Source organism: Rana temporaria, chromosome 3 (genome assembly GCF_905171775.1).
Source record: "Rana temporaria chromosome 3, aRanTem1.1, whole genome shotgun sequence".
NCBI lineage: Eukaryota > Metazoa > Chordata > Amphibia > Anura > Ranidae > Rana > Rana temporaria.
Window position 1 is genome coordinate 284,386,462 of NC_053491.1, and position 72,089 is coordinate 284,458,550.

The 72,089-nt window shown below is 45.3% G+C and overlaps 2 protein-coding genes across 5 annotated transcripts in view; both read right to left on the bottom strand.

Annotated features, from left to right (window-relative positions):
• The window catches only part of LOC120932381 (securin-like), a 15,015-nt gene extending 12,502 nt beyond the window's left edge, over positions 1-2,513 (bottom strand). For 3 of the 4 annotated variants that reach the window (XM_040344720.1, XM_040344718.1, XM_040344716.1), the window contains exon 1: positions 2,377-2,513. In XM_040344720.1, the coding sequence (XP_040200654.1) occupies positions 2,377-2,464 (88 nt within the window). In that variant the 5' untranslated portion in view covers positions 2,465-2,513. The remainder of the gene's footprint in view (positions 1-2,376) is intronic. The other variant, XM_040344717.1, reaches the window with a different exon arrangement.
• Positions 2,514-32,630: 30,117 nt separating this feature from the next.
• On the bottom strand, positions 32,631-50,082 carry LOC120932383 (securin-like). Its single transcript, XM_040344722.1, has 6 exons — positions 49,978-50,082; positions 47,967-48,072; positions 44,747-44,898; positions 41,444-41,519; positions 41,030-41,185; positions 32,631-32,783 (listed from the first exon to the last, which is right to left on the bottom strand). The coding sequence occupies exons 2-6, from the start codon at positions 48,052-48,054 to the stop codon at positions 32,704-32,706; spliced, it is 552 nt and encodes a 183-aa protein (XP_040200656.1). The 5' UTR covers positions 48,055-48,072; positions 49,978-50,082; the 3' UTR covers positions 32,631-32,703.
• Between the last annotated feature and the right edge of the window lie 22,007 nt (positions 50,083-72,089).

Sequence of the window (72,089 nt, forward strand, 5' to 3'; positions counted from 1 at the left end):
ATATATACTACTTTAAACTGCTGACTTTGGGTTTCCTGAAAAATGAAAAACCATCATTGCAATAGGCCATATATGCTCTTTTTCATTATATGGATGTCCCCTCTTTCCTTGTATTTTGTTATTATTTTTCTTCCCCTGTTATGTCTCCTCACCTTTTCCCCTTCCCCAAAAAATTTTTTGTCCATCCCAATGCATGTTCCCTTACCCCTTCCCCACATCCCATTGTTCTTTTGTTTTTTTCTTTTTTCCCAATCATCCATAGATGAGAAACATAGCTAAAATGGACTAATCTCGAAACATATCCCTTCATTTAGAGGATGATCTCTTTCCTTCTGGAACAAGTTACAGAAAAGATAAAAGAAAACGCACTAAATGGCTCTGATGAGCAACACAAGCTGCCCATCGCGGCCGCAACAGGACAGTCATACTTTCCTTTTTTCCCCCCGATTGGTGATGGGCGTTGACAAGCGGTATGCATAAATCAAAGCACCGCTGCCAGCGCCTAACACGTCCAAGACGAAGCTACGCCAGTGCGCATGGCGAAACACGTTGACGTCACCTGAAACAACGTGATCACGTGACCCCGGAGGTTCGTTTGGCTGGACGGAGGACGGAAGCTTACGAGCATCAGCATCGGATGGATGGCCTTGCTCGACCCGTAAGTGGCGCCCGATGCCTGGAGCTGCCATACGGCACAAAAGGAGACCTCAAGTGGATCTTTATCTACGGATGAATGCACCTCACAGAATCTGATACGGCATGTCACTGATGTGACAACTGCACATCGTGACTAATCAGCCAGCAAGAAGTTGAGCACCAGAGTGGCCCTGACAAAAGCTGCATCTCATGGATGGACTTATCCCATTACCTTTACAAGCAGCGGACTGGTAATGTATTAGCCTCCCTTTAATGGGACGGCCAGTCATGTCATCTCTTTACACTCTTACCAGCAACTATCTTTGAATCAGGTGTTCGGTTCAGTATACAAATACAGGCTGGACCTCTTCCTGTGTATAAATGACCCCGTTTCTCCTTTGTTGGCATATCAATTTCACTGCCTAGTACATGCTCATGATTCTGGACTAACCATTGGTATGTCTACATATATTAACCAATACCAGGCAATCCATTAGTGCCCTGCAAAATGTCACATTGATAAATGATCAATATCCAGTTGTTCTATACTATTATATATATTTTTTACCAACTATTACAATCTAATCTCTTTATTGTCAAAACTTCTGAATACTGAACTCTTTGTGAACTAACAAATCATCAAGCGCAAAGTCGACCAACAATACAAGCATGATATATGCATATCCATCCTAAATATACCTAACCCTCCCACCGTCCATCCCCCACCATGCCAGTGTTCAGCCCCATCATCTATTATTGACACTCCATTTGATCTTGCAGAGTGGACAATCATTGTATTTTCCTCTCATTTCACCAATTTGTTCATTGCATTAAAATTCATATTTACTTGAGTGTCAATACATGATCGGTCTGAACACCACATGTCCGGATCACGTTTTCTGTTAAATGTTTGTCCCTGTCTTGTCTTCTAATTCCTAGTGTCTATTCGTAATTTTAAGGTAGCCACATACAATTTATCTTAATGGCAACCTAATACCCATTATGTAACTTGTAATATTTAATGCTTATCTTTCATATTTTTGATACAAATAAATTTACTTAAATGTATCTTTGTCCTTTCCATTGATCACTACAGTGTTGCCTATAGTAATCCCTTTAAGCCTTACTGGCTGATTTCCCTCCTTTCTCTCCATCCCCTTATTCTTTCTTCTAAATTTCCCTTCCCTGCATTCATCCTATTCACTTCGTTATTACGTTTTTTGATTACAGCAACACAACCCATTTGGGTATTAGATCGGTTTAGAGAATCTATATTATTCTCTACACATATTAGTGGATATCTTGCATTTATCCCTTCCCTGTCCTTTCCCCTTTTTTAACAATGCTGACAGCCAGCATCAGTCTGCTTGGGGAGGAGTGAGAACCGAGCCATTGGAGGGGTTCGGTTGTCGGTGCAGAAACCCCCGGGGACAGATGCAACATCAGACCGATGCTGCATCCGAGGAAAGTATAAGAAAAAAAAAAAACACTACAAAATTTAACACCCACACGTCTGTTAAAAGGAGATGGCAACAGTTCAAACAGCAGAGATAACTGCACCCATATACCCCTTATCGACCATACGCATTTCTGCTGTTAGGATTTTTTGCTAAATAAAAAATCCTTACTGTTACATTGCCACTTTTGCAACCAAACCAGCCAAAGATCTACTTTGAGTAACATTGAAATGCAGAAATGAATTGGCTAGAAATTCCAGCTGGAAACTGAGAAAACACTCACCAGGGATTGTAGATTTTAGGCGATCCTTGGACAGGATAGTAGAAGCAACACCTCCATTCTCTTGGTCAATGAAAATCACAGTTGCCATGCTTCACTTTGTCAAAACTGTAAAGTAGCAAAGACAAGAGACTTTGGGGTCAATTCATTAAGAGTTAAAGGGCCAATAAAATTCAGTAAAAACACTTACGGTAAATCAGGTGTGAAATAGCAAGTCACTAAGAATTTGTGCAGATAACAAATGCAGAGTTTGTTAGATTTAATGGTAATTACTGAATTTTTTTATGCAGTAATTAATCACTGCAAGCTGGTTGCCAAGGAGCAGACTGGAAAGCCAGCCATTGCATCCTCAACAATGGATGACTCAGCAGGTTCCCTGGAAAAAAAATATATATATGCCAGCTCTGTCATGTGACAGTTCTGAACTGAGCAAGGGGCAGGGCTACCTGGTGACATCACTGACTGCTGCATGTTGGTGACATCACAAGCATTACACATACTGACTATAATGTGCAGCCCTTCGGTGATGTCAGGGGCCACATTGAGGATAACCCCTGCTGTAAACACTCCCTCTTCTAATACACCTATAAAACGCCTGTGTGCACATAAAGGCCCCTTTCACATTGACAGGCCAAGCAAGTCTGCCTGTCAGTTTCTGGTGGACCCAGACCACACAATGGAGCTGCAGAGGTCAGTGGATATGCGTCTGTCGACACCCAATTTCATCCAATAAAAACAAAAGGATGTGGACGGGATGACAGTCAGATGAGGCAGGGAGGGGTGTCATGGCGCATTGGTTGAGCTACATTTTTGCCAACCACCACCTTATACTGCAATAGGCAGTCGACATGGACAGTGGTGTTCACATGCTGTGATGCTTCATGGCCAAGTTAACCTGATGTGTACCAAATCGGCAAGTCCACAAACACAAACACATTCAAGTAAATAGAGCAGTGCCATGTCCCTTAGACACAGCACACCCCCAATCAGGGCAAAGAGAATGAAATTGGCCCTTTGGCTGTGATTGGACACAGCCAGTCATAAAATGTAAACAAATCATGGTAATGCGCTGTTACCAGGTTCTCACCAATCCAGTGTGAGGAGGAGACCGTGGGAACAGCGAGTTACCGATTACCGTGTCCTGATTGCCTTGTCTGCAAGCCCAGCAGAGTACCCTGTACCTACCGTGCAGTACTCCCGTCATGCAGGTAACAAGTGACATGTTCAAAATATATTTTGCCTCAGAATATATATTGGGTGTTTGCGGGTAGTTCCACTCTGCGCCAGGGCCTTCACAAATGTGATAGTAAGGCAATTAGGTGTCATTTGTCCTGAGAATGCTACAGGCAGTCCCCGGGTTACAAACAAGGTAAGTCCTGTCTGTAGGTTTGGTAAGTTTAATATGTATGCAAGCTGGAACAGGAGAAAAAAGTCACGAGGAGCAGAACGTGTTTTGGGGTATAACTGAAAGCATGTACTATGCAGTGCAAGAATATACCTGGTGAATTTACCCCCCCCCCCCCATTCTTGGCAAAGTGACAGTTGTGTAGAAAATAAAGAAAGCTCCATTTGTGTTTATATAATTAGTTAGGCTACATTGTAGTATGACTGAGAAATATCAAAGTGAGAGCAGGAAGGGGGTAGAAGTGTGTAGGAGACTTTATAGAAGGTGAAGAGCCGAACACAAGCGTCCATATTACACTCCCTAATCAGAACTGAGCACAAGATCTGACCTCTGACCCTTCACCCCTCCAATAAGGGGGACAATCCGAGGGAAACCCAAGTAGAGGAAGGGGCACAACCTACACAAGGTGGCGCTGCACTCTCCAGCCGCCCCCCGTACAGCTCGGAGCCCTCATCTCCTCCACACACCGCTCCGGTACACCCCGAATGATCGGTACCGCACCGCCACATCCCAATCCTCTAACTTACCTGCAAGGCTCAAGGCTCAAACCTCTCAGATCACCGATCACACACAATGGTTGCTGGTACAGCCGCCAACCCGGCAGCTCTTAAATCAAAAGCTGCTCGCTCATTGGCTGCACGCAGAGGCTGCTTTTCCTCGATTGGCTGAGTCTTCCTGTGGCGGCTTGTTTTTATTGGATGAGAACTAAGCGTGTCTTAGCCGCCTGTGACTGACGGAGATCCCACGTGTCTGTGTTTATATGTCCAGCTGTGCTGGGCGAGCCCACTATGGAGTTATATTGGGGGGGATGGTAGAGTGTAGTCACTACCTCACTGATATTCTACATTGGGGTGTAATTGGGTGAGAAGGAAGTGAACCTGACACACGTGTTTGTGTTTGTTTATTATTATTAAAGGGCGGGTAACAAGGTGGGTGGGGTCTATGGTGACACTTGGATGTACTGTTATCATTGCAGGTGACATGAGGTGCAGGGTGATAGGAGATGGGTGACACTTGGATGTACTGTCAGTACTGAAGGTGATAGGAGATGGGTGACACTTGGATGTACTGTCAGTACTGAAGGTGATGGGGGATGGGTGACACTTGGATGTACTGTCAGTACTGAAGGTGATAGGAGATGGGTGACACTTGGATGTACTGTCAGTACTGAAGGTGATAGGAGATGGGTGACACTTGGTTGTACTGTCAGTACTGAAGGTGATAAGAGATGGGTGACACTTGGATGTACTGTCAGTACTGAAGGTGATGGGAGATGGGTGACACTTGGATGTACTGTCAGTACTGAAGGTGATGGGTGACACTTGGATGTACTGTCAGTACTGAAGGTGATGGGAGATGGGTGACACTTGGTGGTACTGTCAGTACTGAAGGTGATAGGAGATGGGTGACACTTGGATGTACTGTCAGTACTGAAGGTGATAGGAGATGGGTGACACTTGGATGTACTGTCAGTACTGAAGGTGATGGGGGATGGGTGACACTTGGATGTACTGTCAGTACTGAAGGTGATAGGAGATGGGTGACACTTGGATGTACTGTCAGTACTGAAGGTGATAGGAGATGGGTGACACTTGGTTGTACTGTCAGTACTGAAGGTGATAGGAGATGGGTGACACTTGGATGTACTGTCAGTACTGAAGGAGATGGGTGACACTTGGATGTACTGTCAGTACTGAGGGTGATGGGAGGTGGGTGACACTTGGATGTACTGTCAGTACTGAAGGTGATGGGAGATGGGTGACACTTGGATGTACTGTCAGTACTGAAGGTGATAGGAGATGGGTGACACTTGGATGTACTGTCAGTACTGAAGGTGATAGGAGATGGGTGACACTTGGTTGTACTGTCAGTACTGAAGGTGATAGGAGATGGGTGACACTTGGATGTACTGTCAGTACTGAAGGTGATAGGAGATGGGTGACACTTGGATGTACTGTCAGTACTGAGGGTGATGGGAGATGGGTGACACTTGGATGTATTGTCAGTACTGAAGGTGATGGGAGATGGGTGACACTTGGATGTACTGTCAATACTGAAGGTGATAGGAGATGGGTGACACTTGGATGTACTGTCAATACTGAAGGTGATAGGAGATGGGTGACACTTGGATGTACTGTCAGTACTGAAGGTGATAGGAGATGGGTGACACTTGGATGTACTGTCAGTACTGAAGGTGATAGGAGATGGGTGACACTTGGATGTACTGTCAGTACTGAAGGTGATGGGAGATGGGTGACACTTGGATGTACTGTCAGTACTGAAGGTGATGGGAGATGGGTGACACTTGGAGGTACTGTCAGTACTGAATGTGACATGAGGGTGATGGGTGGCACTTGGATGTACTGTCAGTACTGAAGGTGATAGGAGATGGGTGACACTTGGATGTACTGTCAGTACTGAAGGTGATAGGAGATGGGTGACACTTGGTGATAGGAGATGGGTGACACTTGGATGCAATGTCAGTACTGAATGTGACATGAGGGTGATGGGTGACACTTGGATGTACTGTCAGTACTGAAGGTGATAGGAGGGTGATGGGTGACACTTGGATGTACTGTCAGTACTGAAGGTGACATGAGGGTGCAGGGAGATGGGTGACACTTGGATGTACTGAAGGCAGTGGCGGTGCGTCCATAGTGGGCGCAGGAGCGCCGCCCCCTCTCTCCTGCACCCGTCACTCAACAATACATAGATTCATGCATTGCATGAATCTATGTATTGTTGCCGCTGCTGCCCACTATTCAGGTGGCCGGCCCCCTGTTGAGCGCTGGCCATCTCAATAACAGCGGTGGGTGTGTTTTGGAAGTGTCTATCAGAGCTTCCCGATTACAGCCTGTGGGCTCTAATCGGCTTCCAAATGGTTAACCATAGGGCGCACAGTGTGTGCGTTCCCTGGTTAACACTGACACGCGTCTCAGCCAATCAGGTTCACCGGGTCTGGTTACCTGATTGGCTGAAGTGAAATCGAGGGTGGGAGAAGACATCGAGGGAGCGTGGAGGAGGATGGCTGACCCGGGAAAGGTAAGTGCCGGGCAGGGGGGGGGGGGGCAAACTGGCGGTATTTTGGGGAAATCTGGTGGCATTTTACGGGGGGAAACTGGCAGCATTTTACGGGGGGCAAACTGGCAGCATTTTATGGGGAAAACTTGCGGTATTTGAGGGGGCAAACTGGCGACAATTGATGGGCACAGTGGCTACAGTTGATGGCACTGTGGCGACAATTAATGGCACAGTGGCTGTGTTTGATGGCACACAGTGGCGACAATTGATGGGCACAGTGAGGCTGCAATTGATGGGTTTTTTTTTTTCGTTTGTTTGCGCCCCCCAAAAAATGTTGAGAACCAGCCTACACTGACTGAAGGTGACATGAGGGTGCAAGGTGATGGGTGACACTTGGATGTACTGTCAGTACTGAAGGTGACATGAGGGTGCAAGGAGATGGGGGACACTTGGATATACTGTCAGTACTGAAGGTGACATGAGGGTGCAAGGAGATGGGGGACACTTGGATGTACTGTCAGTACTGAAGGCAACTGGCAAAAGTCATTTTCGTGACACTTGCCCTCTTCGCCCCGAGAAACGCTCGGGTTCAATACATCTGGAAGGTGGAGTATTGGATCCAGAAATATCTCCTTCACCTTCTCGTCTTTTTCTTCCTGTGTCCCTTCATTTTGGTGCTTCTTCTCATTCGGTCTCGGCATATCTGGATTCCGGAGCCGCTTGCAATTTCATAGACTGGGAAATCGCATCGTCCATGAGACTTACCCTTTTGCCCCTCACCACACCATTGGTGGTCTCGGCAATTGATGGCACTGTTCTCCCGGGGGTCCTATTCGCTTCCAGACAGTCCCTGTTAAGATGTCAGTAGGCACACTTCACCAGGAGTGGACATCCTTCCTTGTTTTACCTAAGACCTCAGCTCCTATCGTTCTGGGTCTTCCTTGGTTAAGACTCCATTCTCCTCACATTGACTGGACTGCCGGACAGATCCTGGCTTGGGGTCCCTCCTGTTCCACGTCTTGCCTACCCAAGGTTGCCCCAAAAGAGAAACTTCCTGTTGCCACCATTACAGAATCTTTTGCTCGTCCTACCACATGTAGTGGTGTCCGGAATGTGTCCTGCAATAGTCAGGCTGATGCACTTTCTAGCCAATGTAGCACTCTGGATGAGGAGCCCGTCTGTGAACCTGAGCCGATCATTCACTCCAGTTTACCGTTGACTGTCCCTAAAACGCACAGCCAGGCTAACTTGTCTGCGAGTTCTGCAGTCACTACGCCTTGTGATGCGATTCGGGTAATCACTACACCTGACTATGCTATTCAATCGGCCTCTGCATCAGCTATGCCAGGTCAGCCCATGCCCAGTGAGCCTCCTACCTTTTCTTGTTCAGGCCCTCCTGCAACCTGTCTAAGGGGCTCAATCCATCCTTTGGATAGATTGCCTCAATCGGCCAAATGGGGTTTCCTACCTTGTTTTCAAGGCTCTCTGCATTCTGCTGGTTTCCCTGCTATCCAGCTTGACTCCTGTGCCCTGTCACCTTCTAACCAACCTGACTTCAGGGTTCCTCTGACCTCTGCCCAGTCTGATGGTCCTGTGCTTAATTCCCAGCTCATCTTTAAGGGTCTGCTTGATCCTCCTCGGATTCCTGTTGACCCTCTCATGCCCTTACTTATTCCTAAAAGGCCTTTGGTCCTCAATAAATCCTCTCCTCCTGTCCCTACTTCGGTTCTGGTCAATGAGGATACTCAAGTTCTGGATTCTCGTCTCTGCAGAGGCATTCTTCAGTACCTTGTGCTTTGGAGAGGATTTGGTCCTGAGGAGGCGTCTTGGATTTCTGCATCTGAGATCTTTGCGCCCCATTTGTCGAGGAGGTTATTTCTGGGATTCCCCTTTAGCCCTGGCTCCAGGCTGGGGAGGGGGAGGGGCCTTAAGAGGGAGGGTACTGTCATGAATATGCATCAAGTCTGTCTGCCTACCTGATCTCCATGTGTTCATTAGAGGCAGATCCTGTTCTGGTTTCCCTTTTTATCACTTCCTCTTCCTGTATGGCTCCACCCTAGTCCATCCCAGGAAGCCTATATTAACCTTTGCTCTACAGGTCTGCAGTGCTGTTCAACAGTGTTCCTATGCTTAGTTCCTGTCTGCAGTGTATTGCTAGTTCCTGTTTGCAGAGTGCTACGATCATCTTCCGTGTACCGTTTGGCTTGTCCCCGACTTCCTTGTCTGCCTGTGCCCCTGACTATTTGCATGTTCCACGGTTATCCTTGTCTGCCTGTTGCCCTGACCTCGGCCTGTCCATCACCACTGTTTGTCCTGCTGGCTGCTTCCCCCTTCTCCCTGCGGAGTGTGACTTGAGGAATCTCGGGGATGCGACCTGGACCCAGTTGCGGCCAAGACCATCCCTACCATCAAGGGCTCTGGTGAATACAAAACTGGGTCTTAGACTCCGCGCCCTGGGTGATCTTAGGTTGACGCTTCGTCTCTGCTAGCAGCAGTCGGCCATAGGATTCACCACCCTGTGGTGCATCCCTGACCCCTACGGGGTGCACTTGTCACCTGGCTACGGGTGACCTGACAAAGGGTATGAGAAGACCAGCAGGGGCTTGTGTGGAGGATTTAGACTGAGCACTGACATGCCAAACCTAACGTAGTCTTTGACATCCCAGCAGAGATTAGGCCACCAGTAGTAATGAATGATGAGCAGGAAGGATCAGAGGAACCCAGCATGACCTGCCACCTTGGAATCATGTCCCCAACAAAGGATCTTAGCTCTTAGCTCAGTGGGGATGAAGGTCTTCCAGGAGGAATTTTTTACTCCAGAGTGGTAGAATAGGCAACAATGCATGAGGTCGGAATGATCGGCTTAGGTTCAGGGGTGGACTCCTCGTCAAAAATGTCAAATGACCTAGAGAGTGCATCAGCCCAACCATTGCAGGGACCAGGTTTGTACGTAATCCTGAAATTATAACAGGAAAAGAAAAGACTAAACCTGGCCTGTCTGGGATTCAGACATTTAGCATTCTGTAAGTACTGTAGATTCTTGTGAATAGTAAAAATCGTTATGGAGTGAGGGGAACCCTCCAAGAGATGACACTACTCCTCTAATGCTAATTTAATTGCCAGAAGTTCCCAATCACCGATAGCATAATTTCTCTCTGTCTGAGATTTTTTTTTTTGGAGAAGAATGCACATGGTTGACATCTCTCCTCAAAAGATTTGAAGAAGCACAGCTCCCACTCCCATTGAAGAAGCGTTCCCTTCAATAAAAAATGGATCCCCAGGATTAGGTCTCCTCAAGATAGGTCCAGAAACAAAGGCCTGTTTCAGGTTGTGAAATGCAGAGATAGCTTCAGGAGGTCAGTCCTTGGCATTCGCACCCTTCTTTGTCAAAGCGATAATAGGCACAGCAATGGAAGGAACATAGTATAAGGTCTGGTGTCACCCCAACATCACCTCCATCCCAATTACAATACATATATACACAGGGTTCGCCCTGGGACTTTAAATGAGGTGAATATGGTAAGCCAAAAAACATATGATAGTAAAAAAGTAGATTTATAACAGTTTGTTGCACATGTAAGACACAACAGCAATAAATACAGACCTATAAAATATGCATACAATGTGAACAGCAAAGGAAGAGTAATTCCTTATGAACTGCCTATAATAATTTGTGAACCCAAGAAAGCGCTGCGTGGCCTTGAGGCTAGCAGGAAGAGGCTAGTTTATAATGGCCAAGACCTTTTTCAGGATCCAAGACCCAAACTCAAGGCAAAGCATCCCAGAAACAGGACCTCAGAACATTCAAAAGAACATTTCTCCAGCTTGGCATACAGATTATTCTCTCTAAGGCGCTGAAGTACAGTCCAGACATGGTTTCTGTGGACAAGCAGATAAAAATGGAGGCACCCTTCAACCTGTTGAATAGCTCAGATATTAAGGCTAAGGAGTATTGATTTTTGATAGTCACCATGTTTAAACCTTGATAGTCGATGCAGGGTCTTAAGGTACCATCCTTTTTGGCAACAAAAAATAACCCTGCCCATGCAGGCGGTGAGGATTTCCAGATAAAACCTCTCTCTAAATTCTGGTCAAGATACCGACGGTACAGATGTGGAAGCAACCGGAAGTCTCTCCTTGGGGGCCAACTTGAAAAGGCAGGATGAGAAACATGAGGGACCCCAAGCCAGGAACTGCCCAGAGACCCAGTCCTCATGTGAAGAGTGGAGCTGTAGCCAATGAAGGCCCAATACAATGGGGGTAGAGGCCTTGGGTAGAATAAGGAAGCATATCCACTCCTGGTGGAGTGTCCCTACAGACATCTTAATAGGTAGAGTCTGGAAGTGGATAGGCCCCCCTGGGAGAACAGTGCCATCAATTGCTGAGACCACCAGCGGCATAGTGAGGGGTGAAAGGTTAAGCTTCAAGAAGTCTGACAGGCTGGAAACCACAGGACCATTCTTCTGCCACAGGGGGGCAGCACAGGCTAAAGCTTCACCCGAGAGGAGGGAAATAATATAGGCTACCTTTGCCCCATCAGACAGGAAGTTTTCATGCTGAAGCTCAAAATCAATGGTGCATTGGCTGAGGAATTCCCTGGAGTCCCCAGAGATATGGGACGGAGCTGGCAGTTGTAGTGAATGTGCGACTACGACCAGAATAGGTGCAGCTGCCGATTGTACTTGGGTTGCTGACTCTGGGTTCCCAAGGAGGCCTGAAGCTGCTTGAAGCAGGAAGCCAGATCCTGGAGAAATCGCATCACCTGAGTCTGATTCGATTCCTGGGTCTCAAGTCTGCGGACTATGCCCTGTAATGGATCATCTGCAGGTAGCGGCATGCCAGCTGGGCCCATGGCTGATCCAACTTTCAGGCCACCTGAGTCTAGGGGAAAGATGCACCCCTTTGGGGTCTGGAGTGCACCATATAATATATATATATATATATATATATATATATATTATATATGTATTTTTTTTTTATCAGCCCTGTTGGTGGGCTTCGCTGAGATAGTAGGGGTCTAAACAGACCCCTGACATCTCCCCCTTTAGACAGAGAAAGGGACTAAGGACAGAGATTCCCCAGTCCCTTTCTCAGCACTGAAAATTAATGAACAGGAGACAGAGGCTCCTGTTTATTCATAAACTGAAGCAGTGTAAACAGTTTTTACTCTGCTCAGTTATCACAGGACTCAGAAGCGATTGGTAGTGATCACTCATTATGTCCAATTCAGAAAAGGAAGGAGCCAGTAAATTACATATTTACCAGCCCCTTCCTCCGCTCTCCATCCTTACACATTGTAACGGCTACCCTTTGTAGTGAGAGGGTCTCAGCCATTGGAGACGTCCTTTTCCCTGGCAAGCTGCAGTATGCAGGTACCGCCGGTATATCCCATCGAACGCCCTTTCAAGAAACGAGACGGGCTACGTTTGCAGAGTCAAGCAGGACTGACTTTTAATGCCACATTTTTCTTCCTTATATCTGGTTACAAACTGTACAGAAACAAATGACACTCCCCCCCCCAGGGGGGACTTCAATACACATACTTTGAAACAATGACATTCCCTTGAGCCAATCAGCCGCTAGATGTTTTGGCTTCTAAACTTAGCTCGATCAGACAATAGAATTCAATTAACCTTTAAAACAATTATCACTCACACATAATCCCCATCAGCATACACCTCACAGGAGGCTGTTACCTACACAAAAGAGAGTTCATTAGCTATGCGAAGGGTACATTAGCATTCAGCAGTGAAAGAGACCATTGTCCAATTAACCCTTTGAGCTCAGAATACAATGTGGTACATCCAATTGTGACAAGCCATGCAGTTCCTTGTAGTCCTCCCTGCATGAAGATTATCGATGTCCAGGCAGCATGCATATGTCCGTTACACTACTCCCCTTTTGTGGAACACTCCGGCAGACCCGGATTGATCCTTTTCGGATCAACTTGGGGATGTCCGGTCTGCTGTTAGGGTAAAAGTTCCGTTTGCCTGGACAGTCCGTCGGCCTTCCCATTGGCTTACCAGGTCGGTAGCTGATGGTGATGGTGAATAATAGAATTCAGTTCTGGAACAGTCACTTGCTTTGCTCTCTCAATGGCTCCCAAAACCTGTTGCTGATGCTCTTGGGACAGATACGGCACCACCTGGATGCAAATCCCATTTAATCTTTTGACAATTTCCGCCTGTTTGTGTATTGCAATGTTCAAGCCACGGGACATCTCATAATACATGACATAGTGTCGGTGCATCTCTGATTTCTCACTGGCCAACTTGTCACATTCCCATTTTAGACTGTGATATTGTGCCGGATCTACAGTACATGTCGGGGAAGGTAGTCTTACCCGGTTCTCAGCAGCAAGCGGGTTGATTCCAGCAACGCGGGTGGTCACGGGACAAGCAGCAGCAGGTGTAGGTAAATAAGCCAAAGTCAGAGGGCCAATGTCGTTGCCCAGCACCACCTTGGCAGGTAGGTTGTCCATGATACCAACTGTGGTCTTTCCTGACCCGGCTCCCCAGTCTAAGTGCACCCGGGCGGTGGGTACGCGAAATACAGCACCCCCTGCGACCCGGACGGCAACTGTGCGAGTGGACACGTTCTCTGGCTTTACCAGATGTTTTTGAATCAGAGTGATAGTAGTCCCGGAATCTCTTAGGCCTTGTGCTACTTGTCCATTCACTCGTACCTCCTGACGGTGATGCTGACGGTTATCCGGAGAGGCCGCTTGTATTGGGTCTGCCTCATACCAAATTCCCAGACATTCCTCAGGGCCCCCCTCGGTCTCCAGGCAGTGGGCCGCAGAGGGACGTGATGGAGTGACCTCTGTGTTGGGTGTTGTGCGTCTCCAATTGTTGTTTGTAGCTCTCAAAGGGCAATAACGAGCAATATGTCCCGTGTCGCTGCAGTAATGGCACGTCACCCTAGGCGAATCCCGGGGGTAGTTGCTAGGCCCCTGAGGACGTGGTGGGACTGGAGCCCGAAACTCTGGGCGTGGGGTGACGGTTGGAGTACGCGGTTCTACCTTCTGAGCCAGCCGCATAGTACCCTGGCTTACTTTCCTTGTCTCCGTGTACTCATCTGCTAGCCAAGCCGCCTTGTTTAAGTTAGCGGGACGGCGATCTCGTACCCAGTCTTGTATGTCTGCGGTCAGGTCTTGGAAGAAATGTTCCATTAGAAACAGCTGCAATACTTCCTCCCCGGTGTTGGCCTTGCACCCAAAGGGATGCCACCCTTTGTAACTGGTTGGCCCATTCCATGTGGGAGTCCACAGCCATCTTCTTGGACTCCCGGAAGCGCCGGCGGTAGGCTTCTGGCGTTACGGCGTATCGGGTTAGCAGCGCCTTTTTAACTTGCTGGTATTGTAAAATATCCTCTGGAGCGAGAGCCCGAAAGGCTTCATTGGCTTTGCCCGACAATTTCCCCGACAAAATAGTGACCCATTGGTCTGGTGGGACCTGGTGTAGTGAGCACTGCCTCTCAAAATCCGCCAAATATCCATCGATTTTCTCCTCACTTTCTACAAAAGCTTTAAATGCAGTGAACGGTATTTTCTTTCCTGTAGCAGCAGGTGGGGGGTAGGAACTGCAGGTGTAATGGGCTGTCTCGCTCTTACCAGTTCCAGTTCTTGTCCCCTCTTCGTTTGTATCTCCTCCCTTGCTTCCCGGAACAGCTGGTTTATTAGTTCCACGGACGTTTCTGGATACAAGGATAATCTCCGCTGTACAATCCCAGTAATTACATCTTCTTTGCTGACCGGTGCAAGGGGCTCCGTTCCTTCCATGGATCCATCCATTTCGTCCAGCTCCAGCAGTTCAGCTATCAGCTCCCTCCGTGGTCTGTTGCTGGTGCTCCTACCACGACTCTCCAATAGATCTTTTAGTGTGGATCTTTTCAGCCTGGCGTACTGCGACTCCATTCAGCACTTGCTCTTTGGATAAAAGGACCATCCCACTGCTGCCAACCAATGTAACGGCTACCCTTTGTAGTGAGAGGGTCTCAGCCGTTGGAGACGTCCTTTTCCCTGGCAAGCTGCAATATGCAGGTACTGCCGGTATATCCCATCGAACGCCCTTTCAAGAAACGAGACGGGCTACGTTTGCAGAGTCAAGCAGGACTGACTTTTAATGCCACATTTTTCTTCCTTATATCTGGTTACAAACTGTACAGAAACAAATGACCCCCCCCCCCCAGGGGGGACTTCAATACACATACTTTGAAACAATGACATTCCCTTGAGCCAATCAGCCGCTAGACGTTTTGGCTCCTAAACTTAGCTCGATCAGACAATAGAATTCAATTAACCTTTAAAACAATTATCACTCACACATAATCTCCATCAGCATACACCTCACAGGAGGCTGTTACCTACACAAAAGAGAGTTCATTAGCTATGCGAAGGGTACATTAGCATTCAGCAGTGAAAGAGACCATTGTCCAATTAACCCTTTGAGCTCAGAATACAATGTGGTACATCCAATTGTGACAAGCCATGCAGTTCCTTGTAGTCCTCCCTGCATGAAGATTATCGATGTCCAGGCAGCATGCATATGTCCGTTACACACATCTCCCGCAGTCGGCAGGGGATGAGGGGGGGCTGGAGGAAGAGGACACAATGGCCGGGATACACAGGTGCTAGAGGCAAACACAGGGGACCATCAGGATGATTGGGGAAGTTGCAAGCACAGATCTCCCTGTAGGACTTTCATGATATTAAGAGTCAAATAACGGTCCATTTCAGTCTTCTGCAAAGCCAATCTTGAATTTTCGGTTTCAGTCCAGAATTATTTTCAGGACCTTTTTACAACCATTTTAAATAACTTCCCTTCTCCTGCCCAGGGCTACATGTCCAGGGTGGATTAGATTTAAATTAAGTACATTTAAATCACTAGTAAAAAGGTTTGATTTAAATCATAATTTTTAAAGAGCAACTGTTATCCCTGTCCCGCAGCGACTCCTCTTCTGACCCACTGTTCACTCAACAATCCCATTCACTTTAATGGGATGGCTGGTGATGTGGCAGTGACACAAGGCAAGGATGTGGCGGTAGCAGGTGAGTGGATGCCCGCTAACAGTCACTGCCATGATGGATCTGAAATGACAGGTGCTCTTTAACCACTTGCTTACTGGGCACATATACCCCCTTCTTGCCCAGTCAAAATTTCATTTTTCAGCACTGTCACGCTTTAAATGACAATTGCGCGGTCGTGCGTTGTGGCTCCCAAACAAAATTGACGTCCTTTTTTTCCCACAAATAGAGCTTTCTTTTGGTGGTATTTGATCACCTCTGTGATTTAATTTTTTTGCGATATAAACAAAAATACACAATTGTGAAAAAAAATTTTTTTTTTTTACTTTTTGCTATAATAAATATCCAATTAAAAAAATTCTAAGTTTAGGCCGATATGTATTCTTCTACATATTTTTGGTAAAAAAACAAAAATCGCAATAAGCGTATTGTGATTGGTTTGCGCAAAATGTATAGCGCCTACAAAATAGGGGATAGAATTATGACATTTTTTATTGTTATTTTTTACTAGTAATCTGTGATTTTTGTCACGACTGTGATATTACGGCGGACACATCGGACACTTTTGACACAGTGCTATAAATATGCATTGATTACTGTATAAATGTGACTGGCAGGGAAGGGGTTAACACTAGGGGGCGAGGAAGGGGTTAATGTGTGCCCTGAATAATGATTCTAACTGTGGGGGGAGGTGACCGATGGTTATCCCTATATACAAGGGACACACCATCGGTCTCCTCTCCCTGACAGGACATGGATCTCTGTGTTTACACACAGAGATCCATGTCCCTGTCTCTGTGACTGCCGCTCACGGGTGCCTGGTGGACATCGCGGCCGCCAGGCACCCGCATAGGCACCTGTGTGACGCAGCGGGCCAGTGGCTGGAGGCCATATATAGACGGCCTCCCGGCAATTAAGAACCACATTGCGGCCGTAGAAAATCGTCAGGCCGGCGGGAAGTGGTTTAAATGTAAGGACTTATTCTTGCTGGTAGTTAGAATCTTTAATAATTGCAGAAAAAAAAAGAAGGTTTCCTATTTAGAATAATAAGCTGTCAGGTAGTAAATCAGCGATATCACAACCGATTCAGTCATACAGTTTGTAGTGTACATAGATTTGCAAAACAATGTGATAAAGGTATATTTCTGAACTTTGTTTTATCTCATGGTTACTGTGAAATGGTGTGACTGCATCAATGCAGTGCATGTTATCCCAGCTTGCATTCATTAAATGAGTTTACCAAAAATGTAAATATTGCAGAATATACAGCCCCAAGCTCCATTTCATGCTGAATTATTAGTTTATGTATCTTAACCACTTAAGACCCGGACCTTTATGCAGGTAAAGGACCTGGCCAGTTTTTGCGATTCGGCACTGCGTCGCTTTAACTGACAATTGCGCGGTCGTGCGATGTGGCTCCCAAACAAAATTGGCATCCTTTTTTCCCCACAAATAGAGCTTTCTTTTGGTGGTATTTGATCACCTCTGCGGTTTGAATTTTTTGCGCTATAAACATTAAATAGAACGACAATTTTGAAAAAAAATCTATATTTTTTACTTTTTGCTATAATAAAATATATATAAAAAAAATGTTTTTCTCAGTTTAGGCCAATACGTATTCTTCTACATATTTTTGGTAAAAAAAAAAAAAAATTGCAATAAGCGTTTAATGATTAGTGTGAGCAAAATTTATAGCGTTTACAAAATAGGGGATAGTTTTATGGCATTTTTATTAATATTTTTTTTTTTACTACTAAGGGCGGCGATCAGCGATTTTTTTTGTGACTGCGACATTATGGCGGACACATCGGACAATTTTGACACATTTTTGGGACCATTGTCATTTTCACAGCAAAAAGTGCTATAAAATGCATTGTTTACTGTGAAAAAGCCAATTGCAGTTTAGGAGTTAACCACTAGGGGGCGCTGTAGGGGTTATGTGTGACCTCATATGTTTTTCTAACTGTAAGGGGGCGGGGCTGGACGTGTGACGTCATTGATCGTGTTTTCCTATATCAGGGAACACACGATCAATGAAGCTGCCACTGTGAAGAACGGGGAAGGTGTGTTCACACAGACACCTCTCCCCGTTCTTCAGCTCCTGTGACTGATCGCGGGACACCGGCTGGGCACTTAAAGGGGACGTACAGGTACGTGCCTGTGCCCAGCCGTGCCATTGTGCCGACGTATATCTGCAGGAGGCGGTCCTTAAGTGGTTAAAATATAAAACTATCTTTTAGATAGATTTTTACTCCAAAAGCATTTTATTAAAATAAAAAAAAATGAAAACACAAATCTGAAATAATTTTTTTTTTTTTAAAAATTAAGCATTGATTTCTATCCACCCTGTATATGTCCCATGATATAGGATCTACTTACACACATCCACAGTGCCACCCTGTGATGCATCACTAACAAAGTGCCCCGTCCTAACTTAATGTACATAGAGAAATTAGACACCCATGGACTTTTTAGGCACCAGTATACAATTTAAATTTTCTTTAAAAATGTAACAAATTGTATTTCATAAATTCTATAACAAAGATGCATTTAAAATCTCACAATATAAAAATGTACTATCCAAGACAAGCTCCTACCACCAACTACAAATCAAACTGCATCATAGGCAGTATGGTATAAGCGCAATATTAAGGCTGCCAACATCCAGACAGGCTTGGTGTAGGTTGATGTAGCTTGTTCAGGATCTACATGTTTCACATCATTGCACTTCCTCAGAAGCTTAAAGGGGTTGTAAAGGTAAATAATTTTTTTCACTAAATAGCTTCCTTTACCTTAGTGCAGTCCTCCTTCACTTACCTCGTCCTTCCATTTTGCTTTTAAATGTCCTTATTTCTTCTGAGAAATCCTCACTTCCTGTTCTTCTGTCTGTAACTACACACAGTAATGCAAGGCTTTCTCCCTGGTGTGGAGAAAGCCTCTTGAGGTGGGAGGGGGCGAGCAGGAGTGTCAGGATGCCCACTAACACACAGCTCCTTTCTCTATCTGCAAGGTAGAGAGTGTCCTGACTTGCCTGCTCGCCCCCTCAAGAGGCTTTTTTCCACACCAGGCAGAAAGCCTCGCATTACTGTGTGTAGTTACAGACAGAAGAACAGGAAGGGAGGATTTCTCAGAAGAAATAAGGACATTTAAAAGCAAAATGGAAGGATGAGGTAAGTGAAGGAGGACTGCACTAAGGTAAAGGAAGCTATTTAGGGAAACCTTTTTTTTTTACCTTTACAACCCCTTTAAGCATGTATTCTGGATAGATAAAAATATACAGCAAGTGATTTATAAAACATATCAAAAAGTATCAAAATGCATGTTAGTCACCATCTTTCTGGCTAGCGAGAGAATCAAGTTGAACCACCAGCATTGGAGAGTCATTTAGTGGATGTGGGGACATGTGCAGGCGAAACTCGAAAAATTTGAATATTGTGATGGTTTTCTGCACAACTGTCAGGTCAGCAGTCTTTCCCATGATTGTGATTTCTACTAAACCAGACTGAGAGACCAATTAACCACTTAAGACCCGGACCAAAATGCAGCTAAAGGACCAGGCCCCTTTTTGCAAATCGGGACTGCGTCACTTTAACTGACAATTGCACGATCGTGCGACGTGGCTCTTAAACAAAATTGGCATCCTTTTTTTCCCACAAATAGAGATTTCTTTTGGTGGTATTTGATCACCTCTGCGGTTTTTATTTTTTGCGCTATAAACAAAAATAGAGCGACAATTTTGAAAAAAATGCAATATTTTTTACTTTTTGCTATAATAAATATCCCCCCAAAAAAAATATATATATATATATACATATATATTAAAAAAAATCCTCAGTTTAGGCTGATACGTATTCTTCTACCTATTTTTGGAAAAAAAATCGCAATAAGCGTTTATTGGTTGGTTTGCGCAAAATGATTAGCGTTTACAAAATAGGGGATAGTTTTATTGCATTTTCATTAATTATTTATTTTTTTACTACTAATGGCGGCGATCAGCGTTTTTTTTCATCACTGCGACATTAGGGCGGACACTTCGGACAATTTTGACACATTTTTGGGACCATTGTAATTTTCACAGCAAAAAATGCATTTAAAATGCATTGTTTACTGTGGAAATGACAGTTGCAGTTTGGGAGTTAACCCCAGGGGGCACTGAAGGGGTTATGTGTCACCTAATGTGTGTTTACAACTGTAGGGGGGTGTGGCTGTAGGTGTGACGTCATCGATTGTAAATCCCTATAAAAGATCACACGATCTATGACACCGCCACAGTGAAAAACGGGGAAGCCGTGTTTACACACGGCTCTCCCCGTTCTTCAGCTCCGGGAACCGATCGCGGGACACCAGCCGTGATCGGGTCCCGCGGTCCCGGAGCTTAGGACCAGGTCGCGGGAGTGCGCCCGCGACCCGCGGCTGGGCTTAAAGATCAACGTACATATACGTTGATGTGCCATTCTGCCGACGTATATGTGCAGGAGGCAGTCCTTAAGTGGTTAAAGGCTCAGGAACCTTTTGCAGGTGTTATGACTTAATTTTCCGATTAATGTGGGACACTTTGAGCCTAGAATATTTCACCTCTTCACAATATTCCAATTTTCTGGGATTGTGGATTTGGGGTTTTTATGAGCTATAAGCCATAATCATCACTATATCATTATGACAAATCACGGCTTGAACTATCTTGCTTTGCATGTAATGAGTCTATCTAATATATTAGTTTCACCTTTTCAGTTGCATTAGTGAAATAAATGAACTTTTGCAACTTAATTTTTCGAGTGTAATGAGGCATGCTAATCTAGTATGCAAAAATAGCGGAATGGAGTATATATACCCCCATGGGTAGGTCACTCATACAGCCACAAATAGCCCACATAAAACGTTGAAAAATGTTCCTGGGATAATTAACCCTAGATTGTTTAAACAAAGGGGGCTTACGCTGTAGCAGACTGTATTACAACAATTAAAAAAAAAGAATTCAGGAGGATACCAATCAATTGGAAGTCTGTATATTGTATAAAATAATGACCATTAGCAATACAGTGGAACCTCGGATTACGAGCATAATCCGTTACAGGAGAATGCTCGTAATCCAAAGTACTCGCATATCAAAGCAAATTTCGCCATTGAAGTCAATGGAAACTAAAATAATTTGTTCCGCATTCACTTCAATGGCATGTATGCATGCATGTGGCAAGAGGATTTTCAATCATATTCAGATCTGGGCCATTCCAAAACCTTCTTCTTCTTCTGGTGAAGCCATTCCTTTGTTGATTTGGATGTATGCTTTGGGTAATTGTCATGCTGAAAGATGACGTTCCTCTTTATGTTCAGCTTTCTAGCAGAAGCCTGAATGTTGTGCACCAATATTGACTGGTATTTGGTACTGTTTATAATTCCTTCTCCCTTGACTAAGGCCCCTGTTCCAGCTGAAGAAAAACAGTCCCAAAGCATGATTCTGCTGCCACCACCATGCTTCACTGTGGGTATGGTGTTCTTTTGGTGATGTGTAGTGTAGTTTTTGCACCAAAAATATATTTTGGAATTCTGGCCAAAAATGTCAACCTTGGTTTCATCAGACCAGAACACAATTTTCCCCACATGCTTTTGGGAGACTTCAGATGTGTTTTTGAAAAACTTAGCTGGGCTTGGATGTTTTTCTTGGTAAGAAAAGACTTCCATCTTGTTACTCTACCCCATAGCCCAGGATAGGGGCAGTTGTTGTCACATGTACCACACAGCCAGTACTTTCCAGATATTCCTGCAGCTCCTTTAATGTTGCTGTATGTCTCTTGGCAGACTCTCTGCCTTTTATTAGGGGTGCACAGAATGGACATTTTGGTGCCAAAACCAAAAATGATGAATACATTAGGCCAGAAACCGATACTGCAAATGACCAGTTAATTTTTATTTTTTTTAAATAAAATGTATACATTTTTATATAACCCATAGTATTAGCAAAATTTCCATGTGGTGCACCTCTAGCAGATATGATGCAGGCGATGGTCAGAGACTGCAGACATAGTACAGGAGATCAATGCAGCCTGCCTGTGCCCAGCAGCCTTACCTGTGCAAGGCATATGCAGCCTGCTAGTGCCCGGATCAGCGGCAATCTCCGTATCACAGAGCGGATTTGAATTGCCTGGGTCGTAGTAACAATGTCCCATCTCCTGCAACACGTCACACTGATTTAATGTCCCACCATTGGATCAGTGTGCCGTCTATCACAGAAGGCGGGACATTGTTACTATGGCCTGGACAATTCAGCTCAGTGACACACAGGGGAGGACCAGGAGCGCCAGAGGGACACTCCTGCAATGGGCGGCACCCAGGGCGGACCATGCACCCTTTTGGTATCAGCTGTTTTTTGTCATTCAGCCGGATGACAAACAGTTTTCGGCAGCCAAAATTTTGGTGCCCCACTACTTTTAATCAATTTTGGAGGGACATCCAGATCTTGGTAATGTCACGGTTGTGCCATATTTTCTCCACTTGATGCCGCTCTTCAATGTGTTCCATGGTATATCTAATGCCTTGGAATTTTCTTTGTACCCTTCTCCTGACTGATACCTTTTAACAATGAGATCCCTCTGATGCTTTGGAAGCTCTCCGCAGACCATGGCTTTTGTTGTAGGATGCAACAAAGAAAATGTCAGGAAAGACCTACTAGAACAGCTGAACTTTGAGGTTAATCAGAGGAACTTTAAAACCATGGCAGGTGTGTACAGACTCCCATTTAACATGAGTTTGAATGCGATTGCTTAATTCTGAACACAGCTACCCCCAAATTATATAAGGGTGTGCACACTTGTGCAACCACATTGTTTTTCAACTGAGTTATACAGATTAAAGGTGGAAAAAAGTCCTGAAATTATATATCCTTGTTTTTTTGAATCACAGAAACCTGACATTTTACCATAGTTATAGTGAGGTTGAAAAAAAAAAAAAACAAGTCCAACCTATGTGTGATTATAGGTCAGTATTACATTGTATATCCCTATATATATGCAGTTGTTCAGGTGCTCATCTAATAGTTTTTTTTAGAAACCATAAATGCCCCCGCCCCCCACTGAAACAACCACCTGTGGAAGGGATTTCCACATTCTTACAGTAAAGAACCCTCTATGCAGTTTAAGGTTAAACTTCTTCTTATTTTCAATAAGTGGCTACGTGTCTTACAGTTGCGTGTATACTTTATATCCACTGTATGTCTGGGTAGAAAACTGCAGGAGTCTGAGAAGGCATCTGAAGATGAAAAAGGTAGTGGGTGAGGCAGGAAGGGTCCATTTATCAAAGGTCTCATGGTGAGAACCACATTGCTCTGCAATTTAGGATTCAGGAGAGGCTGACTGGGCGCTCTGGAAGAAGCACAAGCTGTAGGTAGGAGAGGGGCAGGAGCTCATGGGACATATGTCTACTCAGCCATGTCCAGACCACAGTCTGATTTTTTCCAATCAGTGCCAAACCAACCACTGGTTAAAACTTGTAGGAGTAGTTTACAGGCCATCCTATAAGACTGCAAAACCCCTGACACAGTCTGGACAGTGCTGATCACATGCTCTCAAGGATAAAACCTCTAGTAATACACCAAACTGAGCATGTGCAGCCTGACTCCATAGACCATTATCAAAATTAAAGGGGTTGTAAACCTACGTGTTTCACCTTAATGCATCAAGGTGAAACACCTTGTAGTGTCTGCCCCCCCATTTTACTTACCCAAGTCCTGAAGTTCCATGGTCACCAGGGCCGGCGCTAGTGCAAGGCAACATGTGCACTTGCCTTACGGCGCCAGCGCCGCCCAGGGCGGAAAATAGACCCACTGTCATAGTCGCCCTTCTTTTAAGCCCCAGCACAGAGTGGGACCCGGACAGCAGGGGGATCGGAGCGGCGGGCGGGGGAAGCAATTACAGAGCAATCAAAAGGGAGAGAGAGAGAGGTGACAGGCAGCTGCTGGTGCGGACGTTTTTAATAAAATAAATGTTTAAATACAACCCACTCACTCTTGTCAGAGCTGTAGGCATGTCAGTCTGTGAAGTCGGCTTTCCCATTCTCCCCTCCGATCCACGCTACTGTTATCACTGAATCACTGGAGGAAGCCAAGTATACAGAGCCGCAGGGAAACTGCAATGTGCTGTCAGCCTGGGACTGCTGTGACCAATCAGAGTGTTCCGGAGGCTTAACCACGCCTCCATCATCAGAGGCTGACAGTTCACATTTTCCTGCGGCTCTGTTTCCTCCAGTGATTCAGTGATAACAGCAGCATGGATCAGAGGGGAGAATGGGACAGCCGACTTCACAGACTGACATGCCTACAGCTCTAACATGAAGAGTGAGTGGGTTGTATTTAGGCATTTATTTTATTAAAAACTTCCGCACCAGCAGCTGCCTGTCACCTCTCTCTCTCCCTTATGTTTGGACTCTGTGTTCTCCCTCCTCTGTATTTTCTCCCCCCCTCCTCCTCTGTATTTTCTCCCCCCCTCCTCCTCTGTATTTTCTCCCCCCCTCCTCCTCTGTATTTTCTCCCCCCCTCCTCCTCTGTATTTTCTCCCCCCCTCCTCCTCTGTATTTTCTCCCCCCCCCTCCTCTGTACTTTCTCCCCCCCCCCCTCCTCTGTACTTTCTCCCCCCCCCCTCCTCTGTACTTTCTCCCCTCCTCCTCTGTATTTTCTCCCCTCCTCCTCTGTATTTTCTCCCCTCCTCTGTATTTTCTCCCCCCCTCCTCCTCTGTATTTTCTCCCCCCCTCCTCCTCTGTATTTTCTCCCCCCCCCTCCTCTGTACTTTCTCCCCTCCTCCTCTGTATTTTCTCCCCTCCTCCTCTGTATTTTCTCCCCCCTCCTCCTCTGTATTTTCACCCCCCTCCTCCTCTGTATTTCCCCCCTCCCCCTCTGTAATTACCCCCTCCTCTGTATTTGCACCCTCTTCCTCTGTATTTTCACCCCCCTCCTCCTCTGTGTTTTCACCCCCCTCTTCCTCTGTATTTGCACCATCCACCTCTGTAATTACCCCCTCCTCTGTATTTTCACCCCCCTCATCCTCTGTATTTTCACCCCTCTCTTCTGTATTTGTTCCCCCTCCTCTGTATTTTCACCCCCCTCCTCCTCTGTATTTTCACCCCCTTCCACCTCTGTATTTTCACCCCCTTCCACCTCCTCTGTATTTTCACCCCCTTCCACCTCTGTATTTTCACCCCCTCCTCCTCCTCTGTATTTTCACCCCCCTCTTCCTCTGTATTTTCACCCCCCCCCTCTTCTGTAATTGTCCTACTCCTCTGTATTTTCACCCCTCTCTTCTGTAATTGTCCCCCCTCCTCTGTATTTGCACCCCCTCCTCCTCTGTATTTGCACCCCCCCCTCCTCCTCCTCTGTATTTTCAACCCCCCTCCTCCTCCTCCTCTGTATTTTCAACCCCCCTCCTCCTCTGTATTCCCAACCCCCCTCCTCCTCTGTATTCCCCTCTCTTCTGTATTTTCACCCCCCTCCTCTGTATTCCCCCTCCTCTGTATTTGCACCCTATCTCTGTAATTGCACCCCCAATCTCTGTAATTGTCCCCCCTCCTCTTTAATTGCCCCCTGCTGTCCGGACCCCCCTGTGTGCTGGTGCCCCGTGATACCCCGTCGGCCGCCATGGGGGCATTGGAGGGAGGGGTCTGTACTGATTGGGGATGTCAATACTGAGGGGGGGTGTCTATATTGATGGGTGTGTCTGCACTATGGAGGGGTGTCTATACTAAGGGGGATTCTATACTAGTGGGGGATCTGCACTAAAGGGGGGAAATCTCTACTAAAGGGGGGAATGCACTAAAGGTGGGGTGTCTGCACTAAGAGGGGGGATTCTACACTGAGGGGGTCTATACTGACGGAGGGTGGTCTGTACTGAGGAAGGGGGGTCTGTTCTTAGTAAGGGGGATCCATACTGCGGGAGGGGGGTCTGTAGTTAGTGGAGGGGGTCCGATATATATACATATATAATGTATGGTGTGTGTGCGCGCCCGGGGGGACGGCGGCAAAATGCACCTTCGCCCGAGTTGGCAAAAATCCTTGCATGGTCACGATAACACGTCGCCCTCACTACGGGTTCTCGGCCCTTAATTGGATAGATTGACAGCAGCAGGAGCCAATGGCTGCTATCAAATTCAATGTGCCCACAAAGTAGAGAGCTTCCGGGGGGGGGGATCTAATATGGGGGGGGGGGGGTGGAGAGCTGCAGAGGGACCCCAGAACAGGTGGATCAGGGCCACTCTGTGCAAAATTGACTGCACAGTGGAGGCCAGTATGACCTTTAAAAAAAAAAAAAAAAAAAAGACAGTGGGAGGAGGATCAGGAGACATGAACAAACACCCTTTTACACAATGGGGAGCATTAACTCCTTGTGTTCCAGCAAGTATACCAAGCATGCTTCACTGCATATACAGACCGATTTTACTGTTGTAGGTAAAGTAACACCTACTTCATCTATCCAGAAGACATGCTTACAGAAAGTGATTTATAAAACAAAGTGTATTGTACAAAAATGCATGTTATCACCATCTTTCTGGCTAGTGAGAATCACATTGCTTCATCAGCATCGGTGAGGCATTTAGTGGATGTGGGGACAAGTATATGCACAGCCCACCAGAGTGCAATGAGGCACGCTAATCTAGTATTCAAACGTTGGGGCCCGCCCTGCGAGGACTTGTTTCTGTTGGCCTCTGTTCTCCCAGCTGTCTGGAGAGGCAGGGCCTTTTTTGTGCCGCAAAGCTCTGCCATATTTTTTTTTTCTTTGATTTGTTTTGCATTTTTTCCACTCCCTGCCTGACAACTACCAACTTCAAGCTTACCTGTCTATGTTGTGTGTAGAGGGGAAGTTACTGTTTTTCGCCCTCATTGTCCTCTTATTTAGTCACTGGAATGTGGGCACAGTTTTCTGGCCTGTGGTGGGGTGGTTCTTTTTTTGCTGGGAGTTCTATTGCATCAGTAAAGCATATGATAGCATGTTATCCCATGTTAAATGCTCTAATATATCTAGGTAATGGCTGCCGTACTTAAATTTTGTTTCTTGGAATGTGCGGGGGCTGGGTGTTGGAGTGAAGCGAGTGGCCCTGTTCTCTGCCCTGAGAAAGAATGCTGCGGCAGTTGTGTGCCTGCAGGAAACCCATTTGCAAACAGATACGCTAAATGTCCTTAAAGTGGAGGTTCACCCTCAAAACAATTTTTGACATCACACGGAGCGGCGCCATTCTACCGACAGAATGCCGGTGGTTGTTTTTTTTTTCTCAGCACATACCTTTTAATCACGATTTTGACCTTTTAATCACGATTTTGACCTCACGGCGATCCCGCGGGAGTTCCCAAGCACTGCCTGTGATTGACAGGCTTCCGAACGGCGCATACTGCGCGTCACAGGTTGCCGGAAAAACCCGAACGTCGGTGCGGCTCTATACGGCGCCTGCGCACCGACGTTCGGGTTCTGTCGGCAACCTGTGATGCGCAGTATGCGCCGTTCAGAAGCCTGTCAATCATAGGCAGTGCTTGGGAACGCCCACTCCCGCGGGATCGCCGTGAGGTCAAAATCCTGATTAAGAGGTATGTGCTGAGAAAAAAAAAAAAACGGCATTCTGTCGGTAGGATGGCGCGGCTCCGTGTGATGTCAAAAATTGTTTTAAAGGGTGAACCTCCACTTTAAGCGGGGCTCTTACCAGACCCAGTTTCACTCCACTCATACAGCGTATTCCAGGGGAGTTAGCATTTTAATAGCTAATACAACGCCATTTACATTATTGCAATGCTTAATAGATGATCAAGGACGCTACATGTTTTTACTCTGTAAGGTAGCAGGGATCTCCTGTGTCATTGCTAAAATGTATATACCCCCGCCTTACGCATCTGACTGCTTAACTAAATTGACTCAATTCATGGCCCCTCACTTTAACATTCCAATATGGGTATTGGGTGACTTTAACAATGTGCTTGACAAGAAACTGGACGGGTTCTCATCCCGTGGGAGAGAAGGAGTAGGTATAGGGGGGCCCGACCCCATTTGCCAAATTGGTCAGTGAGCTGGGGCTACGTGATGTCTGGAGGGAGAGGAACCCTGAAACGTGTGTTTATTCGTGTTATTCGGCTGCATATCGCTGCTTGTCACGCATAGATTTGTGCCGGGGTAATGTGGGGGCGCAGGATAGAACGGTCTCGGCCCTCTATGCCCCTATGAATATATCGGACCACTCTCCTCTTATATTAGGCATTCAGTTCTCCCAGCGGACGCAGAATAGACTATGGAAGGTGAGCCCTTTTTGGTTGGAGTTATTCCCTGGTCCCTGACCCCATTTCTGAGGAGATTAGAGACTTCCTGTCCATTAATAGCAGTACTGCCGACCTTATGGTGGTGTGGGACGCCCTGAAGGCCCGTATGAGGGGGCTCATCATTAGACAGATCTCTACTATTAAGACTAAAACTAAGGAATGGAAAACACTGTTATGCAACTAGCTGGTGAAGCAGAAATGCAGTATGTTCAGGACCCCTCGGATATTACAGAACGGAAATGGTTAGAAGCCCAAGCTCTTTATCAACAGATCTCTCTAAATGCGGCCGAAAATAAGATTTTTTTTTTTTTATACAAAACTATTTTAATGAAGGGGAGAATACGGGGCATCTTCTTGCAGTGATTGCAAGAGCACAGCAGGGTAAAGGCGCATATTGATACCATTCAAACTCCGCTTGGAGACAGTCAATGATCAGGCTCAGATTGCCTCCATTTACAGATTTTTTTCAGGGATGTGAACACTTCTAAAGTGAATCCCACTGAGGAGACGGTCTCCCACTTTCTGGACCAGTGTGCCATGCCTAAGGCTACGGTTTAGGATGTGGTGATGAATGCGCCACTCAAATTGGAGGAACTTTCATTGGCTGTGTCACAAATGGCGAATGGTAAAGCCCTTGGCACAGATGGATTGGTAATCGAAACCTATAAGAGGTATGGTGAGGCACTTCTGCCAGGCCTGCTGGAAGTATTAAATGAATCCTTTAAGATTGGTTGCCTTCCAGCCTCTATGGGGGAAGCTGTGGTGGTGCTTCCTAAGCCTGGAAAGGACCCCCTGCAGCCTGACTCTTACAGGCCTATATCATTGCTGAATTCAAATGTCAAAATCTTGGCGAGGGTGTTGGCAAATAGGCTGGCTCCGGTTATATCTAGATTGGTCCATGTGGATCAGTCTGGATCTATCCCTGCGAGGTCCACAGCATTAAATATCAGGAGGCTTTTTCTTGAACATTCAGCTCCCGGTTTAGAATCCGGCAAATAGGGCGATCCTTTCCCTCGACGCTGCCAAGGCATTTGACAGTGTGGAGTGGAAATATCTTTGGGCTGTGCTTCATAAATTCGGACTGGGGAAGGGTTTCATTAAATGGATAAAACTTTTGTATGCAACCCCAACAGCAAGAATTAGAATAAAATGATATGTTTTCGGAGGCCTTCCCTTTGTTTCGGGGGACTGGGCAGGGGTGCCCTTTGTCACCCTTGGCCTCTAGGATACAGGAGTCACCTGACATAGGATTTAGACGGAAACATAGAGAGGATAAGTTGTCATTGTACGCTGACGATGCGTTGCTGTACCTGGGGGTATACAGATGGATCCCTACTTGTGGCAATGCAACTTATCGAGCAGTTTGGAGAGTTATCTGGTTTTGCCATTAATTGGTATAAAATCGGTGCTTCTCCCGCTTCAGGAGTTGTTGGACAGTGTTTCCAGGATACTGTTGGTGGACTCTTAAATACCTAGGGATAGCCGTAACTAAAGACCCAACAGACTGTCCCTCAACCTTAAACCTCTCCTACAAAAAGTTTAAAATTAAATGCTCTGCCTGGTGTAAAATTACCCTTGTCTGTTACGGGACGAGTGAATTTGACCAAGATGATTTGAGTTCCACAACTGTTGTATGTCTTACATAATGCCCTGGTTTGGATTCCAAAGTACTGGTTCCAACGTACTGAATCCCAATTTAGGTCCCTAATTTGGAACAATCGAGTGGCCAGAATAAAACTTACCATCCTACAGTATCCTAAAGATCAGGATGGAATGGCTGTTCCCCAGACCTTTTTTTATGCAGCTCAAATGCAAAATTTTACAGGGTGGAATCAGCTGACTGACCCCTCTAGAGCTTTGCTCATAGAACCTGACACTTCGTATTCTGCATTATCTCATATGGAGGTGGTTTCCCTGCAACATGTCCTACAGTCTGTCTTAAGAAACTGGAGTAACATTAAACGTAGAATAGGAATCACAGGTTTACCTAGTACGCCCATTTGGCACAACAGGTTTTTTGCTGCGCTTGGTAAACTTTGTGGTTGCTCTCGATGAGAGGCAGCTGGAGTCAAATGCTTGTTCCAAATCTTTGATGGGGCGGATCTTACGAAAGGCTGAAAGAGGAGTTCCTTTTATTGGGCGATTCCCATTATCCATACATTAGGCTGAAACATGCAGTTAGAGCCCAGAGAAATTGTTCATCCCTGCATTTGGAGGACTCCAATTTCCTGGGTTCTGTCTTTAATGAAACAGTGGAGGGGTATCATCTCCAGAACCTACATACAGCTGCTAGCCCATATACAAGCACCTGATGTTCTGCCCTGTAGTGGGAAAGGGATATTGGTCCATTGATTGGGACAAATATTGCAAGCTGGTCCCTTGGTGTCGGCGGCACAGAGGCTGTCACACTTGTTCATTCTCCAGAGTGACTAGGACTGGATACAACTACATCGCTGGGGTAGGCATGACACCCCCATATGCTTTAAGTGTCAGGCTCATCCAGGAGTTTTACTCCATATGTTATGGAGGTGCCTTAAACAGATATTGGAATGCAGTGGTTGCGATAATTAATTCTACATATCAAGTTCAGTTGCCTGTGGATCCACTGGTGTGCTTGCTCGGAGGTTTGGACGAGGACTTGTATTCTCCTACCTATATTGCCCTGCTCAGATTACTTTATTTGGCAACGAAGCTCGTGGCGAGATATTGGCTGTCTACCCCAAGTTCCAGCAGTGGATCCAGGCGGTGAATAAGATTCTTATACGGGAAAAGAATACATACTCAGAAAATCTCCAAGAAAGTTTGAACAAATTTGGCAGTGCTGGTTGGGTTCCCCAGAAGTAGCTCCTCGACAATTAGTTTTTTTAACAGGCTGCAACAGTGCTAAGGATTTAGATTGACGGATTATTAGGATCCAGTTGGTTCTTAAGGTTAAGAGACAAGGGGTTAACGGGTCTTGTGACTTGAGTAATGATCAGCTGGTATCGTCAGGTTGAGCGGGTTTATGTTTTTCTTTTTATATGATTTTGTTTTACCTTTTTTTTTTGTTCCTCCTTTTGGAAGATATAGTGAAGGGCGAGGTGGAAGTTGTACATGGTAGCCGTTTCAGTAATATTGTGGTTGTATTAGGCTCCTTGTTTTTGTACACCTGTCAATGTATTATATATGGCCTTTTCTTTTGGCTGCTTAGTTGTAACATCTGTGCCCTTTTGCTTCATAAAGACCTTTGATAAAAAAAAAAAAAATAATAAACACCCACAAAAAAAAAAAACAGTGGCATGGAAACAGGGAATTAAATATAGTTCCTGGGATATTTACCCTAGATTAAACACTAGGTGCCTACAGTCTGACAGTAGACTGGTATCCTGTCCTTTGTCCTCATCCTACAACCAGTCCATGGGAGAAAATCATGCTCTGCTTCAGCATGTTACAGTACATGTTGACATTGAAGAAAATGTAAGCTCCCCAGCTGCATGAGTGCCAGCAGCACTCATGCAGCCCCTGACCATGACACTCCCACCACCATGCTCAACTGAAGGCTAGACACCCGCATCTTTGTACTCACCTGGTTGCTGCCATGCATGACACCATCTGAACCAAATAAGTGTCTTGGTCTCAGACCACGGTTCCAGTAAGCCAAGTCATTAGTCTGCTTGTCGTCAGCAAACTGTTTGCAGGCTTGGTGCATTATCTTTTGATGATGCTTCCTTATGGGATGACAGCCATGCAGGTCAATTTTGTGCAGTATGGACAGGCTGCCCTCCAACCTCTGTAGCAATGCTGGCAGCACTCATACATCCAAAATGTTGTCCCAAAGACAACCCATGATATGACCCTGAGCACTCAACTTTTTTGGCCGACCATGGCAAGGCCTGTTCCGAGTGAAACTTGTCCTGTTAAGCTGCTGTATGGTCTTAGCCACCATGCTGCAGCTCAGTTTTAGGGTCTTGGCAATATGATAGCCTGGGCCATCTGTATGTAGAGCAGTTCTTTGCCATGAGGTGCCATGTTGAACATCCAGTGACCAGTATGTGAGTAACACACTTTACACACCTGCTCCCCATTCACGTCTGAGAATGTAACACTAACAAGTCACATGATACCAGGGAGGGGAAAAATTGCCAATTAGGCCCAGTTTGCACATTTCACTTAGGGGTGTACTCACTTTTGTTGCCAGTGGTTTTAGACATTATGTGCAGCGTTTGAGGGGGACAGCAATTTTACACTTTTATAAAAGCTGTACACTCACTACTTTGCTAAAATGTAAAGTGTAATTTTGGTGTTGTCACAAAAACACATTTACAAAAATGTGAGGTTTGCACTCACATGTGACACATGCCAAAACTTTATTCTATATCTGGCAAAGTGGAACTCTGCTGGGAAGGGTGACAATAAACAAACACCGTCAACTCCCAAAAGCCAGATACCTTGTGGGGCAAGCTTTGACTTGAGACCAACCTGTATTCAGAATCAAGATGTTGGTAAAGTGAATTCATTGAACTCCTTGAAAAAGTTAGCAGAGGAACCATTACAGGATTATAAAGTCAGTTTATTTAAAGATACAAATAAAAACCATACAAAGTAACATACAAAGTAACATGCTAACAGTCTACCATCTGTGGTAAATTAAGTGTGATGTCATCAAAGGTTGTTAGGAAAGATGGTAGTGTGCTTGAAATATCTGGGGGGAAAAAAAAAAAAAAAGTTACTTGTACAACTTAAGGCTGGACATCTAGATACAATGTGAAAGTATTAATCAGTCTTCCAGGGCAGCCTGAGAGATGGAGTTCCTCGCCAAACAGGAAATTGTAAAGTAATTCTTCTAGGCAAGACATGTTATACTTACCTGCTCTGCAGTTGGTTTGGCGCATGCCAATCGGCTGCTCTGTTGGGGGGGGGGGGGGGGGTTTGTGCTGATAATCAGCACAGTCCCCTCAGCAGCAAAGCGCCTAGCAATCAAACCTGTCAGTAACTCAGTGCTGACCACCACTGCCTGTCAGTGCCCATCAATTCTACATATCAATCAAGGAGGAAAAACAAATGTTATGACAGAAACAAAGACATGTTTTCAAAAAAAAGTTGGTTTTTAGTTTGTTTAGCAAGAATAAAAAACCCTAGGAGGTGATCAAATACCAAGAGCAAGCTCCATTTATGGGAAGAAAAATTATAAAATCTGGTTTGGGTAGCATGACTGCGCAATTGTCAAAGTAACAGCGCTGAAAGCTGTCCTGGGCAGGAATGGCCAAAAGTGCCTGGTATTGAAGTGGTTAAAATGCTTCCAAAAACATTAATCTCTATAGAGATTCCTGAAACATTTTTCAGCACCCTTAACATTATGAGTTACTTTGTTTAGAAAGGCTGAAAAACCAATGTTCATACACAACCATCATAAAAACAAATCCGCAGGAGGTACAAGCTTCTGATATAAAAGATTACATAAAAGTGGTTCACACTAGGGCTGCAACCAACGATTTTCATAATCGATTAGTTGGCCGATTATTGTTTCGATCGGATAATAGCCAAAAACAAAAAAAATTGCATTTAAAAAAAATTTGGGCAAATTTGTTGTTGGGCAGATTACATGCTTTTCTGCAGCTTCTCCATTGAAGTATATTGGGGGGGGGGGGGGAAAAAAAAAAAAAAAAAAAAAAAAAAAAAAAAACACGTCCCATAGGAAAACATGTAAATGAACTGTAGTGTTTCTGCAAAAAGCACCAAACAGGTGTGACCCAGGCCTGAGATGTTTAGTAACATAATGGGGCTAACAAACAAAAGTACAAAAAGGGGCAAATACTCGCTACTGTAAGGGGTTCATTTTTTACTGTGGGACAGTGAAAGTAATTACAGTAGCGATTTGCTTTTTTGTACTATAAAAAGGGCCAATTTTAGTTTTAACCCCATTATATTACTGGCCGATTAATCGATTATGAAAATTGTAATCAATTAATTTCATAAATCAATTAGTTGTTTCAGCCCTAGTTTACACCCACCCGTAAACAATGGAGTCCAATTAAACATTACTGAAGGAAGATGATTCAAGCCCTCTTAGTCCAGTCAGTCACTAAAAGTAGCTAGGAAAACAAATCCCAGCTGGTGAAGCAGCTTTAAAGTTCCTTTTTTTTTTTTGGAAAAGCCTATGGCATGTGCAACACCCAAAAACTTCACCCAGTGCAGAAAAAAAGTGCACACAAAGAGTGGTCACAAAAACGTGCAGACAGGTGCTACGTCAAGTGGTCCTCCTGTGAAAAAAGAGCCAAACCCTGACCCCGGGGCGTTAGGCTCCAGACAGGGACTGAAGTACAGTGGTCCGAGCAACCGAAGCTGACACAGACCCAACTTCCTTGGAGGCTCTGCCGAAACAGAACCCTCCGGGTACTAGGTGGAGCTCCCCCGAAGGGAGCCCCCATGAGAGCAGGTGAACCAAGCCAGAAGGCCATGTCCACCCACTCCCAAGACCTTCAGGGCTGGCCCGAGGACCTGCACCCTACTAAATCGCACAGTTCCTCTCCCTGAACTGCGCTAGCAAAAAGGTGGCCAAATCAGTTCCTAAATGCATAACAGTTCTTAAAGTGGAGGTTCACCCTATAAAAAAAAATAATATTCTAACACTACATCAAGCCCAGTCCTGCATATAAAATGACACTGACTTTTTTTTCTTTGCCGTAGATGGCGTTTAGCCGTGGAATTCACTGCGGCTTCCGGGTAGGGAATCCCGCGGGAGTGGGCGTTCCTATTGTCATGTCAATCAATTGGCATGACAATAGGAACGCCCACTCCCGCGGGATTCCCTACCCGGAAGCCGCGGTGAATTCCACAGCTAAACGCCATCTACGGCAAAGAAAAAAAAAAAAAAAAAGTCAGTGTCATTTTATATGCAGGACTGGGCTGGATGTAGTGTTAGAATATTTTTATAGGGTGAACCTCCACTTTAAGACTTGTACACAGATTTTCCAACTGGATTTATCCGATGGCTGGGTTTTCCGAAAATCAACTGTAGGCTCCAGCGGACAATTGTCAGATTTACCCCCCCCCCCCCCAAATGTTAGAGATAGTATGCGTTAAAATTTTCCGATCGTGCGTACACAAGTGCGTCAGACAAAAACAAAAGTACAAACACGCATGCTCAGAAGCAATGCTAACCGCCGCCCCCCCCCCCCCCCCCCCCCCATGAGGGGCATATTCATATAATCTTACAAAAGAGCTATATCCCGATTGTTAAGTCCAAAAGGACCATGCTTTGCTTGGAACTTTAACACCCCAAAAACAAAAAAGGGATCACCCTTACATTTTACACAAGACATTTGTTAAAAAAAGCTCAACATAAGAGATGCAGACCACGTTCTCGGACTTCCAATGGTGCAAGGCCATTCAGTATAACCAAACTGCCTCTAAATGTGTAAAATGCATTAACTATTGGGGAAATATCCCAAAAAATCAGCATAGATGGTACACCTCACCTTAGTCCAGTGTTTCTCAATTCCAGTCCTCAGGCCCCCCCAACAGGTCAGGTTTTCAGGATTTCCCTCAGATGAAAAGGCTGTGGTGATTACTAAGGCAGTGAAACTGATCAAATCACCTGTGCAAAATAATGGAAATCCTGAAAACCTGACCTGTTGGGGGGGCCTGAGGACTGGAATTGAGAAACACTGCCTTAGTCCAAAATGGAATGATAAGTGTTGAGGTAGATTCTCTTTCAGAGGTTCCCCCAATCCATATTTTCTGAGCCTGTCCCCACATCTTTCCTTTTACCGGCAACTGTTTCCAGTAGTCTTCCAGGGCAGCCTAGATAGAGCCCCTTCTCGCACAGGAAAGATGTTGCCTTTAAAAGGCGGTCCCTCAGGTCCCTGGTCAGTCATCCACGAGAACCAAAGGCAGGAATCTGAAACATGATAAAACACAACCCCACAAGGTTAAACATTTTAGGGTGGGATTGTGCTGCCCTGGAAGACTACTGGAAACAGTTACCGTAAGAAACTAACTTTGCTTCTCCCCCCCCAGTCTTCCAGGTCAGCCCTTGAGGATAACACCAGATTTAGGGTGGAACAATGGCTTGGAGGACTTTCCTACCGAAAGCCTGTTCCTGGCTGGAAATCAGATCCAGCCTGTAATGCTTAACAAAGGTCGAGCATCTTGACCAGGTTGCAGCCCTGCAGATTTTTCTGGAGTGGCTGCCTTTTCTGCCAAGCCCAAGTCTTTTGGCAGTGTTCTCTAGGGGTGTAACGGATCGTCACCGATCCGTGATCCGAACGGGCCACCCCGTTCGAATCGGCACACCCCGCGATCCGCGGAGCGCTCCGGAGCCTAGGCCTAGGAAAGTCCCCGGCTTCGGCCTAGCTCCGGAGCGGCAGCCAGTCTGCTTGCCAGAGCCCAGCGTGACACGCCTCCCCGGGGAGGCGTGTCACGCTGTGCACTGGGCTCTAGCAAGCTGAATGGGAATGTTAGCAGTGAAGCACTGGTGTGAGAGGAGGGGGGGGAAGGGGGTAAAAAGAGCACAATAGCAATTCACAGGGGTGGATTAAAGAGGAAGCAGGTGAGGCTGTTTGGGACTTAAAGTACAATCTTGATGTTTTTACAGCAAAAAAAAAATTATATATATATATATATATATATATATATATATATATATATAATTTTTTTTTGCTGTAAAAACATCAAGATTGTACTTTAAGTCCCAAACAGCCTCACCTGCTTCCTCTTTAATCCACCCCTGTGAATTGCTATTGTGCTCTTTTTTCGGATCAGCAAAAAAAAAAAAAAAGGTTCCTTTTTTTTAATTGGTCCAAAAAAAAAAATATATTATTTTATTTATATATATATATATATATATATATATATATATATATATATATAAATAAAATATAATATAAATATATAATTTTTTTTTTTGGACCAATGAAAAAACGGACCCTTTTTTTTTTTTGCCGATCCGAAAATGATCCGATCCGTGACTCCTGATCCGAGGATCGATCCGATCGTGAGTTTTTTGATCCGTTGCACCCCTAGTGTTCTCCATAACACTGTAGAACGCCAATATGGCTGCCTTGATCCATCTGGCCATTGTCTTTTTTGGACGCTCGTTTACCCTTCAGTTGGCCTGCGTACAGGACAGAGCATCTGATGTTCTGAATTCGTTAGGAGTTTACTTCAGTATTTTAGAAGTTCCTGACATGAGGACTTCATTCCTGTTTTGTCGTTTGGTGAACTGCAAAATTAAGGTAGGACTACATCATGGGATTTATGAAAAGTTGACATCACTGTTGGAGTAAATCCCAGATCTGTTTGAAGGACAAAATTTGATCATGAAGCTGTAGAAAACAGCTAGAGTCTGTATTTCTTCTATCCTAGGTGCTGTTGTGATGGCTACAAGGAAAACCGTTTTTGGAGTCAGTAGTAAAGACGCATCTTGTAGCGGCTAAGGGATGTTTGATGATCCCCTGGAGCACCACTGACAAATCCCATGTGGAACATTTTGGGTCTTGGGAGTTTTGCCAAATGCCCTGCAAAGAGACCAAAACAAGTCCACTTGTAGGGTCGGTTCCAGATACACTGTCAGTGCTGCAATTGGAACCTTCAGTGTACCGAGTGCTAGCCCTTTATCAGTACCCTGCTGTAAAAATTCAAGGATGGGTTGGTGTAGCCATTTTTGGCCTTTTTTCAGTGCACCAACCATTAAACTTCCTCTAGGTCTCTGTAAATGGCTCTGGTGTTTGGCTTCTTGGCACTCAGAAGCATTGCCAACACTTTATCCGAGAGTCCTTTTGAGCTTAAGACGTCCTCAGTAACCAGGCCGCCCATTTGAAACTCTTGTTTTAGGCCTGTCAGGGGTCCCTGACATATCAGGTCTGCCCTGTGAGGTAGAAGCCATGGCTGTTCTGAGAGACTGAGGAGTTGAGCACCAGGCTCTTGGGCCAGTATGGCGTGATCAATATCAGTTCTGTGTTCCGAAGCAGAGGGAAGGCATAGCATTTTGAAATTCCAAGGATTTTGGAGAGCACCCATCCCTAGAGGCTGATCTTGCTGGCTTAGCGAGAAGAAACGCTTCACCTGAGCATTTTTCCTAGAGGCATACATTTGGAACTTCGTGCTGTAAATTTCTCGACACTTCTGGGTGCAATACCCATTCCTCTTGGGTGATCTCCTGGTGGCTGACAAAGTTTGCTACTTGGTTGGCTTCCCCTTTGATGGACTGCTCCCAGTAACAGCAGGTTCCCTTCTGCATATCTGATTGGAGGTGTGACTTAGGGAAGGACTTCTTGTGCCCCCTTGCTTGTTCACATAAGCCACTGCTGTGGCGTTGGCTGAGTGTATCAGGATGTGATGACTTAGCCAAGGCATAGAATTCTTCCAAAACCAGCTTTTTCCATAAGCTCTCCAGTTTGATGCCTGGGCTTCTCCTGGGGACCACCTCTCCAGAGCAGGTTGCCCTGCTAGGTGAGCTTCAACCCAAACTGCTTGCGTCTGGTCAATTTCCGTGAGATCGGAAATGACCAAGCCAGACCTCGATTTAAAATGTGTGGACCCCCACCACAGCGACCTCTTCACAGAAACATCCTGGCCAAATCAGATTTAAAGAGAAATATTAATAGGGGTCTTAAGACGGCATTTTGCCCATTGGACTGCTGGTATTGATGTCAGACCCAGAACCAACATCTCCCTGATGGATATAGGGAGGTTGTTCTGAACAGAACTCACCCTCTTGATGAGGCCTCCAAGACTTCAGCCACAGGGCTCTCTTTGGGTTAAGTTGAGAAGTGCTATGGCTCTTGAAGAAAGTTACAGTTTCAGCTGAGGCGTCTGCCAAAAGAGCTGCTGCTTTTGTCAGTGTGGGGATGGTTTATTAGCTCTTCTGTGTGTCGCTTTCTAGCAGTTCTTGGAGCAGAGTTAACCATTTTAGCAAGGTGCAGGTGGAAGGCATTGCTGGATTCAGATTCACAGCCCCTGCTTCCCAAGCTCTTTTTAAAAGGGCCTCCATTTTCTTGTCCATGGGATCATTTAGTGTACCTGCATCATCGGAAGCCAAGTCAGATTTATTCATTAAATTTGGCTAGGGAGGCATCCCCTTTGGGGCATTTGGCCCAGGTTCTGCCTGGTTTTTTTTTTTTTTTTTTTTAAGTTGCAGCCCTTTGTACATCTTATGTAGAGTGAGCTGTCACTGTCCGTGTCTTCTGAAGAAAAAAAGTTGCCCTGTGAGGCCAGATCTTCCTCTTCAGAGTCTGAGCAAAGTCCATCTTCCGATTCAGATTCATCCGAATCCTGTTTGTTACCCGTTAAGATGCATGTCCTACTGGTAGATGGCGTGCAAGCTTGACTAGCATTAGTTGGAGTTTCTAGCCTCAATAGGCAAGCGTAGCCATGGTGCTCTTAATATCTTTAAGAGTGTTGAGCAGATAACCTTGAGACTCTTTAGCCACCATTTTGTCTATGCATTGCTGGTTTTCAGGTGGAAACTGGTGGTTGCATGAAGCACGTTTGGCTTTGTTTTCATTTCCTCCAGGGTCCTTGCCTGGAATCAAGCACAGAGATGATTGCAGACCCCTCTGTAGGGGTGAAATCTCAGGCAGAGCAATTTTTTTTCCTCAAAATAGCTGCTCCTGCTTGCCCTCCCAAGGCCCGCTGGATGGGATGCTGGCAAGGGGCCTCCTGCTACTAGCACAGAGACGAGGTAAAATACACATTTCTTGCAGCTCCTGTGGGTCTGGAGGAAACAACTGAGGCATGCAGGCAAGACTGAAATTTAGAAGGTGGGCTAATGCGTTTCCCGTTTCAGGGAGGAGCCCATCTCTCGGATGCTGCCCTGGAATTCAAGAATATATTTTGCATAAAGGGCATCAGACCTTACATAGTGGTGCTGTGTATTTTCCTTCCACTTCACAACTGTGTTGGTCTATCGCATAAAATACCAATACAATTTTGGCTCCAACTTGACAAGGTGGAAAAAGGGTATGAATATTTTTTCAAAGCACTTTATATTCTCCATTTTGTGTACACAAGTATAAAAAGAGCACTGAACCTATACAATTCATGCATCTGAAGCTTTACCATATCATTTATACAAGTTGTTCCAACAAAGACCCCGTCACAAAACTTATTTGCTGAAAAATTATATTTTAGCATACATCATACAGTGAGCAGCCTGACGAATCTACCATAAAGGTTGTCCAAAAAACAAATTAGTGGAGAACACACACACACACACACACACCTCTGTAGCAACATGCAACACTGCAGCCGAGACCCACCTAATTTTCCACTCCTCGAATGTGAACCAGACAGTGAAAGGAGAAGTGAAGCACCACCCAGGACATGAGAACCACTTCCTGAACTGCCCAACTTGTTCCCCTTGCATGTCACAGCTGTAAAGTTGTGACTAAACACAAACAACCCAGAAACTGCACTGTTAAATGCAGGAGCAAAACATAAGTTGCAGAAAACACAGAAGCATAGCAGTACATGAGGTTCAGCAGCAGGAAGGGCTAAAAGACACTGGAACAGCACACATACTCCACTGTCACCATAGGTAGTGCAGGGCACTAGGCTATTATGACACAAGCAGGCTACCCATGTCAGTCTTGCTGCAGAGGGTCCAATCTTCACCTAGAACGCCTTCAGGGACTTGATCCCCAGCTAGTGTCCACTGCCATGGACCTGTATACCAGATAACTAGGCAATCAATACTCACATGTGCCTGTGAAATTGCTGCCAAACCAACTTCTTCAGAATAGTCTGCTCTAGCACATGTCCAAGTGTCAGTAGTTCAGTCTGCTGGGAATGTCACCACATTCAAGACAGTGGTTCACAGCAGCAGAGCATTTGGAGGTTTGTCAAGTTTGACAGCAGATTTTATAAACTATAAGTGTTCTTGTGGTGCCTGCAAGTTACTTATGTCACAGGGCATAGAGCATGAAGTTACATTTTTTAGAAACCAACCTGACTCCCAGCTAAAGACTGGAATATCCATTGGAGCTGGCTCCTGGATCAAGAGAGCAAACTTTGCTGCTTCCTTTTCATGCACGAACAGGGGGGTACCACCAAGGTAGAGATGGCTCAGTTTGTGCTCTTCTGGGACATCAAAGGTTTCAAAATCTAGGAAAAAAAAAAAAATGCATGTGACAGCTTTGTCCAACTGCTAATCAAGTACGTTGTGTTCCTCATTACTGGCCAGGACTGAAAATTGTTGCAATACCGAATTCACTGATGTCTAGCTTTCTTAAAAAAAGAAAGTCATACCAGTACAAGCCAGTCCCAAATGGTTCAAGTTATTTCAAAGTTTTAATTAGAATTCCCACTCAAAATTAAACAAGCAATTGGAGAAAAAAAAAAAAAAAAAAAAAAAAATCTTACCTGCAGGATCATAAGGAACACACTTTTCAATCTCAGGGTAGTTCTGTTTGCTAGGCTTGATGCACGCTTCAGAAGCCTGGAAATAAGGGTAGAAGTTTTAATCAAAGGTCCCTTTACAGTGTAATCTAAATTCCCAGGCAGCGGTAGAACGTATTCCAACACTGCAGACCAACTCCAGCCACTGCAGCAGGTTGGCCTGGCTGCGCAAATCACCATAGGCCATGCAGGAGTCAGCAGGTCTGGCGGACTCCATGTCCGCCACTGTAACGTCACTTTTGTAACCCATCACATTTGGTTACGGAAGCAACATTCCGCTGAGAAATTTTGCACTGTGCATGCATGAATTGGCGCTATGCGTTCCAAAAGTTTTGCGACAATACAGACCAGTGAAGCCATCAGATAATGTCATGGAAGTGGCGTTAGACAATGCAAACACTGCGCTATGTGTTCCAGGACCAATACTTCCAACAATTTTGCACGGTACAGACCGGGCATGTGTAAAAGTGGTGGGAGCATGCACAGCTACAGCTGAATAAAATGTCAAAGCAACATTATTAACAATGAAATCATATCTACAGAATACATACAATTGTAGCAAGGTGTTACCATTGCATGCATCTTAATAGACTGCAATTTGTGTCAATTATAAATTTGGCTCCCTCTGGTGTTCATTTTATGCTAGACTAGTAAAGCTTGTCTGGTTTGATTATTCATGGATAAGGAGTTATGGGCATTGTGGCATCAGAGACAGAAACCATACTAATGTGGGCAGAATTGAGACTACATTGCCCACTGTACTACAATGCACCACGCACAGCCTGATGGGAGGACTTAGACAAGTGCGGACTCAGCCCGCTATTGGGATGCCACCTCCCAGCCTAGCGAGGCCTTGTTTGGTGAGCAGGCACTTGGCCCATCAACATATGTTAAATGACTCGGAGTGCAACTTTCATAGATTTCACTTGTGCTTGCTGGCGTCTGCAGCACCGCAAGCAGGGACACACTGCCTCCTGAGGGCGATACGATGCCTTGGGAGAATTAGCATTCAGTTTACCACTACAATTGTGCGCATCAAGTGTTTGCCTTTTCTTCCGCCCAGTATATTGGAATACAAATAAGTGCACCAATGGAGCTAGCAGAAGATTGACTCTTAACAGCCACCAGTTTTCTCCATTTCTCACAAGTGATTACTACAGGACATGCACCAATTGAACTGTCCACTAAGGGAGCCATACAGTTGGGAGTTCATATTATAACTGCTCGCATTGCATTATTTTTTTGCAAGACCTGGTGGAGAGGTGTCCCAGTGCCGACATTGCATTGAGAGATTCCTCCACCATACTCCCACTCAGATAAAGCTATTTGGGTTTGATTTGCAGGGATATTCTGAGCCAACTGTATTCCATTGATCTTTACAGAGCTGTATGCAATTCATGTTCCTTGCATAACCATTGTTCTATTCTTCTAAACACCTTATCACTGGCTAAGCCATATCGTGTGTGGGACTGTAGCAGCTGTGTGGAAGGTAAACAACAAGGTAACAATATTTGACTACATTCATTGTGTGGCATCATTGTGGACTCCAAAAACCATTCGGGGGTTCACAATCACATTATCCTCCATTTGTGCCAAGGGGGGGATCGAGCCAAATTCTGGGGGTTGACAGGCAGAGTCGAGGCCCAAAATTAAACCAGCAGCAACTTCGGGGTAGTGCTACACAATGAATGCCAGTTTATACATTCAGCTTAAGAGGGGGTGCCATTTAATCCTGCTTTCACATAATGTGATTGCATAGCATGTTATAAAACACAAACATCTGATCACCATCTCTTTAATATAGGCATAGAGTGGGATGGGCTGTTTACTAGAGGACCTGTATCATTGGTTAATGTTTGCAGCAGCATAGGGTGGCATGGGCCGTTTACTAGAGCTGCTGTAAAATTAGTTGACGTTTGGGGCATAGGTTCTGCGATTGGTTAAGGCTGGGCACGCTAAGGCTGGGCACGCTACCACAACGCAACAATATAAGTGGAACGCATTTTATTGTGTTTGATGTCACTTCCACCACACTATGATGTTTTTTAGAGTCCCGTTTTATCGTAAAAGTGTTTGAACGCATATGGCGGCGTCATGCATGCGCACTACAGTGGCGAGTTAAATGTGATGGGTCACCATATGTGACTGAACACCGGCTGTCGGCAATCGTTCCCTGCAGAGACAGAACAGCGATCTGTTAAAGTAAACAAGGCAGATCTCTGTTCTGTCAGGGGGGATGACAGATTCTGTCTGTCTTTCTGCTATGTAGGAAAAACTGATCTGTGTTGTCCCAGGCAGCCCGCCCATACAGTTAGTCAACATCCAGGGAACACATTTAACCCCTGCAAAAAATGGATACCTCTAAGTGAGGTGGGACTTTTAGGGCAACCAAAAAAGTGTTGGTGGCAACTAGGTCATAAAAATATAGAGATTACAAATAATCAAGACATAAATACTTCACAATATAACATTAAAAGTGAAAAAATTCTGGTTTAGAAAAATTGCTGCTAAAGGATCATCATGTACCCCAGGGTTTCCACGACCACCCATACCCTTAGTTTTGCCCTGGGGTACATGATGATCCTTTAGCAGCAATTTTTCTAAACCAGAAATTTTTCACTTTTAATGTTGTTATATTGTGAAGTATTTATGTCTTGATTATTTGTAATACATCTCTATATTTTTATGACCTAGTTGTCACCAACACTTTTTTGGTTGCCCTAAAAGTCCCACCTCACTTAGAGGTATCCATTTTTTGCATTGACATAGGGATGTTGGCAACATCATGCCCTCATACATGAGCCAAATCTTTTCACACATTTAACCCCTTCCCTGCCATTTGTACAATGCCAGTGTGTATTTTTACTGGTTATCCCAAAAAATAACCCCCCCCCCCCCCATTTTGTAGCCACTATAATTTTGCCAATATGTAGCAGAATACAAATTGGCCTAAATTGAAGTTTGTTTTACATATTTTTATTGGCTAGGTTTTATAGCAGAAAGTAAAAAGGAAGTAGGTAAATCCTTCCGGGGCTGAAGTGGTTACACCAACTCCAGTTTTTACAGGCTCCTAAATGCTAGGTATGTTTGGTATGTTTAGCATATATTCAAATTGCCAGAATAAGTCAATATTCTGGCCAATGAACTGAGTGCCTGCCCAAGCATCCCCTGGAGATGGGGGGGGGGGGAAAAAAAAAAAAAAAAAAAAAAAAAAAAAGCAGTCTAGCAAGTTTTCATGTGTGTAAAGACTGGTCAGAAGAGCAGTACCTGCTTAGTAACTGGTGCAGAATTCTTCACGCCAAGTTGTCCTTTCTTCTGTGGAACTGCAATGTTAACATTTCCCAGAACTTTTCTTGGCTTTACCACAGTTCCAGAGCTGCCAAACACCTTTCCTGGATTAATTTTCAAAAGGGGGTTTCCTTTTAAAGAAAAAATAAAATTAGGTAGGTACTAGGCGACTTGTCAGAGCAGGTAAATTTAGACAGGCCTAGCAGGAAGCTAGGCCTGTTAGTTTTGATCTGTGTAGGTTGGGAGTGGCTCCGAGTAGACTGGCCACTTGGATTTTTTGTTTTGTTACAACCCCCCCCCCCCCCCCCCCCGCTTCTAGATGAGGAAGGGAAGAGTGGTGAAGCAGTCTGAAGGAGCCCTGACCAATCTCCAACTAGGATTGGCAGGTCTCCTTGATGTACCGAGGGTAAGCCCAGTTGGGGAGTTGTCGGGTGGAAGAAGCTGGAGTTCTAGGTTGTCAGGGCCGTTGAGGCAATCCCCAGTCTGAGGGGGTGACATTGGGCCTGAGTGCAAGTTGGAGACAAGTAACAAAGAAGGATCTGGACAGTAGTCAGACAACAGCAACTAGTGTTGCCAGGCAAGTCTCTGGGAGGGCTGGTGAGGGCCAGACAGTTGAGAAAGCATGCTGGAGCAGACTGGAATGGATGTAGAGCCAGTAAGACTGATGTCATGGGCAGTGGAGTCAGGAGGGCTGACTGGGAGCAGTAGTCAAGAGGTCAGCTAGCACTAGACTTTCCCCATTTTTGTTGCTATATAAAAGGGGCCTGAGAGAGCGATCATTGTGCTGAAGCTCTAAGAGTAAATAGAGGTTCCTGCAATCAATTGATTCTGGGCATCCCATAGTTCCTTTACCCTAGCCAAGGTAATAAATCCTGCAAAATACAAAACATGCAGACCGTTCATTGTCTCCAAGGTGAATGGGAAATGAATGCAGGACACAAAAAAGGGGCTGGCAGCAGTTCAAACAGAGTTAACTGCACCTGTATACCCTCCCTCATAGACCATATGCATTTCTGCTGTTGGCTTGTTATTTGGTGACAGCTGTCATTACTGGTGCATTGCCACTTTTGTAGCCACACACACACACTTTTAAAATGTGGTTATTAAAGTAAAAAGAACTGCTACTTAACACCACTTTGACATGCTTAAAATATCCCACCTAACTTTCCCTACCATGCAGCGTTTAGGAGAGGGGTTAAATAGTAATGTTACTATAACACGTTTCCCTGAAAATAAGCCTGGGTCTTGTAATAATTTTGGCAACAAAACACAGTAGGGCTTATTTTCAGGGTAGGTTTTACCATGTACTGTGCAGTCTCCTCTTCCCCTGCCTGACAGGAATCCCCAGTGTGAACCAAGTTAAAATGCTTGTAAAATCCTATAATCCATTATATTATGATAGTATATAACGTACAATGTGTGCATTTCTGTAATACAATTGTGCCAAGTACCTTCATTACAGCACGACCCTGCGCTTCTGTGACCCGCTGGAGCTCTTCCCCACAATTATATTACAGAAATGCACACATTGTACATTACTGTAATAGATAGGATTCCACAAGAATTTAGAACTAGGTCTTATTTTCAGGGTAGGGTTTATATTGCAGCCCTCCTGGAAAAAATGCTAGGTCTTTATTTTGGGGAAACAGTAATTAACCCCGTCTGTATTGTGCTGCAGAATATCTGTCCTAAAAGTTAAATATAAAGGCTTAGATTGTGCATTACACTTAATACATCTGTACGTCCCCTTTACATTGTAAAAATCTTGTGATACAGACCCAGTTACTGCTACCCCTTTCTTGTGCAGGGTGACTGGTCTTGGATCCACTTCCTTACCGTAGTTTGTGGACATGTTAGGTCAAGGCATAACCAGTCTTGCATTCCAGGCATTCGCCCTTGGTGTATGCTACCCTAATCATTCATAACATTTGATGCCCCTATGCATTTTGCCCACAAACCACCAGGATCTCACACCAGAGGGCTAGATGCCAGCTCAAGGGTGGTACAACACTGTCCAATTGCCATGTTTAATTTACCTCAGTAGAAAGGTGTGACTGAAATTGTGCTTTACCACTGGCAAGTTGCCCCATATAGGGCAGAGTGCGTGCATCTTGCTAGCTTACCACCCTAGTATGCTCACCAATTAATGCTACCTCACTAATGCAGTAGGGGTCAGGCAAGCATGAGGTCTTATGAGGAGGAAAAAAGAAAAAAGAAAAAAAAAAAAAAAAGCGCTCCAGTTATACGATGTCAGGACCAAAGACAGACTACTTTAAACAAATCTCACAAGTAGTAAAGGCAGAACTAGTCTGATAGACTGGAGAGCAATTGGAATACCTGCAAGGCTTTTATTCCGGTCTGTGCCCCGGTTGAGATTCCTCAGCCATTTGTCACCATTTTTGTTGAAAAGGAAACATCCACATTTTGGGTTGCTGCCAGAACAGGAATGCTGGAGATCAGGGCTCAAGTCCTGTGGGAACGGAGTTCCTGCACTTTTTTCACAGCAGGAACGCAGTTCCCTTTGCAGGACTAGAGCAGCCGAGCCGCCCAAGCAAATCCTTCACCAAGCGGCGATGCCCAGCTCGAGTCACTGTCAGGGGCAGGCGAACCTTAGTAATCCTTTGTTACTGGCCGCTTCTTGTATATGGATTCATCGGGTACTGTGCGGGTATTCTGTCACTTTCTCGATGCCGCAATGTCTCCTGGGAGCTTTTGACATTATCCCAGGAGACATTGCGGAGCTCTGCCGCGAGTTATCGCGGGATTTAGAAAGAGCTTGCTTGGATTACTAAGGTACAGTGGATCGAAAAAAAAAAAATGCGGTTTAGTAATTATGCATATGAGCGTATCATTTTTTTTTGGTGGGGGAGTGGATCTTGGGTGGGAGTTCCCACACTTTTTTCCCCCCCAGGACTTGACCCCTGCTGGAGATACATGCTAATAGGGACACTAGTTCTGGTAACTAGATTCTCACCACTTCCCGGTTTTGCTATAGGACAAGTGAAGGGAAATCTCCAAGGGTACACAGCAAAATACCTTACAGGCGTTCTAACCCACCATTACTCTATACAAAACAGATGTTTTGACTTTAGATCTACTTTAAGCAACATTGAACTGCAGCAATGAATTGCCTTGAAACAGATCTTTGCTAAAATTCAGTCATGGGCTTGAAACTGAGTACAAGTCACCAAACACTCACCAGAGCTTGTTGATGCAAGGCGATCCTTGGACAGGGTGGTGGAAGAAAGGTCTCCATTCTCTTGGTCAATGAAGATGACGGTTGCCATGCTTTACTTTATTGAAAACTAAAGTAGTAATTACAAGAGACTATTACATTTGCAGACAACTGGACAGACACCAAAACATCCTTTCCACAGCAGTAATAGTCAAGCTGTCAGCAGCCCTCCCAACACCAGCCAAGAACTGTGATGGCCGTTTTCCTGCCAACCCCTTATAAACCTCTGGTGACCAACCGACAGGCCTTCAGTATACAATGTGCTGCCCCAAGTAGTCTGTAGTGGGAACATTGATATCCACTAGTCTGCTGGAACATTGTCCCAGTTTTAGATAGTCTTCCAAAACTCGGACCCTCAAAGCCTTTTATTAGGCCAGAGTCTAACAGTCCTCACAAGCATTACATATATTGATCATCATGTGCAGCCCTTTGGTGATGCCAATGAGATCCCCTTTAGCACATAAGTTAACAACCACTGCTGTGCGCTTCTGTAATGCCTATGTGTGTGTAGGGACACTTCTAGACTTGTGCTTGTAGAGGCAGAAAAAGGGGCTGTAAAGGTTTGTTTTTTTATTGTATAAATAGGTTCCTTTATGTTGGTTCACTAACCCTTTCCTTCTAAATGTTTCTCTTTGTCTGAATGTCTCACTTCCTGTTCCTCCTCAGTAAGCTTGCCCTCATCATTCAAGCCGTTCTGGCTGGGGGTTAGTCAGTCAGAACAGGAAGTGACACACACACACACCTATTTAGAAAATAAAAAAACAAAGTTTTACAATCCCTTTAAGTTATTTTGCTGACTGCTACCACCCTAAAAAGTGCTTGTAAACCCATAGACAACTTTAACCTACAGGTAAGCTAAGCCTAGATTAAAGGGGGTGTAAAGGTTAAACAAAATAAAAAAAATCCCTAAATAGCTTCCCTTACCTTAGTGCAGTCCTCCTTCACTTACCTCATCCTTGCATTTTGCTTTTAAATGTCCTCATTTCTTCTGAGAAATCCTCACTTCCTGTTCTTCTGTCTGTAACTCCACACAGTAATGCGAGGCTTTCTCCCTGGTGTGGAGAAAGCCTCTTGGGGGGGGGGGGGGGGGGGGGGTTTACCTTTACAACCCCTTTAAGGCTTACCTGTAGGTGCAACAAATCTCCAAAATCTACACGGTTTAGGAGATATTTGCAGAAAAGACTACACTGATGTCTACGGCACATGTGCAGGAGTGACATCATTGCAGCTCCGGAGCCGCGATACCCAGAAGTAACTCAGGTATCAATGGCGGAGGTGAGGAACGAGTCACTTCAGGGACTTTGATCTCTGGTAAGAAATTCATAATGAGCTGGTATGCTATGCATACTAGCTCATTATGCCTCTCTAGCAGGTTTTTTTTTTTTTTAAAGAAAGCTTTACTTCCTCTTTAAGCTGCAATAGGCAGTGACATGGACAGGGGGTGTTTATATGCTGCAACTCATGGCCAAGGTCACCTGACCTGTAGCAATCCCACTAGAATAGATGTTGGAAGTGCTGCGTAAACTGTTGCCGCAACATAAATCCTGTATAACAAACTAAAGGAAAATGAAGCAGTGCCACCAATGCATGCCCACAACCGCAGCAAAAGTAGGGTAACAGGTCATAAGGAGGCATCACATTGCTTTCTCACCACCTGTCAATGGAGTGCAATACAAACAGATCAGGCTTCAGAGGCAAGGGAGTCTTCGCAATGTGTAAGAGACTTTATAGAAGGTGAAGAGTCGCGAGCCTCCATATTACACTCCCTAATCAGAACTGAGCACAAGATCTGACCTCTGACCTTTCACCCCTCCAATAAGGGGGATAATCCGAGGGAAACCCAAGTAGAGGAAGGGGCACAGCCACTAACCAGCCGCCCCCAGTACAGCTCGGAGCCCTCATCTCCTCCACACACCGCTCCGGTACACCCCGAATGATCGGTACCGCACCGCCACATCTCAATCATCTACCTCACCTGCAAGGCTCGACTCTCTCCACACGGATCACACACAATGGTTACTGGTATAACCGCCAACCCGGCAGCTCTTAAATCAAAAGCTGCACGCTCATTGGCTGCACACAGAGGTTGCTTTTCCTCGATTGGCTGAGTCTTCCTGTGGCGGCTTGTTTTCATTGGCGGAGAACTAAGTGTGTCTTAGCCGCCTGAGCCTCACGGACATCCCACGTGTCTGTGTTTATATGTGCAGCTGTGCTGGGCGAGCCCACTATGGAGTTATATTGGGGGGGATGGTAGAGTGTAGTCACTACCTCACTGATATTCTACATTGGGGTGTAATTGGGTGAGAAGGAAGTGAACCTGACACACGTGTTTGTGTTTGTTATTATTATTAAAGGGCGGGTAACAAGGTGGGTGGGGTCTATGGTGACACTTGGATGTACTGTTATCATTGCAGGTGACATGAGGTGTAGGGTGATAGGAGATGGGTGACACTTGGATGTACTGTCAGTACTGAAGGTGATAGGGGGGTGATGGGTGACACTTGTATGTACTGTCAGTACTGAAGGTGATGGGAGATGGGTGACACTTGGAGGTACTGTCAGTACTGAAGGTGATAGGAGATGGGTGACACTTGGATGTACTGTCAGTACTGAAGGTGATGGGAGATGGGTGACACTTGGATGTACTGTCAGTACTGAAGGTGATAGGAGATGGGTGACACTTGGATGTACTGTCAGTACTGAAGGTGATGGGTGACACTTGGATGTACTGTCAGTACTGAAGGTGATGGGAGATGGGTGACACTTGGATGTACTGTCAGTACTGAAGGTGATAGGAGATGGGTGACACTTGGATGTACTGTCAGTACTGAAGGTGATGGGTGACACTTGGATGTACTGTCAGTACTGAAGGTGATAGGAGATGGGTGACACTTGGATGTACTGTCAGTACTGAAGGTGATGGGAGATGGGTGACACTTGGATGTACTGTCAGTACTGAAGGTGATGGGAGATGGGTGACACTTGGATGTACTGTCAGTACTGAAGGTGATGGGAGATGGGTGACACTTGGATGTACTGTCAGTACTGAGGGTGATGGGAGGTGGGTGACACTTGGATGTACTGTCAGTACTGAAGGTGATAGGAGATGGGTGACACTTGGATGTACTGTCAGTACTGAAGGTGATGGGTGACACTTGGATGTACTGTCAGTACTGAAGGTGATGGGAGATGGGTGACACTTGGATGTACTGTCAGTACTGAAGGTGATGGGAGATGGGTGACACTTGGATGTACTGTCAGTACTGAAGGTGATGGGAGATGGGTGACACTTGGATGTACTGTCAGTACTGAAGGTGATAGGAGATGGGTGACACTTGGATGTACTGTCAGTACTGAAGGTGATAGGTGATGGGTGACACTTGGATGTACTGTCAGTACTGAAGGTGATGGGAGATGGGTGACACTTGGATGTACTGTCAGTACTGAAGGTGATGGGAGATGGGTGACACTTGGAGGTACTGTCAGTACTGAAGGTGATAGGAGATGGGTGACACTTGGATGTACTGTCAGTACTGAAGGTGATGGGAGATGGGTGACACTTGGTTGTACTGTCAGTACTGAAGGTGATGGGAGATGGGTGACACTTGGATGTACTGTCAGTACTGAAGGTGATAGGAGATGGGTGACACTTGGAGGTACTGTCAGTACTGAAGGTGATGGGAGATGGGTGACACTTGGATGTACTGTCAGTACTGAAGGTGATAGGAGATGGGTGACACTTGGATGTACTGTCAGTACTGAAGGTGATAGGAGATGGGTGACACTTGGATGTACTGTCAGTACTGAAGGTGATGGGAGATGGGTGACACTTGGATGTACTGTCAGTACTGAAGGTGATGGGAGATGGGTGACACTTGGATGTACTGTCAGTACTGAAGGTGATAGGAGATGGGTGACACTTGGAGGTACTGTCAGTACTGAAGGTGATGGGAGATGGGTGACACTTGGATGTACTGTCAGTACTGAAGGTGATAGGAGATGGGTGACACTTGTATGTACTGTCAGTACTGAAGGTGATAGGAGATGGGTGACACTTGGATGTACTGTCAGTACTGAAGGTGATGGGAGATGGGTGACACTTGGATGTACTGTCAGTACTGAAGGTGATGGGAGATGGGTGACACTTGGATGTACTGTCAGTACTGAAGGTGATGGGAGATGGGTGACACTTGGATGTACTGAAGGTGATGGGAGATGGGTGACACTTGGATGTACTGTCAGTACTGAAGGTGATGGGAGATGGGTGACACTTGGATGTACTGTCAGTACTGAAGGTGATGGGAGATGGGTGACACTTGGATGTACTGTCAGTACTGAAGGTGATAGGAGATGGGTGACACTTGGATGTACTGTCAGTACTGAAGGTGATGGGAGATGGGTGACACTTGGATGTACTGTCAGTACTGAAGGTGATGGGAGATGGGTGACACTTGGATGTACTGTCAGTACTGAAGGTGATAGGAGATGGGTGACACTTGGATGTACTGTCAGTAATGAAGGTGATAGGAGATGGATGACACTTGGTGGTACTGTCAGTACTGAAGGTGATAGGAGGGTGATGGAAGATGGGTGACACTTGGATGTACTGAAGGTGACATGAGGGTGCAAGGTGATGGGTGACACCCATGTGAATATTACATAATGAGCTAGTATGGTATGCATACTAGCTCATTATGCCTTTTTCTTGCAGGCGTTATTTATTTTATTTATTATTCAAAAGTGGGTTTACAACCATAGAGCCATCGCTGCCCATTATCCACCATCATAGCTCAAGTGACCTGAATCCCCAACTATTAATTAAAGGACCCTCAATGACCTTTAGATGGTAGTAGCCACATTCCATATAAGTAACCAAATTCCTATCCCAATACTGGACGTGATCACTATTGGCATTTAGAGGTCATTTATAGGTCTGTCAATCTGTTTTGTTTTATATGATAATGATAATTTATTTTCCAAACTAGAGCAGACCATGAAGAGCATAGTGAAGTTCACATCAAGGGGCGGACGTGACATCATTCCACCAAATATTCCCGGAAATGGAGAGGTACACCGGATGTTGGGTGTAAGTGCATATGTTTTGGTTGTTTGTTGTGGTGTTTGGAGCTCTTCTCTCGTTTGGCTCTTGATGTGACTGGAGAGTTTGTGAAGGAGATTGACTCAGTTCCTGAAGGGGAAAATGTGCATATTCACCCTTGTATTTGGGACGGGGAACAATATGTGCTTGTCTTTCACTAGATGAAATTGTATTATAATGAGTAATGAAATATGGACATTGCTCTTTAATGTTTACAGAGTGCTGTGTAATATTATACTAGACCAGTGAGGGAAAAAAGGTTATGTGCTTTTTTTTTTTTTTTTTTTAGATACCTTGCTTTTACAGCCCATTCATAATAAATGCCTTCAAACTATGGCCCTCCAGTTGTTCAGGAACTAGTCATGTTTGTGAATGTCAGTGTGTTACAATGCCTCATGGGATATGTAGTTCCACAACAGCTGGAGGGCCGTAGTTTGAGGATCCCTGCCTTAGAGCTTTGGTCTCCAAACTGCAAACCTTTGCTTGCTTTTGTTCAGCCCTTGGGGCACCATTTCATCCAGTTACACCAACGTAGGGGCACAACCCTTACCAATGATGGGGTACAATTTCTACCGATATCATGAATGATTCAGCACAATTTGTACCAATGACACTAACAATGGAGTACAGTTTCACCCAATGACACTAACGAGGGATGGGATTTGAAATTTTTCAGAACCTCAGAGAGTTCTTTGCCATGAGGTGCCATGTTGAACTTCCAGTGAGCAGTATGAGGCCCCGTACACACGACCGAGGAACTCGACGTGCCAAACACATCGAGTTCCTCGGCGAGTTCAGTGTGGAAGCCGCCGAGGAGCTCGACGGGCCGACTTTCCTCATTGAACAACGAGGAAATAGAGAACATGTTCTCTTTTCGGCCCGACGAGTTCCTCGACGGGTTCCTCGCTGAAAAGTGTACACACGACCGGGTTTCTCAGCAGAATCCAGCTCCGACCGAGTTTCTGGCTGAATTCTGCCAAGAAACTCGGTCGTGTGTACGGGGCCTGAGAGTGAGAGCGATAACACCAAATTTAACACACCTGCTCCTCAATAAGGCTCGATTCACACCTATGCATGTTGCTTTTGAGCATTTTTGCAGTGCTTTTTGCGGTGCTTGCTGCTTTTTCCCACACACGTTTTTTTTTTTTAGCTGGCAATTTTTTTTTTCACATTTCTTTTTAACAACCAGCTATAAACAGGTTAAAAAAACCCCCCTAAAAAAACGCAAATCGCGGTACTTGCGTTTTGGATGTTGGTCCATTGAATTCTATTACATGCAAAACACTGCTTTTTGCAGGAAAAAAAGTCCCTGACCCTTTCCAAAGACGCAGAGGCACAAAAAATGTTAAAAAATGTCCCTGCATTTCTGCAAAATGCATTAAAAAACACATTAGTGTGAATGGAGCCTCACACCTAAGACCTTATAACACTAATGAGTCACATGACACTTGGAAGGGGAAAATGGGTAATTGGGCCACATTTTCACTTTTGTTGCCAGCAGTTTAGACAAAACAGTAGTAGTGTAAAGTAGTGTACACTCACTACTTTACATTGTAGCAAAGTGTAATTTCTTCAGTGTTGTCACATGAAAAGATATAAAAGATTTACAAAAATGTAAGACGGGTACAAAAAAAAAGTATATTTGCCGGCGTATAAGGCAACCCCCTAATTTTGCATTTTTTTAAGATTTTTTTGCCTGTACTCACCGTATAAGACGACCCCCATTCCGATGCTTCATATTTCTTTCTTCTGGAGCCATATTCATCTTCATTCTTGCTGGAGATGGAGCCAATCACGGCGAGCGATGTATTCTATTAATGAATACAAAGCCTGCTTGGATTGGCAGAGGCTGTAACATCATCAGCCCACGCCTCTCTGACTCTCAAAGCCAATCCGAGCAGCCTACTGTATGTAGGCACTCGGATTGGCAGAGGTTGTTACCCCAATCCGAGCAGGCTCTGTATTCATTTGAATACATCGCTCACCGGGATTGGCTAAGCGGTATATACTGTATGTAGCCGAAGCTACATACAGTATTACCGCACATCCAGCAGGCACCTGAGCTGCTGACCCGGCGTATAAGACGACCCCTGCTTTTTGGCCAGTTTTTTTAAGTGTAAAAGGTAGTCTAAGGCCTTGTACACACGACCGAACATGTCTGCTGAAACTGGTCCGCAGACCAGTTTCAGCGGACAGATCCGACCGTGTGTACAGCCTACAGCATGCTTTAAAACTTGTCGGCTGGAAACCCGTCCGTCCGACATATCCGCTGGTTAGTACACCTAACCAGCGGACAGAAATCTCCCGCATGCGTCGAATGGATTCGACGCATGCGTGAAAGTATTTTACTTCCTGGTTTGGTGACGTGGCGGCGTCACCACCACGTCACCGCGCTGTCTGTCCGCGGGGATTTCGGTTTGATGGTGTGTACAGCCATCAGACCAAAATCTCCTAGCGGACATGTCCGATAAAAACGGTCCGCGGACCGTTTTCATCGGACATGTTTGCCCGTGTGTACGAGGCCTTATACGCCAGCAAATACAGTAACACAGAAAACGTAAATGCAAAGTTTTATTGCAAGAGCTAAAGAAAAAAAGTATCCTACCTCTCTTTAAACCCCCCATCATTCATACCGATTTGTCAGGCGTTTTTTTTTTTTATATAATCAATTTTTTTATTTTATTATAAACTTCAACATATCCATTCAACATTATACATTCTTGTATTCCACATTTGTATTATTTACATTAAGGGCACAAATAAACATTGCAAGAAAGAACTAAGTACAATACTGTCTTATCAAAAGTTTATCAATTATACTAACCCCCCCCCCCCCCCCCCCCCCTCAGAGAGAAAGAAAGGGGAAAAAAATGGATAAATGCTTCCCTCCTCACCCCCCCCCCCCCCCTCTCCTCCATGCCATCTCTAGCTGCAGTAAAGTAAGTCTCCTCTGTCCCTGCCCACTCCATTCCTTCTACTTGAGTCATGTACTCTCCTACTGTGCCCTTCTGTGTTACCTAAACGAAGGGAGAGGAAAAATAAGAGGACAACCCCCTCCTACTTCCAAAGAGGCCACTGATGGCCATGGTGTCTATTCTTTTTATGTGAAAAAAATAAATAAAAAATGATTGTACCACGTGGTTAAATATTAATTATCCGTAATTGTATGTAGCGACCCTCATGGCCCAATTCCCCAGCTCAGGTGACAAAAAAAAAGGGAAGGGGGGGCGGGCGGGGTCCCCTCTCCCGCTTCCTTCTACCAAGACCTCATATAAGAGGCCACTAATGGCCATAGTGTCGAAAATAAATATTTGTACCTTGTGATAAAATGTTACCAGTTTGACAGTTCCAAATCGCATGACAAGTCACACACCATTGTCGGCAATAGAGCCATCCAAATTGCTACGCCTCATGTCGCAGCGACTTTGAAAAGGGTTCCTGCACTACTTTTTGCCCATTTCATTGCGACTTGCGCTAGACTTCTGTTAAACGAAGTCGCAATTAAATCGTAGATGCAAATCGCACTGATCTGCGGCTTTGAAATCACGCTGAAGTAAAGAGACACAAAACTTATAGCCCTGATGAAGTCTGGCCTCTGGCTGTAACACGTATAGGGAGCGGAGCTCAGTTCATTATGTCACCCCGCTGCCATTTTGTTTACTGCCGAATTGTGAGATTGGTACATTTAAGGATTGTCATTCTTATTGTGAAATGCTGGATATTGCACATGAAGTGGTACAGAGAGGCCATATAACATAGTACAGTGGAACCTTGGTTTACGAGTAACAGGGTTAACAAGCGTTTTGAATAACGAGCAACTTTTTTAATAAAATCCCGACTCGGTTTGCAAGTGTTGTCTCGCACAACGAGCAGAATTCAAGCTAATGGGCTGTGCAGTACCGCATTTGGCCAGAGGTGTGTGGGGGGGGGGGGGGGCACCGGTGACACTCGGAACGGTTCGGAGCCGCTCGGAAATACTCTGTTCCCCAGTGTTTCCGAGATCAGCCGAGCTGTCCCAGAGTATTTCCAAGGCTCTCCGGCACCTCCCACCTCTGGTCACATGCGGTATTGCATGCCATAGAAGTCAATGCGGAATGAATTATCTTAGTTTCCATCGACTTCTATGGGGAAACTCGCTTTGATATGCGAGTGCTTTGAAGTACATGCATTCTCCTGGAACGGATTATGCTCATAATCCAAGGTTCCACTGTACAGCAGAACACAATAAACTAGGTAATATACAGCAAAGGGAATTAACCCATCCCCCCTCCGCTGGGGTAAGTATCCAGCAAAATAGAAAGGGTGTAGTGAGCCAAGCCTCAGAAGCAATTGTGGTGGCATTAATAGAGCAATTCCTTAGCATCAAGGGGGAAAGGGTATCCTTCACCTGTCAAGGAGCTTATGGAAAAAATAACCAGCTGGAGGCCCTCCAGTGGGGGACACCGGCCAGATGACTAGGAAGGGTGGAGAAGGATAGATATTGAGCAGAAATGTGAGTTAGGAAAAGTAGGATTTTTAATAACAGCTTACCTGTAAAATCCTTTTCTTTGAGTACACCACGGGACACAGAGCCTTAGTCATTACATAGTGGGTTGTATGGTCACCAGAGGTGATTGGACACTGGCACAACCTATGAGAACAAGTTCCCCTCCATATAACCGCTCCCATACAGGAAGTACCTCAGTTTTGTAGCAAAGCAGTAAGGATCCCATAGAAGGGGGGACCTCTGTGTCCCATGGTGTAGGCAAAGAAAAGGCTTTTACAAGTAAGTGGTTATTAAAAATCCTACTTTCTTTATCGTACACCACGGGACACAGAGCCTTAGGCCGCGTACACACGGTCGGACCAGTTTCCGCGGACATGTCCGACCGTGTGTACGGCCTAGCGGACAGGTTTCCAGCGGACAAAAGTTTCTTAGCAAGCTAAGAAACCTGTCCGCTGGAAACATGTCCGTCGGACATGTCCGATGGTTAGTACACCTAATCGGACATGTCCGCTGGTTATGACGTGTAACCAGCGTCCCGAAATCCCGCGCATGCGTCGAATTCATTCGACGCATGCGTGGAAGCATTGCACTTCTGTGTTTGAGAACGTCGGTGTCTTCTACGTCACCGCGTTCTCTGTCCGCTGGGATTTAGGTCTGATGGTGTGTACACACATCAGACCAAAAGCTCCCAAGAGACATGTCCGATGAAAACGGTCCGTGGACCGTTTTCATCGGACATGTCTCCTCGTGTGTACGGGGCCTCAGTCATTACATAGTGGGACGTCCCAGAGCAATGCTCAATATGAAGGGTGGGAGACACAGATCCATCAGGCCGCCATAGACAAGAAGCCCTAGACCGCTGCCTGCAGCACACTATGCCCGAAGGCAGAATCCTCATGTGCATCTATTTGGTAAATGTATGGACTGAAGACCAAGTTGCAGCTTTTCAGATCTGAGCCATAGAAGCCTGGTAATTAGGGTTGTCCCGATACCACTTTTTTAGGACTGAGTACAAGAACCGATACTTTTTTTCAAGTACTCGCCGATGCCGATACCGATACTTTTTTTTAAATGTGTCCCCAAATGCAGCCATGTCCTCCCATATATGCAGCCATGTCCCCGCCATATTCTATTTAGGGAACGGGGGCATTTGCGGGACTACAAGTACTCCTGCAAATACTCGGAATCGGTCCCGATACCGATACTAGTATCGGTATCGGGACAACCCTACTGGTGATGCACAGCCCATGAGGAACTGATCGCTCTGGTCAAGTGCGCCTTAAAGGGCCACTAAAGGAATTGTTTTTTTTTTTAGCTAAATAGCTTCCGTTACCTTACTGCAGTCCTGTTTTCATGTCCTCATTGTTCGTTTTTGCTATGATGTTGCTGTAATCCTTCTCTGTTCTGAACAGTCTGTTTCCTGATGAAAAAAGTCATGGGAGCTTTCTCTCTGTGGCACTAATCAAGGAGGTGTGATTACTGTGTGTCTTAAACCCCTCAGAACCAATCACTTTTGTTTTACAAACCATCACTGCCCTCTATTGGCTCTGTGTCTCTGTACTTCACAGACGCATGAAACTAGATGCATAAACGAAACTGAAACTACCAGGTACATTATATGATTGATTGTTATCTATTTTTAATCATTTTTAAAATGAATCAGTTAACTATTATGTCTCTATACCCTGTAACCAGTCATTTCAGCAAAAAAAAAAATGTTTCCTTTAACAGGAATAACAGCCTGAATAATTACTTGATGAATCCACCTGGCAATGGTGGATTTTGATACCGGTTGGCTCTTTTTGGGACCATCTGGTACAACGAACAAAACATCTGTTTTACGTATCTGAGTCGTAGCTTGCAGATAAACTTTCATTGCCCTCACTACATCTAGAGAGTGCAATAAACTTTCCTCCACTGTCTGCGTTTCAGGAAAAAAGGAAGGCAAAACAATGTCTTGATTTAAATGAAACGCCAATACCACCTTTGGATGAAAGGTAGGATGGGGGCGTAGTACAATTTTGTCCTTGTGACAAATTAAATAAGGTTCTTTAGCAGAAAAAGCTGCCAACTCCGATACTCTTCTGGCAGAAGAGATAGCAATAAAAAAAAGCCAATTTCTTGCTCAAGAGAATCAAAGGAATCTGATGAATAGATTCAAAAGGGTGCTCTTGCAGAACTGACAATACTAGGTTCAAATCCAAAGGACAAAAGGGTGACTTGACTGGCGGGTTTATCCACAATACTCCCTGAATAAATGCTCGAACTAGGGAATGAGATGCCAATGGTTTTTGAAAAAAGACCGATAGAGCTGATATTTGACCCTTGATGGTACTCAGGGCTAATTTCATATCCACTCCAACTTGGCAAAAAGCTAGAATTCTACTTATGTCATATTTTAAAGGGATTCCATTTCCTGGATTCACACCAAGAAACATACGTTTTCCAGACTCTATAGTAAATTAGCCTAGAGGCTGGATTTTTTGCACTAATGAATGTAGAAAGGGCTGAACCCGAGACTCCTCGTTTCTTCAAGATGTAGGTCTTAGTAGCCAGACCGTCAAACTTGGCTTCCGTAAGGAAGGATGGAATACTAGTCCCTGCGACAACAGGTCGCGACGGAGCGGAAGCCCCCAAGGTCTTCCTACTGCCATCTTTATGATTTGTGCGTACCAGGTTCTCCTTGGCCAATTCGGGGCCACTGGGAGTACTGGTATTCTCTCCTTCTTGATCCTGCACAGCAATCTCTGTAAGAAGGGGATCGGATCGAATGCATAGACCAGCGAGAACTGATCCCATGGAACTGTTAACGCATCCGTGCCGTAGGCTCGCGGATCTTTTGTCCTGGACACAAAGTTGTCCAACTTCCTGTTGAGTCTGGAGGCTAGCAGGTCTATATCCAGGGTCCCCCATTTCTGGCATATTGCCTGAAAGACCTCTGGGTGGAGTGACCATTCACCTGGCAGCAATTGCTGGCGACCTAGATAGTCCGCTTGCCAGTTTTCTACCCCTGGAATCGCAGACAGGTAGGGTATATGTCTTTCTGCCCATCTTAAAATCTGATTCACCTCTTTCTGGGCGTCCCAACTCCGGATGCCTCCTTGGTGATTTATGTAGGCTACAGCAGTAGCATTGTCGGATTGTATCCGAACAGGGTAACACTGTAACGTGTGTCCAGGTCTTGAGAGCTAAGTATACTGCCCAAATCTCTAGTATGTTGATAGGCGGGCTCTCCTCTGTTTTGGTCCAGGTACCCTGGACTGAGTCTTCCTTCAACACGGCTCCCCCGCTGGCATCCGTGGATACCACCTTTCAAGTGACGGGAAGGAAGGACCATCCTTTGCGCAAGTTTTGGCTTTTTAACCACCAACTGAAGCTTTTGCGCACCTGTGGAGACAGACTCATGGGAAAATCCAAAGTTTGGTTCTTCCTGTTCCAGGCATCCACCAGAATGCCGCCCTGTAGGAGTCTCGAATGAAACTGGGCGTAAGGAACCGCCTCAAAGGAGGCCACCATCTTTCCTAATACCCTCATGCACAGGCGAATAGATGGTCTTCTCTTTGTCCTGACCCTGTGGATTAACTGTTAGGGCTTTTACCTTTGGTTCTGGGAGGAATACCCTGCTTTGGGCTGTATCTATGATCATGCCAAGATACTCTACTCTTCTTTGAGCCTGAAGAGTGGATTTTTGTAGGTTTATCACCCATCCTAACTGCTCCAGGTATCTCGCCGTATTGAACACTGCATGCTCTAGTCCTGCCTTTGACTGATCTATTACAAGTAGATCGTCTAGATAGGCTGACATCGTTATACCCTGTGCTCTCAAGTTTGCTAACACAGAAGCCAGGATTTTTGTAAATACCCGGGGTGCAGTTGCCAAACTAAAAGGTAGAGCCACAAACTGAAATTTTTGCTGAGTGGGATAAATAGGCACATGTAAATAGGCATCCTTGATGTCTATCGACGCTTAATATTCTCTGCCTTGTAGGGTGGCGACCACGGATTGAATGGTTTCCATTCGGAAATGGCGAATGTGCAGAAATTGGTTTAGATCTTTCAGGTCCAGAATGGGTCTGACGTCTCCGTTTGGTTTTGGAACCACAAAAAGGTTTGCGTAAAACCCTGCACCGTGCTCTTTTAGGGGGACTTCTTTGATTACCCCTTGAGACAACAAATGATCCAAACCTCGGAACAAAGAATCTCTTTTTATTGGATCTTTGGAGACCCCAGAACTTCAGAACCGATGGGGTGGAATGTCCTGAAATTCCAGCTTTTACCCTAGGGATAAAGTAGATACTACCCATCTGTCCTGGACCTCTGTCTGCCAGGTCACTGAAAACTGCCGGAGCCGCCCCCCCCCCACTCAGCCAAGCGTGGGCGCCCCTTCATGAGGAAGATTTGGGGGTCTGCTTATTAGCTTTTAGGCCCCACTGCTTCCTGTACTTCTGGGCCTGGCCCTGGTCCTTAGCCTTTGTGGCTGTCTGCGGACACCGTCGCCACTGTCCGGCCGATGCCTGCGGAGCTGGGAGAGAGAACGCTTAAAACAAGGACGCTTGTTTTTCTTTTTCTCTGGCAACAGAGTAGTCTTGCCGCTTAAAATCTTTTGGATATATTTTTCTAAATCGTCCCCAAAAAGCTATTCCCCATGAAACGGAAAACTGGTCAAAGGTTTTTTACATGGGGCTTCTGCCAAATAATTCTACGCATGTGTACTAGCTGAAGTGTAAGGCGAAATGCTTGCTGTATAGAATCCCTAATGGCGTCTACTGCGAAACATAAAGCCTTGGGCATATTCTCCCAAAATTTGGCAGGTCTTTTAACCCTTACTTCACTTGATCCTTTAGGACTTGACACATACCCACTGCTGCCACGGCAGGTTGGGTTACTGCGCCTGCCAGGAGAAAGGAAGATTTTAATAAAGATTTAAAAAAATTCTCAGAAGGATCTTTAAACACCTGGACATTGTCTACCGGACAGGTTAAACTCTTGTTTACACAAGAAATTGCTGCGTCCACTGAGGGCAGACTAAATTTTTTGGAAAATTTTTCCTCCATTGGATAAAGGACTTCAAACCTCCTAGGCGGAGAGAAATGCTTGTCTGGATGCTTCCAGCCTGCTTAAATCAGTTTTTTTGAACCGGGAAGGAACAAGCAGTCCATGGGGATTTTAACAACCCCACCACGGGCACAGGTGAGTCAGCTAACTCTGAAAGAGGCAACTTAAATGCAGAGCGAACTGTCTCAGTGTAATATTGCACCTGCACTTGTTGAGAAAAAAATTCCTCTGAAGTGTCAGATCTATCAGAGTCCTAATCCTTATCCTCTGATGTAGGTATGTCCTCCTCATCCTCATCAGACCCTTCTGACGGGAGATCTGAAGCAACTGAAGGCACCCTGCTTCGCTTTTTGTCCTTTTGCGAGTTTTTAGCAATTAATGAAGCGATTCTCCCTTCTAAATTGCTAAGGGCTACTGCCAAAGAGTCTTCAGTGACAAACGCAGACCCAGACACCTCAGGATTGGTGGCGACCCCTGCCGGAGTCAATGGCTCACCCTGCACAGGTGTATCATAAATTACCGGGGAGGAAGGTACCAAAAGGGGCCCGGGTAGCGGCTCTGTTTTTTTGTCTTTTTTAACCCCTGTATTTGTCTTTTGGGAAGACATCTATTACCAACAACAAAGCCAAGGTACCATCAACTGCATATACTCTTGTGCTAGTTAAGCCTATTACATACAGTATGCAACTAATCACACAATTTCATGCTAAGTGGGTGTCCTATTTTGCCAGTAACCAACCACTTTGAGACCTTATGTGTCCTTAGGCTGCTGTGTCCCATCCAGGGGAGAGCTGCAGCTCTACTGCCTCTTTTATGAGCTTTTGCCTGCACAGTGTGATGCCACAGGCGCGCACACACCCACGACCGCCCTCCCCCCTCATGTCCCCATAAAGCGTGCTCCCGAGCATGCACGCATGCCAAGGGATTTGCAAATGGCATCCTGGGGGAAGCTGTGTGCTGGAGTATCCAGCTATACTTGCAGGGAGGTAGGACCTGGTCGGAACTGGCAGAGCTCTGCAGCGAGGAGTGTGCTTGCCTAAATGACCTGACACTGCACAGAGTTCTGGTGAGTATTACTTCAACTCTTTACTCCCTCTAGTGGCGTGATTAGAGAAGACACCCACAAGAAAAAAGTTGATAAGACAAAACAATACTTTTTTCTCTTACCTTGTCCACGCCGCAGGTCTGCTGAAGACCAGACAAAACCAATCTTTACCCATCACCGTGGGTATTGTGTGCCAACCTTCAGGGATATGGGTTCCTACTTAAAGGATGCCTCTTCCCTGGGCCTTGTAAAAGACTCTGCCAGGACTTTTAGCGTTTAGCAAAAGTGCTGGACCCTAGAGCCCAGTCCTCCGAAGAGAGACATTATAGGCGATACCTCGTGCACGAGGCTCGGATACCATCCAATTGGGGCGTAATAAATTAAGAATCTTGGATGGACCCGAAGTATAGCTCTTTTGCCCAAAGGGCCTCCATGGCAGGGCTTCCTTTAGCATTCATTCTCATCGCATCCAATCTTCTTTGACACTGGCGAAAAAACAAAGTCACTTCCTGTATGGGAGGGGTTATATGGAGGGAAACTTGTTCTCATAGGTTGTGCCAGTGTCCATTAACCTCTGGTGACCATACAACCCACTATGTAAATGACTAAGGCTCCCGTGGTGTACGATAAAGAAAGTTAAGGAAATAAGAGAGAAAAAAAAGGGAGGGGGTGGAGAGGAAGGAAGGATGACTCTCATAAGAGCTATCTAACCCTCCTCTATCCTAGACTTTTAGGTTCACCACCTATCTATAACCTAGGGGTAGATTTCCATGTGTGGACGTCACTGAGACCAAAGGCCATGAATGTAGACTTTTTAGAGTGTAAAACCAGAAGGTACAGGGGGTGGGTACATTACACAAGAATATTCTACTGTCAATTGAAAATGAAGAAAGCAGAACCAGGTCTTTGAGAATCTCGAGGGGGTTATCCTGCAATATGGCAAGTTTTTCCATTTCTGCTATTCTTTGGACTTTGAGAAACTAGTCTTGATGTGTTGGAGCTCCACTGATGAAGTTCTTTTTTATCCCGTTTTGTGTTTTTATACTTTTAATCGAACAAGAAAAAGATTACAGAGATCAACTATTATTTCTCTATTGTCTTGTATATGCCTTCCATCCACCCTAGCGATTTGAGAGTTTGAATTTCCGATTCCCCGCATCAGCCCAGTGGGTGGGTGAATTAAAGTACATTTAACCTCATTTTATATCTAGGGGTCAAAGCAAGAGGTGAGCATGCAATAGAATGCACGCATGCCAGAGTTGATGATTTATATGTAGAAGACAGATTTCACATTTGTCACAGTGGTGATGGGAAGTATTCTGTTTTCTGTGGACTTTATATGGTTGTTTTGGACATTTTATTAGCATTTATTGTGTGGTTCATCATTATTTGGGGATATTTTATGAAAGTTGCACGATAGTACACTTTGGCCCGGATTCACAAAGCACTTACGCCGACGTATCTCGAGATACGCCGCGTAAGTGTAACTATGCGCTGTTGTATCTGTGCGCCGTGCCCACAATCTGAGATACGCCTAAAAATAGGCTTCCTACGACCGACGTAACTTGCATTTGCCGCTCCCATTGATTTTCTATGCACATATGCAAATGAATGAATGAATGAAAAAAACTTATAAAGCGCGGCGCATTCGAACTGAATCGCTTCTGGGCGCTAGTTGTTCGTGTCTCATGACATCAAAAGAGCAGAGTTTTGATCTGTATTCTGAAAGTCAGGTGGTTTTCCTCCAACCGAATGCTGGTTGGTAAAGCGTTCCATAGTCTAGGACCCTGAAAAGCAAACCTTCTTTCTCCTTTGGACTTGTATTTGGTTTTTGGTACCCTGACCAGATTTTGGTCGGTGGATCGCAGAACGCGATTTCGAATTGTGAGGTTCTATCTTGTCGCAAAGATATTGCGGAGCCTTCCCATGGATGCACTTATGTGTCAGGCAGAGTGCTTTAAATGCAATTCTGTCTTTTACTGGCAGCCAGTCAAGGGTTCTCAACGAAGGTGAGATTGATTCCCATTTTTTTTTCCCAGTCACCAGTCTGGCGGCCGTATTCTGAACGACTTGCAGACGGGAGATTTGGTACTTTGGGAGTCCGAGGTACAGGGCGTTAGCATAGTCCAGTCTGGAATTCACAATTGTTCCCACCACGACTGCTACGTCTTTGGGGATAAATGGAATAAGTCTGCGTAGTAGGCGCAACAGATGGTGCGCTCCGCTGACTACTGACCCTTCTTGTGCGTCCATTGTCATGAAGGTGTCGAAGATGACCCCGAGACTTTTGACTTTGGAGCTAGGGGTGATGATTTGGCCCAGAATGGGCGGCGGTGTCCAGGTTGTTGCCAGTTGACTCTTTCGGCTGGCGTGAAACAAGGAGTTCTGTTTTTGAACTGTTGAGTTTAAGATAACTCTTAGTCATCCAGTTTTCTATCAAAGAGAGACATTTCTCTAAACTGGGATGATGATCCTTTTTGTTGCAGATGCGAAAATACAGTTGTGTATCGTCTGCATAAGAGTGATAGAGTAGTTCTTGGCTACTGATAATATCAAAGAGAGGGCGAAGATAGATGTTGAAAAGCACCGGTGACAGGGGGGATCCTTGGGGGACTCCACATGACACCGTGCGCTTTTCCGACATGAAAGAACCCAATTTAACTGTTTGTGATCGGTTTTCAAGAAAGGAAGAAAACCATGGTAAATCACCTTCTGCGACTTCTGCTACCTTGGCTAGTCGCATCAGTAACAGTTTGTGGTCTACCGTGTCAAAGGCTGTGCTTAGGTCCAGCAGAACCAGGAGACAAGATTCTCCTTCGTCTGCGGCCTCGAGGGCATCGTCCCATATTTTGAGTAAGGCCGTTTCTGTCCCGTGTCCGGGACGGAAGCCTGATTGTAATGGATCCAGTAGATTGTGGGTATCTAGATGCTGTTGCAGCTGTTGTACCACTACTTTCTCCATTATCTTGGAGAGAACATTTAGGCCTGTTATGGGACGGCGGTGAGTTGGGTCCTTGGGATCCAGGTTAGGTTTTTTCAAGATGGGCTGGATTGTGCCCTCTTTCAACAGGGATGGCACTGTGCCTTCCTTAAATGACTGGTTTATAAGCTGTGTGATGGGTGGTGCCAGGATGTCGGCACATTCCTTCAGTAGTTTGGTGGGGATGATATCATTGGGCGATGTGCTGTTCCGCAAAGCACCAATGATATTTTTTGTGGTATCGATGGAGATCGGTTCCAGAGTGAACTTTGTTGATTGTAGAGCGTTTCTGTGGGTGTTTTGTGGTTGATTGACGGGAGATACGCCGATTCACGAACGTACTTGCGCCCGGCGCATAATATACGCGGTTTGCGTAAGTCGTACGTCCGGCGTAAAGTTATTCCCCATATATGAGGCGCAACTCATGCTAAGGTATGGACCAAGGAACACAGCCGTTGTATTTTACGTCGTTTACGTAGTACGTGAATTAGGGCTGGGCGTAGGTTACGTTCACGTCGTAGGCAGTGATCCGTCGTATCTTAGGGAGTAGTTCCAAAATGATTCTGAGCATGCGTTCGTTTTAAGTACTTCTATGACGCTTGGGCCATCATTTGCATGGGGTCATGCCTCATTAGCATGGCTCACGCTCACTTCCACTTACGCTGGCTTACGCCGAGGAAACCCAGCGTAGATTTGAGAGTGAGTGGGAGAACTGGCTTCCTGAATACTGTGCTTGCCTCTCTGCGCAGCATCGGCGTAGCGTATATTCGATACGGTACGCCGGCATAAATATGCGCCAATGTATGTGAATCCGGGCCTATATTTATATATCCTGGCAAGGATTCAGAAAGAATTTACATCGGCGTATCTATTGATACGCCACGTAAATTCTAGGATGCGCCGGCGTATCTTCTTTCTGTATTCAGAAAGCAAGATACGTTGAAATTTGGCTAAGATACGACTGACGTAAGTCTCTTACGCCGTCGTATCTTAGTTGCATATTTACGCTGGCCGCTAGGTGGCGCTTCCGTAGATTTACGCGTAGAATATGTAAACTAGGTAGATATGCCGATTCAGAAACGTACGTGCGCCCGGCGCATTTTTTTACATCGTTTACGTAAGGCTTTTTCCGGCATAAAGTTACCCCTGCTATATGAGGCGTAGCCAATGTTGGGTATGGACGTCGGGCCATCGTAGAATTTTGCGTCGTTTACGTAAGTCGTTCGTGAATGGGGCTGGGCGTAAGTTACGTTCACGTCGAAACCAATGAGGCTTTGCAGTGTAATTTGGAGCATGCGCACTGGGATACGTCCACGGACGGCGCATGCGCCGTTAGTAAAAAAACGTCATTTACGTGGGGTCACCATTCATTAGCATACAACACGCCCACTGCCTGGATAATTTGTATTATGCGGGCTTACGCCGGACCACATACGCTACGCCGCCGTAACTTAGGGCGCAGGTTCTTTCTGAATACAGAGCCTGCCTCACTAAGTTACGGCGGCGTAGCGTATCTGAGATACGATACGCCTGCACAAAGTTACGCCAGGCTTTCTGAATCCGGGCCCCTGTGCTTGCAATTACACCGGATAAAATAACATTTAAATGTCCAATTTACTTCTAGTCTATTCACATGTTGTCAAAAGCCCAAATGAAGGAATGCTGTTGGACCTCTGAAATGTGTTGGATACTTTTTGGCCTTTATTGGAATAAAGTTGTATCTGGACCCCTTAGCAGTGGTGTGGTGCTTCATTTTCCATTTGTGTTACATTATGCTACAAGCCGTGGAGATCCTCTGGGGTGTAAAAGCTGATTTCTTGGGAACCATATAATTTAAATCAGCATCATTACTTTAAGGTGAGTGGAAAGCCTTGATTTTTTTTTTTTTTTAAATAATAAACATGTCATACTTACCTGCTCTGTGCAATGGTTTTCCACATACCAGCCCTGATCCTCCTCTTCTGTGGTCCCTCATCGGCACTCCTGGCTCCTCCTCAATGGGTGCCCCCATATGCGTGCAATCACGTGAGCTTGCGCCTAAGCCACCCTGTCTGTGTCTATTGACAGACAGCGCAGCTAGGCCCCAGTCACAGAATTTGATTAATAGCAGCAGTAGCCAATGACTCCCACCCAATTCTGTCAATCTGCCCTGTGAGGAGTGAGAGAGCAGAGAGAGACACTGTTCTCATGCACAGTTACGGATCAAGCTCAGGCTCAGGCAAAAATAAAAAGGAGTGTGAGGGAGGGATCCGGTGACACAAAAGGTTTTTAAACAAACAAAAAAAAAGTTTTAGGCTTTAGAACCACTTTAAGACAGCAATACCAGTAAGATACTACCAACTCATGAACTATTTGTCACTCACTACTGACCCAGTACTCTGCACCACTTGCTACTGACCTCTGAGGTCTGCATCAAATACTACAGACTGGTTGCCAAGGCCTGTGTTTGCAATCACACACACAAAAAAAACATTAACAGTCCAGTTCACCCCTAGTTTATTCATAGTGTCATCCATCAAGCCCTAATAAAGGGGCACACACAGGCCCCCAAAAAGCATTGGATACTTTTTGGCTTATCCTGATTTTGGGCAGTGGTGTGGCACGTCAATTTCTTTTTTTTGTTTGTTATACAACGCTAAAGGAGAGCTTGGAGATCCTCTGTGGTGTAGAAGCTGAATGCCCAGGAACCAGATAATTTTTATCAACATTAATTTAACCACTAGCCGAGAGGTTGGTTCTCCTGCGCAAATTGCTGTAGCTGTACATTGGCGTGGGGGCGTGCCCACAGGTCAGGCAGACTCAATGGCCGCAGGCAACCAGCAATCGCGGTATACAGAGGCAGAATGGGGATCTGCCATTGTAAACAAGGCGGATCCCCATCCTGACAGGAGACATGATGGAGATCTACTGTTCTCAGTGATCGGGAGCAGTGATCTGTCATGTCCCTGCCAGCCCATCCCCCTAAAGTTAGAACACGCTGAGGGAACACAGTTAACTCCTTGATCACCCCCTAGCATTACCACTTTCCCTGCCAGGGCCATTTTTACATTGATGAGTGCATTTTTTTTATAGCACTGATCAATGTAATAATGTCACTGGTCCCCAAAAAGTGTCATTTGGGGTCAAGTCTATCCGCTGAAATGGCACAGTCCTGCTAAAAATCGCAGATCGCCACCCTTACTAGTAAAAACAATAAAAATAAATAAAAGTCCTTAAATCAATCCCGTAGTGTGTAGACGCGATTGGTTTGCGCAAAACCTATCAATATACACCTATTGCGATTTTCTTTCTTTTTTTTCCAAAAATATGTAGAAGCTTATTTATCAACCTAAACTGATGAATACAATTGTGTTTATTTTATTTTTTGGGATATGTATTATAGCAAAAAGTAATTTTTTTTTATTTTTTTGTTCAAAATTGTCGCTCTTTGTAAAGAAACGCAGAGGTGATCAAATGCCAACAAAATAAAGCTCTATTTGTTGTGGGGGGTGGGGGGTAAAGGATGTCAATTTTGTTTGGGTACAGCATTGCACAACCACCCAATTGTCAGTTAAAGCAATGCAGTGCCGTATCACAAAAAAATGGCCTGGGCCTTAAGGGGGCAAATTCTTCCGGACTGAAGTGGTTGAGATATTGTTGAATTCTGACCTCAGAACTCTGCCTCACTTATGACCGACTTCTAAACCACTTACATACCGAGAGGTTATGTATATTGGACTGACATTGGCTGCTTTATGGAACATGTGGTACATTTACATCAGAAATTCCCTTGTACAAATGTTCAGGTGATAAAGTGTGATACACTTCTGTTTCTTTCCCTTTGAAAGCCTCTAATTCCGTTATGGTGCATCTTGGCACCCCCAATGTTTTCGAACTACATTTCCCATGATGCTCATGCACTGTGTAGTGTAGGTGAGCATCCTAGGAAATGTACTGTAGTTCCAACACATCTGGGGTGCCAAGGTTCGCCATCCCTGCTAATTTAAGCCGGCCATAGACAGATCAAAATTCAGCTGGCTCAGCAGAAAACAGACAAAATTATAAGCAATCTATGATCTGGCTGATTTTAGTAAAGTCAATTTATCAATTGACTTCAATAAAAGCAGTCTGGCTTTTTTCATAGAAGAAATCACTGTATTGTGACTTTCTTTCTTTCCAGCAGGAGGCTTAAAGAGATACAAAAATATATGTATGTACTGTATAATTCCATCAGCACTTTATTTTACCTAGTGAAAATCTTATAGCCTGATAATTGATACGTCGTACCTATAGAGGTTTTTTTTTTAAAAAAAAAGAAGATGATTCAAACACAAAATGTTAACTTTCAGCACTGGATAAAAATGAGACTCTCAAAGTCTCTTTCCCACATAAGCAGTGACCCCACAATAGGGATAAAACATTTCCGCAAAAGGCAATTTAAAGTCACACAGCCCTTCACTAAAACTAGAAAAAAGCAGTTTAACCTTCAACTGCATAGAGGGTTCTTTACTGTAAGAGCGATAAGGATGTGGCACTCTCTTTCACGAGCAGTGGTTTCAGCGGGGGAGAGCATAGATAATTATAAAAATACGCTTTGAGTTAAAAAAAATAAAACAGGAAAGTTAGCCCAATTTTCTTTTCTATAGTGTGAAAAATAAAGTTACACCGAGTAAATCGATACCAAACATGTCACGCTTCAAAATTGCAACTGCTCGTGGAAAGCCAAACTTTGGCACTTAAAAATCTCCATTGGCGATGTTTAAAAATTTCTACAGGTTACCAGTTGCGGGTTAGAGAGGAGGTCTAGGGGTAGAATTATTGCTCTTGCGCTAACAATCCCGGCGATACCTCACATGTGGGTTTGAACACTGTTTTCATATGCAGGCGCAACCAGAGGCATTGCTAGGGGGTGCGGTCCGCACCCGGGTGACACCAGCTAGAGGGGTGAGACCATCCCAATTTAAAAAATGAGCGATGAGCGCCGCGGAATCGGAGCGCCGAGGTACAAGAGGGGGGGTTGCGGGGTGACACCGCAGCACCATCCATCCCCTCCTCTCACAGCCAGGGGCTGTTAGCGGTGCTCGGCAGTCGGCACAGCCCCCTCCTCTTTGTGTGTACAGAGGGGGAGGGGCCGAGGGGACTTTCTGTCAATGTGCCGTGGCGCTGCCTGCGATGATCTGAGGTACTGAATGGGGAGGGGGGGGTGTTTGCACCTGGGGGGGATTTCACTAAAGGGGGGGTGTTTGCACTGAGGGGGGGTTGTACTAAGGGGGTGTTTGCACTGAGGGGGGGGATTTGCACTGAAGGGGGGTTGCACTAAGGGGGGGGGTGTCTGCACTGAGGGGGTGTCTGCACTGAAGGGGGTCTGTGTAACATGCAGGGGTGCAGTGATGCAGGGTGCTGTGTAATGTAAAAGGGTCCAGAGGGCTATGTGATGTAAAGGG

Coding starts and splice junctions, on each gene's coding strand:
- LOC120932383 (XM_040344722.1), bottom strand. CDS start 48,054: ATGGCAACCGTCATCTTCATTGACCAAGAGAATGGAGACCTTTCTTCC. Junction 41,520..44,746: donor CTGCACCAGTTACTAAGCAG/GTACTGCTCTTC, acceptor CCTTATTTCCAG/GCTTCTGAAGCGTGCATCAA. Junction 32,784..41,029: donor AGTCTTTAGCTGGGAGTCAG/GTTGGTTTCTAA, acceptor TTTTCCCCCCAG/ATATTTCAAGCACACTACCA.